Below are 72089 nucleotides of genomic sequence, written 5' to 3'. Positions count from 1 at the left end.
ATTCTCCCAGAGTGGCTAGGGCAACCCAGTCAGATGGGCGAGATATAAATAATAAAATTATCATTACAAGTCATGGTGGGTGGTGCCCACTGGGATCTGGTAGGGCAGAAGGAAGGGAGGCCAACAGTAGGTGGAGCCAGAGGCAGCAAATGACAGTGTTGCTCCCTAAGTAGCTGCTAGTAAGGCAATCAGGTGTCAACAGGCTGGTGACAGAGTGCCCCTGGTGGGGCAGCAGCTCATCTGCCCTAAGATATCAGCCTCCACTGCTTGCAGGTAATGCTGGCCCAGGATGGCAGCAACCTACTCTGGAGTTTATATCAAAGTGTGTGCTTGCTTGGACCACGACCAGGCCCAGCGCGTTAGGAGACCAAATCGGTATCGACACATTTCGGTTTATATAGTCCAACAGGTTTTCACACTGTAGCTGGAATAATCTCCTTTCCATTACTCACTGTGGTGCAGTTAGCTCAAACTAACTCTTCTTGAAAAGGTTGTCAGGCTTCATCAGGGAAAGCTGTTCGGAATGGAAAACAGTATTGGCTGGCTCATTTAGACAAATTTTTATTCCTCTGCTGTTATTACCCCAACAGAGTTTCACTCACTGTACGGCATTTAGCTTTCTATTGATTTCTCGACTGTCGTTGAGGGCCTCTCTTTGCGCCGCCCAAGCAAAAGGATTGTTAAAGGTGGATTGAATTTGCTGAGGTCAAAGATCAGAAGTATGCTGGTGAACATGAGGCTCCCAACAGGACCTAAGCTAATTGCAGTTATAATGTACAAGCTGTAAAATCAGAGGAGGCCCTGAATTATTTACTCACCCACCACCACTGTCCATACATTTGCAAACCTAAAAAAAACACACAAAACAAACATATACAAACACCACTCCTGCACACCCAGGTGAAACTGAAGCCCAGTGGGGCTTAAAATCCAAACTTAACCCGTGTCACTTAAAAATTCAAAGGGAACCAATGGATTAATTGCCAGGCTGGCTTTCATCTAGAAAATGCCCATTTCAATGGCCACACCTGCATTAAACATATGTTATAGGAATTCTAAGATGCTATAATTAAATTGAATGTTCATAAGTGCACACGGTAAATACACATATATAAGTACAGGGCTTTTTCCCCATCAGAACTCAGTTCCAGCACTTTTCAGGCAGGCACCATTACCATTCTAAGAGAACAAAGGTGTTCATGGTGAGTTCTGGCACCTCTTTTTCTAGAAAAATAGCACTGCATAAGTATATGTCTGAAAGATCAATCCAGGAGATCAATCCTGAAGCCATCTTGACTCTTAATGACTCCAAATATTCCTCTGCAGAAGGAAATATATTGGAAAAACCTCTCCCAATGGTTCTTTTCACTTACAAATCCTTCAAATCCTGCCTTAAGCACATATTTTGTCTATGAATAGCGTAGACCTGTGACCTGGATTCAAGAACTAAAGTATTTTACTATCTCAAAAAAATTGCCCAAACTGGCCAGGAAATGCAATCAGCAAACATTATCAGGTAACTTGACAAGCCATACTCTCAAATTTCTGTTGTAGACTGCCTCTTTCTGTGATGTGTGGGTGAGGCTTTGGGGTGGTTTTTGGCTAAGGGGCTGAGCAATTCCTTAAGTCTTTAAAAACCTTGCACACCTGTGGTCTGTGTCCTCACATCCCACCAAACAGAATGGCTTCTGTTGCAACAGGAAAACAAAGATCTGCCTTGCTCTCACTGGATCCTGCCTACATCCATTCTTCTCCGACCAATCATGGACTTAAGAGTGACCGAGTCCCTTGATGGAGAGCTGGGCTGTAAAAGCCAACTCCAATTGTTTCTATTAACACATTCAAAGCACTATAACAGTCATAGTTTCTGCTAAATAATATTGGGAACTGTAGTTTGTTCAGGGGGCTGGGAGTTGTGAGGAGAGACCCCCTATTCCCCCCCACACACACTGAATTATAATTTCTGGAGCAGTTTGACAATCAGTACTTCTTTCCTGGGGAACTCTGGGAACTGCAGCTGTTGTCTCTTCATGTAACTTTCCTGTGTAAAGGCCTTTTTTCTTTTCTTTTCAGCCATCCCAGTGGGGCGGGCAGGAAATGCTCCTGTTGCTCCTTTATATTCGCCAGAAGGATTATATCCCAGGATTAGTCCCCACAATTTATAGTTAAAAACATGATCTAAAGAAATCCAAACTGGGTAAATGGCTTGATATACTCTGGTTGACTGCTAGCCGCCATGGTTGTTAGAACTGGGCTTGATGTGGTTCAGTTTAAAGGCACCTCCTTAAAGCCTTAGAAATGGTAGCAAACCACAAAAGTAAATGGATATGTCGTATGCAACATCATTAGAGACAGAGAGAAATGTTCTGGAAAACTGCAAAGAGAAACTGCAATGGAACAGCAGGTTCTGGGGAGAGGAGACAAGCTTTCGGATAGGAAAGACTGCCTTCGGCATAAATTGATGGTTGGTGTGATTCTTTTTTCCTTTAACAGAGCAGGTGTGTGTGTGTTTTAATCTTGCACCTGTAATATGTATATCCCCAGTGACTGATCTCGGAGAGCATGCAATACTGTAGCATTGTTGAAGCTGTGACTGGGGACCTGTGGGTTGATGTCTTGGTCATCAGCCAGTCCCTGAGTCCACCTGCAACCCTTCCTGCTGTCTACCTCTCAAGAAAAGAGCATAAGGGCAGAAGAAGAGCTCTGCTGAATCAGGCCAGTGTCCCATATAGTGCTGCATAAAGCACCAGCTCCTAGGGGCTGAGACAGTTCCTCCTCCTCCTCCTCCTCCTCCTCCTCCTCCTCTTGTTATTTATTAAATTTATATATCATGCTATACCCAGGGGTCTCAGGGCGGTTCACTGACTGAATAAAATCAAAATATAAAACCACAAAATACATAATAAAAATAAAAACAACAACCCAATAGCCCCCCCACCCATCCACAAATTTTAAAAGGGCATAGGATGTAAATCAGATCAACCAAATGCCTGGTTAAAAAGGAACGTTTTTGCCTGGCGCCTAAAGGTGTACAATGAAGGCGCCAGGAGAACTTCCCTGGGGAGAGCATTCCACAGATGGGGAGCCACTGCAAAGAAGGCCCTGTTCTCGTGTTGCTACCCTTCAGACCTCTCGAGGAGGAGACACATGAAGGAGTGCCTCAGAAGATGATCTCAGGGTCCAGGTAGGTTCATATGGAAGGAGTTGGTCCTTGCAGAGGCAGAGCTAGCTGCTCTGGCACCCGGCATCCCAGGGGGGTGGGGTGAATGTCCCAGGGGGTGGAGCGAGTGTCCCAGGGGGCAGTGTGAGCATCCTGAGGGTGAGTGGCCACCCGCCCACATGCAATTGCATGTGATTATTTGTGAGTAATTGTCTTCTATTACAAAGCCCTGAAAAACGTGGGTCCAGAATACCTCAGCTTGACCACCAAGATCATCTGTTGGAGCATCATTGGTTGTTCCCTAAGTTGGTGAGGGTCATCTGACAAGGACAAGAAACTGAGCTTTTACTCTCATCAGTCCAGTATTATGGGATGCACTGCCAATAGAGATTCAGCAAGCACCTTCTGCACTAACTTTTAAATACCTGCTGAAAGCACTGCTATTCTGCCAGTTCTATGCAAGTAATTCAGAATACATCCTTCCACAATGGTTAATTGATGGCTGGATCGACACTGATCTGTAAAAACGCTTAAAAAATAATATAGCTCTCAATGCAATTTATCATTGATGGTGGATCGCTGCTTTACAGCACCCTCTGGTGTCACATTTTTATAACACATTTTAACGTTATAACTGACCAGTGTAGATTAGTCCAGTGTCTGTTTTTAACATTTTTTATGGTTTTCATTGTATAGTTTTATGTTCTGTTGCTGTAAACCGCTTTCATACTTTTAAAAAATGATGTGGTAGCAAACAAACAAACAAACAAACAAACAAACAAACAGGTTCAGGTACCAGGTACCGAAATGGCTAAAATGAGTGGAAGAATCAGAAATCAGGAAGATCAAAGTTTTATTAAGGAATGGGGAAAATTTATAATTTATCTTAAAAACCATTGTAAACAGCTAAAGTCATTAGTAGGATTGTAATAACAATGGAGATGTACGATGGCGATTGGTGGCTGCTGTCGGTGAGCGGGCAGACGACTGGTAGCTTTGGCGAGCTGTGTGATTGGCAGTGGCGGTCAGGCGGGTAAGCAATTGTCGACACTCCCCCCCCCATAAATAGCTCAACAACTCTGGGCAATCTCCCCCCCATTTCCTTAATAGGGGTCGTCTTATACACAGAAAAATACAGGAGAGAGAGAGAGTTGTATGTATTTTCATCTCTCTAAGAGTAAGAGTGGACTTCTGGGATAGCTGAGTCTGTAGAACATGAGACTCTTAATCTCAGCATTCGAGCCTCACATTAACCAGAAGATCTTTGCATTGCAGGGGGTTAAGATGACCCTCATTGTCCCTTTCAACTCTACAATTCTATGATTCTAATACAACGTCTCTCCATCAGAACATTCTCATCAGGCCTCCCAGGTGAAACCATCTTGCTATATACACCACTACCACCTCCCACTACTCCCACACACTTCTAATGTGTATTAAACAAAGGCATTAGCAGCATTTGTCAAAGTGGCCCAAGAGAGGTCTACTTAACACTTGATCTCTGAATGCTTTGCAAAGAACTGCGGATGCAAAGATTAACATTCCTGAGAGTCTTCTTGCCAGGCAGTTCAATTTCTGTGTATGTTTCAGCAAATGAGAACCAGGCGGAAAAAGGACCACAGATCCTAGCTATTCAAAATACCTCTGTGATGGCTAAAAAGAAAGAAAAAAAAACACCATTCTCGCATGAAATGCACCTAAACCATTTTCTTAATCGGGGACATTAAACAATTCTGCTCTCGTGAGCATAACGATCCACAGTAAATAGGCTGAGATTTTCTGAGACTAAATGCTGCTCCTTCTGCATGCAGGTCACACTTTAATGAACTCACATTCCACAAAGCTTTTGAGATGGAAGGAAGATGCTAAGGACGTTATTGTGAAGGCTCCTGATGCCTCCGGAGCAATCGAGTAATGTGACCAACCCCAAACAACCATTTTTAACATGTTTAATTTGAGGTTAATTCTGGGCACAACGCTTTGATGTGAGCTTTAGTCTCAGGTGTCTACTGGTGTACTTCTAACAGCAGATGAGGATGGGAGGGAAAATAAGATTTTCAAATGTATGGAAGTTGTGCTGGGGTGTATGTGTGAACCAAGTGTCCTGTGCTGATGATAGGGGTGGGTCAAAATATCCACTTAGGCTTCTCTTCATTTCTCATTTTCCCCAATCTTAAATTCAAGTTCTTCACATTTCCATACCAGGTCTCATTAACAAAAAAAATGGCCTCCAGCTACTGTTTGGGCTCCCTGCCTTGTATCTCAATGGGCATCAGCCCCGATTCCAAGGAGCTCTATAAAATTGCCCTTTAGTGGATTTAAAGCCTTGTGATGCAGGCTCTTTATTCGTTCTGGAGAGCAAGATATAAAGAGATACTATTAATGCTGTATTTCAAAAAGCCAATGGTGGGGACATAAATTTGGCCAGGCCTTTTAAAAAAAAATCTCTTTTCTTAAAAATAGATATTACGAAGCCAAATGCATCCCTCTCTTTGCTGGTCAATTGGGCAAGAAAATGCAGAATCACAGTGGAAAGGCTTTTGGTTATGAAAATGTTCACAATATTGGGAAATGTCCAAAAGACACCCCCCCCCCATTTGCATCTCACAACAGCTCATAGATCCAACTCGAGCTAAAAGCACTGTAAATACATCATTTTCCCAACTCAGCATATGAAATCCTCAGAGGGTGGAAAAGCCTCTAGGAGGCCATTTAATTATATACACTTGGCTCTCCATAAAATTGCAAGGGTTGGAGGAATTTTTTCCCCTTTCTGCTGGTGTGGAACACTTCAGCCTACGATGAGGCCAGCAGGCACCATGATAGAGGGAGGGCAGGTTAGGGGGCAGGCAACAGGATTTTCTGGGTCCTAGCACACTATATGCAGTGGCGTAGTGAGGGGGGTGCAGGGGGGGCCGGCCGCACCGGGCACAACATCTGGGGGTTAGGGTTAGGGGGCGCAAATCCACAGGTTAGGGGGTGCAAATTACTTGCCTTGCCCCGGGTGCTGACAACCCACGCTACGCCACTGACTATATGTATACTCCCCTGTTTCCCTTGGGTTGCCATATGTTCTCTTTTTCCAGGACACACCCTCTTTTTCATGGGTAGAGTTGTCATAGCAAATGTGTCCTCTTTTTTGCAACCCTATTTGCTTATGCCTCTTCTTCTTCTTCTTCTTCTTCTTCTTCTTCTTCTTCTTCTTCTTCTTCTTCCTCGTCTTCGTCTTCGTCTTCGTCTTCATCTTCATCTTCATCTTCTTCTATCATTCATAGCCGAGTAAGATTGTCTTCCATAAACATGGTTTTAACAATGAGTCCGTAAGTGACTGTGGAGGCCAATTCTGGAACCACACCTCCTTCCACAGTGGAGACATTGGTTTCCGGGTGGGAGTGGATCACGGTGTGGATTTGCCAAGTGCACCTTCCTCTTAGCACGTTTCTCCCTTTCATCCTGAGTTCGAGTGTCTTCAAAGCCCATAGCACCTTTGGTAAAGGCTGTTCTCCAATTGGAGCGCTCTCAGGCAAGTGTTTCCCAATTGTCAGTGTTTATACTACATTTTTAATGCCTCACAGGTGAGGTGGAGACCCCAAAAATAAACAAAGGGCCATGCACAGGTTGCCTGACAGACTGAGTGTCAACGGGTGAGGCATTCATTATAGTTGTATTTCCATATTAGAAAAGACTTGACTTGTTGAAAGTCTGCCTGTCACACAGCCGTTAAAGGCACAAGAACCCCCATTCCCCCCATTGCCACTGCTTAACCATGCAAAGAGCTCAGTTGGTACAGCATGAGGTTCTTAATCTGAGGGCCATGGGTTTGAGCCCCACGTTGGGCAAAAGATTCTTGCATTGCATGGGGTTGGACTAGATGACCCTCGTAGTCCCTTCCAACTCTACAATTCTATGGGATGTTGCAAGCCAGTGATGTTAATGTCATAGCTGTCAATGTTTCCCTTTTTTAAAAAGGGAAATTCGCTTATTCCAAATAGGATTCCTCGCAAGAAAAGGGAAAAGTTGACAGCAATGGCTAGTGTAGGTGTTTCATCAGTTGGTCTTAGGCTGGCAAGACTCTACTTGGGGCAAAAACCAGTCAAGGAATTTCAGATGGCAAGGAGTACCAGAGTGTGTTTTGAATAAACGTGCAATTAATTGTTACTGTTTTGAATGCCATTGCTATCTTCCTTAGTGGGTCATGCAAACTGCTATGAATATTCTTTTATTGGGCATTGGATACTGGAGATGAATTTGTGGAACCAAGGAGACAGTGGCCCGAAAACATTTGCAGATCACTGATCTAATTAATTCAATTCACAATTCACAAATCATCTTTGAAAATCAAAACGTCTTTAAAACAATTCCAATACAGATGCAGACTGGGAAAGATAACTACTTTAAAAGGCTTGTTGGAAGAGGACAGTCTTCAGCAGGTGCCAAAAAGACAACAGAGATGGTGCCACTCTGATATTCATGGGGCGGGTATTCCAAAGGGCAGCTGCCAGAACACTAAAAGCCTGGTTCTTCTTCTCCTTCTGAAGACTCACCGATTCATAAATTTGATTCCTTTTGACATTGCTGATTACCAAGCATTTGGCACTTCTGATTAACTTGATCCTGGGGGGAAAGACGCTGGGTAAAGGGAGGAGCTGTCTCTCTTTTGTACTGTTTTATTGTTGTTAGCCGCCCTGAGCCCGGCTTCGGCTGGGGAGGGCGGGATATAAATAATTTATTATTATTATTATTATTATTATTATTATTATTATTATTATTATTATTATTATCATTATTAAGAATATGTCCATGCTTGGAATGGATATATCGTCAATTTTAGTCGCTCAGTCGTCCAGTTATAAATTCAGTTGAAGGGAAGTCAGTGCAAATTTATCCTGATAAGCACATTTATTTTACATGCAGTTTTGACTAACATAAACATTTCCCCCCTCATACATGTCTCTCCCATAATGTTCTTGCAAAATCTCATGGGATAGGGATCCACCCATGAGATCTTATGAGAAGAGGGAGGGATCAAGGCCTTTAAAACATTTCAGCTGCAAGTGTTTGGGGCCAGTTTGCCTTGTGAGCTTCCCACCCACCTACCCTCAGTGTTAGAGCCTCTCTGGGTCATCAAGGTCACTGGTTGACAGGGCCAGAAATAAATTCCTTTTCATTCTCAACCACATTTGGCCTGCTGGTTGGGTTTTCCCCTCACCCACCCCTAGCAGCATGGCTTGCACCATGCCAGGGTTCAATGCTAGACCATTCCCATGGAATAGGGCTAGGAGCTTCCCTAACCCAACGAAGTGCCATTCCACCAGAAGGGGCTATGCGGAATGCCAAAATTATACTTGCCTTCTGCCAACCCCGCTTTCCAGGTGTGCTGACTCTAGGAGGCAAAGGCGTCACCAGTCCCCTCAATATTCCTTGGCAGGGGGCTCAGCCCTCCCAATATTGAGGGCGGAGGAGGCCAAACTGCCAAAATTAGCATGGTTCAGCATCAAAGTAGGTTCTGTCTGAGCACAAGAGAGGAGGCACGGTGGCCACTGAAGCTGTGCGGAGCTGGGCAAGGCCTCCTCTAGACATTGTGTCTTCTCCTGACAATGCATGTGTGATTTCACATGCACAACACAACACTAACCTCCCAATCTTTGGCCCAAGACAGCTATGCCATTTTCTGCTGCAGTCAGTTAAGGCTGGGCCTGATTTCACCCAACACCTGTGCCCTGTATTGATTATTCCCCTGCTCTCTCATACCCTCCAACATTTTGCCAGGGACGCAGGTGGCGCTGTGGGTTAAACCACACAGCCTAGGACTTGCCGATCAGAAGGTCGGCGGTTCGAATCCCTGCGACGGGGTGAGCTCCCGTTGCTCGGTCCCTGCTCCTGCCAACCTAACAGTTTGAAAGCAAGTCAAAGTGCAAGTAGATAAATAGGTACCGCTCCAGCAGGAAGGTAAACGGTGTTTCCGTGCTCTGCTCTGCTTCGCCAGAAGCGGCTTAGTCATGCTGGACACATGACCCGGAAGCGAGATGAGCGCCGCAACCCCAGAGTCGGTCACGACTGGACCTAATGGTCAGGGGTCCCTTTACCTTTATTCCTATTATTATTATTATTATTATTATTATTATTATTACCCTGAGCATCTGACTGGGTTGCCCCAGCCACTCTAGGCGCCTTCCAAAATATATAAAATCATAGTTTTTAAAAAGTCCCTATACAGGGCTGCATTCAGATGTCTTCGAAAGATTACTTAACTCCCTGGCTCCAGGGTCACATAATTCCATACCCTCTGATGAAAACATGGATATCTTTATATACCCGCCAACATTTCTCCGATGAAAATAGAGATGTCCTAAGGAAAGTGGGACATTCTGGGATCAAATCAGAAACTGGGACAGCTTCTGTAAATCCTAGACTGTCCCTGGAAAATAGGGACACATGGAAGGTCTGCTCTCTCAAGAACTGAGAAAAGGCTGATGGGTCTCACTTCCTTTCAGCAACTGTGGTGCAGAATTCTGCACTGACAGAAGTTCATGGAAGAACTTTCTCCTTCAAAATTATAGGACGGTATCCTCCACTGAATTCAACACCAAGGAAGGGCGGAAATCAAACGGTTCTCTGGCATACCAGGAAAAGGTGTTAATTGTGTTTTTTAAAAATAAAATAAAATGATGTAGGTTGTTCTCATTCATTTCCCGGCCTGGCCAGCTTCCTGTTAACTATCCTCTCCCCTTTGCTGGGCTCGTTGCAAGCATATTTTCTCACCTTCAATGTCCTGAAAATTAATGTGAAAGCAAAGGAATGGTGGCATGCCTGCTCTCACAATTTAGCTGAAGAAACAATGGTGATGGATGTTTAATAGATGTGAAATATCTGTTTTTAATCTCCTGTTCCTCAGATGCTACCTTTGCAGCTGAAGGGATTGTGGTGCATATTGAAAGATTGTTCCTATTTTTAATTGAGTTGCCATGTAAACAGACATTCTGACTAGTGTTACTGGTATCTTTTTGATGTTGGAAAACTGTCTCCTTGCCTTGCCTCATCTGGATCCCTGTCACAGCATGGACTGTTTCAGCAAAACAAAGAAGAATAAATTTAGCATATAGACGACAAGCCTCCACTGCTCACTTTTAGGTGTGTTTGCTGGGGAGGTGGTCCCACTATGTTCCGTGTAACTTCCTTCATGCGAACACTGAGAACAATACTGTACAATACCAGGAAATGGGTATTTAGTGTGAGATATAAATCCTTTTGAAGAGAACAGGCCATGTATTATGGAGGCACAGCTGTGGCCCAATACTAAGCCTGGTGTGTTAGCTGCATTGCATAGGTTCCGCAGTTTATAGTTGTAACAAGTAGGCTTGTTGAACAATACCTTGGCAGGATTTTAAGAACATTTGTAATTTGAGAGTTATTATGGGAAAAATAGGATGATTTTTTTTTTTAGTAATAAAAATATACAGTTGCTTTTGTTGGAAGCCACCCAGAACGATTCGGGCAACTCAGTCAGATGGGCAGGGTACAAATAATAAAATGATGACGATGGTGTCTGTTAAGGGTGTGGCCCTCAACAGCTGTACATCCCTGGCATTTTGGAGAGTGAGTTAACATGGAACACCATTAAAACACAGCATGTTGAACTGAAATATTTTGTTGCTGTCATTAATGGAATACTTTTGACACAACAACAGGCACCCTGGCCGTGCTGACTAGCCTTGCCCCAATATCGCAAAATCTGAGTAGAAAGACACATTCAGTATTCCACTGTTACTTCCATAAAAACTTATTTACACTGTTGAATTTATCTCAATGCTGCCAACGTTTTCAAGTGTACACAATTTCTCCCCATTTATTCAACAAACATTTTCCAATCTTCTTTAAGTGAATGTTCTTCTTGCTCTCTTATTCTATAAGTTAGATCCGCAAGCTGCACATATTCCATCAGTTTAAGTTGCCATTCTTCTTTGGTTGGGACCTCGCTGGTTTTCCATTTTTGAGCCAGCGTGGTGTAGTGGTTAAGAGTGGTGGACTCGTAATCTGGTGAACCGGGTTTGCGTCTCCACTCCTCCACATGCAGCTGTTGGGTGACCTTGGGCTAGTCACACTTCTCTGAAGTCTCTCAGCCTCACTCACCTCACAGAGTGTTTGTTGTGGGGGAGGAAGGGAAAGGAGAATGTTAGCCACTTTGAGAATCCTTAGGGTAGTGCTAAAACGGGATATCAAGTCCAAACTCCTCTTCTTCTTCTACTTCTTCTTCTTCTTCTTCTTCTTCTTCTTCTTCTTCTTCTTCTTCTTCTTCTTCTTCTTCACAAAACACGGGCCACCGTAGTGGCAAACATAAATGACCCTTTTTGACACCTGGGAATTCCCATCTGAATTATTCCCAACAAAAAGGACTCTGATTCTTTTGAGGGGGGAAAGGTACTTTTAAACATTTTTTTCCAATTCATTATAAATTATTTCCCAATACTCTTTTACCCTTTTACAGGTCCACCACTCAACCTCATTGCATCTCCCCATTGCCATTTAAACCCCACAACATCCTTGTGTGGTCAGTTAGATTGAGAGGCAGTGACTGGCCCAAGGACACCCAGTCAGCTTCATGACTTTGTGGGAATTTGAACCCTGGTCCAACCCTAACCACTACATCACACTGGCTCTCAAGTGTGCTAACTCATGTATAGTTTGGAATTTAACTATCCTTCATATTCCACACTTTCCAAATGTTATAATGGAGTTAATGGTTTTAAAAAGGGGGCATAAAAAAATCATGTTAACATGTGTGTTTTGATAAGATAAACCATGCATTTAAATGCAATTTTCTTTCTTTTTAATTGCAGATTAATTCAGAAATGTGACAGAATGAATTTAAAGTGTCAAAGTGAAATGAATCAGCAGCAGATTATTTGTCCAACTCTGTTTTGGAAGAGTCCCTGTCAAATACAAAGAACTATAATAAAGAGGAGTAGGAGAAGAAGGGCAATTGTATCTGGAGAAGCCTTAAAAACTCAAAATTAAGAACAGTTGCAATTCGAAAGGAACTAAAGAGAAGTGCAGAGAGCTATTGGAAGGAGGACACATGTCGGGGTTTTCTTCATTTGTTATTCTTTGCCATTCCAACTCTTTTTGGAGGGTGGTACAACGCTTTTCTTCCTGCAGCTCCCTTCTGTTCGTGCCAGCTCCAAAATTTCAAAGTGTGTTCTTGTGAATGCAGCAGGGATATTGCAGTTGTTGCTTGGTAACTGGCCGTGACATTTCAAAAATGCCTTGCTTTTCAATGAAGCTTCCCAAACTAATGACTGTAAAAGGAACAGTTGTTCTTTCAGAATCATTTTGTATCTCTTCTTCTTTTAAGCTTCTTTTCAGAGGCAAGAGTATATTCGCATCTGGGCTTGGAAAAACGTGCCCTGTCACTGGCCCCGCCTGGGAATCAAAAATCCTTTCCAAAACAAACAAGCTCCCTTTTTCCTTTGGGAGTTGATAAATTGTTGCTCAAGAGCATCGTCAGTCTTTTGGCATTTCTACTCCTCTTTTTACCCATGTTATCAGTGCTGTTCCTTGAGGAGATTCCAGGAGGTGGGTCTGTCTGCCGCCATCCACTGAATCAGACCAATTTGCTTCAGACTTCAGGTTTTGGCCAAATCCCATGAACACCCCTGCTTCAGACTATAGATAGATGTTAATATGTAGGTAAGGACTTTTTAACAGATAATGCTTATTTTTAGATGACATTCAGGTGCATCATGTTGCAAAATAATTTACCCGCTACACATAGCATATTGTGTGTTCTGCAACTTATTTAAAGCACACAGAACAAACACTTTACACACAAAATGATGCCCGAGTTTCAAAAATGCAAGATATGTACTTCCAAAGTGGGTTATTATCTTGCCATTCTGATATTTTGCTTCAGGTTGGCTCTGTCTTATATGTTTTTCCATGGAAGCCCGCTTATCTTAAATGGTCAGATTAAAGGGATCCGGGAGGAGCAAGTCATAGGGCCCCTCATGTTGTGGTTTACCCTTAGATACACTCCCCATGATGGGGTGAGCTCCCGTTGCTCGGTCCCTGCTCCTGCCAACCTAGCAGTTCAAAAGAACATCAAAGTGCAAGTAGATAAATAGGTACCGCTCTGGCGGGAAGGTAAACGGCATTTCCGTATGCTGCTCTGGTTTGCCAGAAGTGGCTTAGTCATTCTGGCCGCATGACCCGGAAGCTGTATGCCGGCTCCCTTGGCCTGTAAAGCGAGATGAGCACCGCAACCCCTGAGTCGTCCACGACTGGACCTAATGATTGGGGTCCCTTTACCTTTCACTCCCAGCAGACATGTTGGAGTTAATTAGATGGCTTCACCCAGTGCCTATGCCAAACGGTTCACATCTTTATCTAATAAAGTCATGGCCTATTTGAGCCCAAAACCTATATTCTGTTGCCTTGTATGGTTATATCACCATATAGAGAGTGATTGGGTCTTGGCACACAATTACAGTGGTACCTCGGGTTACAGATGCTTCAGGTTACAGATGCTTAAGGGTACAGACTCTGCTAATCCAGAAATAGTACCTCAGGTTAAGAACTTTGCCTCAGGATAAGAACAGAAATCGTGCAGCGGTGACCCCATTAGCGAAAGAGGTGTCTCAGGTCTAGAACAGTTTCAGGTTAAGAACAGACCTCCAGAACGAATTAGGTTCTTAACCCGAGGTACCACTGTACTCAATCACCTCTTTCAGGTTTTGTTGCAATGAAGCAATGGACCACCACATGGTTTCCAAATCTTTCATGTTTCTGTTGCGAATAATCTACAGTTCCACTCCTCTCATCTTTGGATGAGGCAGCCTGACAGTTCTCTTATTTTGTTGGTTGCATCCTTTAGAGGAAAACTCCCCCCCCCTGGAGTGGTGGTGGTCACTCTTAATTGGCTTGACTGTCTTCTGCCCTGAAACATTATGCTAATGGAGTTGAAATTGACCGAGATAGACTAATTGCAGTGTCTTTACTATTTCTCCTTCTGATGCCAGGGAGGTGGGGAATGCTAACGACAAGAGCTGACCCATGAAGGAACAAAGCACACTGTCATTGCTCTAATTTGGAGTCTGGATCGGTGTGATCGCCGTTGCTCTCCATGTTGGCCGCTTGCTAATTGCTGCTGTCAGTTCCCAATAATGAATGACTGAGTCAGCACAGCATGGGGGGGGGGGGGAGGGCAGGGAACCCAACCCTGATTTAATGCTGTAACCATCTTAACTATGCTCTGCCTAAAGGGAGATGGGCAAAGGCTTTTTGTAGATGCTAGTGCTGTTGTTTCCTCCCTCTTCTGTCGGCTATAGCCATTTGGTAATTATAAAGCCCACCTTAATGTGCATGATGACGCACACACGGCTTGCACCAGACCCCCCCCCCCAATCTTCGGAATGACTTGGTGCCTCTGCTAACCACCAAGGCTACCTAATAGCACCTTCATCTTTGCAACCCACTTAAGTTGTTGAACAAAATTGTCCTTCTTTTATTATATACAGTTGTACCTAGGTTTTCGAACAGCTTGGTTCTTGAACCTTTTGGCTCCTGAACTCCGCAAACCCGGAAGTGAGTGTTCTGGTTTGTGACTATTTTTGGAAGCCAAATGTCCAATGGGGCTTCTGCAGCTTCCTATTGACTGCAGGAGCTTCAGTTTCCAAACATTTTGGAAGTCAAACAGACTTCCGGAACAGATTCCATTCAACTTCAAAGTACGACTGTATATTCTAATGTTGGTGGGGTTTCCTCTCTCTCTTTTTCTACTCTTGGCTCCCTCTGATCTGTCAGATATATATATTTTTTAAGCCAACAGCCATTGCCATTATAAGAGAATGAGGGAGATGTTCATAGTGAGTTCCGGCATCACTTTTTCTAGAAAAATTGCACTGAAACATGCTCCTTAGCTGCTGATAAATTGATGTCAAAATTCGTAAGGCGTCTTTTTTATCCCTGCAAAATAAAATAAAAAGGGGTGCTGTGGGAATGTAAGAGAATACACTGATCTAGTGTGACTGTGGTAGGTTTGATGTACTCAACATGTAGGCAAGGCACACCTGTGGAGATTGACTATTAACACTCTCCCCCATCTGTAGAAGGAAAAGGTGTAAACTGGCAGAAGTCTCTAACCCTGGTAGACAAGAATCCGTCATGGGATATCTTAGCTGCTTATTCATCTGAGAGATGCTTGAGAGACATGGTTGGAACAGCTGCTCTGAAACAGAGAAGCCAGGTCATTTTGGCAGGGATTAGTGGATTTCAAAAGTCACCGTCATTTTATCCTGCTGCCTTTCAACATAGGGAGTGCCAAAATCTGGGTGCAGCCACTGTGGAGGTTCTCTCTCAAGTTACTACCACACCTACATTAGATGCTGTTAGGGATAGAATATGAGCAGGATGTTTTAAAATATGGAGAGAGAGAGAAAGCACAACACTTTGTATTTCCATGTGGGCTGCGAATGGCCCATGTCTGAAACTCCGAAGGGCTGTTACCAATCAATGTAAACAGTACTGAGCTCTTGAGAGAAATGGCCCATTGGTCTGGCTCAGTATAAACTTTCTACATGCACCTTAAAGATAATAGGGCAAAGTCTGAGGGTGCATGGTACACCCACCATGTTGAAGCTAAGCAGGGCTGGATTTGATTCTTAACCTGGATGGAAAATTGCCTGGGACCCTGTAAACTAGAGGTCACCAAACTTTTGTGGCAAATAGACATATCTGGAGATTTGAGAAAGCACCATGGGTGTCAGTAACGAAATGTGGCTGTATGGCATAACTTACAATGGCTGCTGTAGGGGTGTGGGACAATAGAAAATGGCTGCCGTGGTGCATCTGTGTCATAGTTGTCAACTTTCCCCTTTTCTTGTGAGGAATCGTATTCGGAATAAGGGAATTTCCCTTTAAAAAAGGGAAACGTTGACAGCTATGATCTCTGTGTGAAATGATGCAAATGGCTTCCACATCCAAAAGAGCAGAATAAGATATAGGGCCACAGAATAGTATGAGGGTGCCCACCCTATGAACAGGATGTGAGGGAGACCCCACACTTGCTCACAGAACTGTCCAAAATGGGTGGGAGGGTGGCTGTCCAAATCTGGCATCCACTGCAATGTGGACATGTTTTAAGCAGGACATGTTTAATGTAGGAGAGGTCAAGACAGTGCAAAGAGGAACTGAGCAAGGAGAACAAAGTCTACCATGTCTTGTGGGGTTTTGAGGAGTTATTTTCTGAGACCTTTTGTGGGCACAATAGGAGGTTCTGCCAGGTACACTCGTGTCCAGAGGCACCATATTTGCAACCCCTGCTGTAAATACTGCCTTTTTATGCTAGGAATAGAATAAAACTGGGGTGGATGTCCATCACATTCTGTCCCCAAGTTATCAGGCAGATCCACCCTCCTGACTGCGACTATATTTTCCATCTCCACCAGGCTGAGTATATAAGAACATAAGAAGAGTCTGCTGGATCAGGTCAATGGCTCATACAGTCCAGCAGACTGTTCTGGTGAAGGCCAACACGATGACCCTATGAGAAGCCCCAAAGCAGAACATGAGCAGAAGAGAGCACTCTCTCCTACTGCAGTTTCCAGCAAGTGGTTCTCTAAAGCATCACTGCCTTCAACCTGGGAGGCAGAGTATAGACATCATGAATGGACTGTTACATTTTTAACTGTTCTTTTAAAATTATATATAGTCAGTTAAAAGAAACTAATTAAAGAAAAATCAGCACCATTTTATTTTATTTTTAAAAAGAAAATAACATCCCGATTGCATCATTATACTGCATCTCTGTTGAGCGAGACTTGCTATCACATCCAAAATCTCTCCATGTCTCTTGGTAAATTTTCTAAGCAGTTGTTTACAATCTTACAACCAAATGGTGGAAGCAGGTGTTTGCAAAAACACACAGATAGCTAAGACTAAATTATTAGCTTTTATTTCATTTATGACTCATTTCCCATGAGGCATGCTGAGGTGATCTACAATATCACCATATACCAAACAACAACATACATAAAAACAGTCTAAAAAATTGGATATATATTTATTTATATAATTGGCTTTTTGAAATTGTTTTTATGTGTGCAATTGTTTTAACAGTTTTTATGTACATAACTATTTTGTAAGTAATAAATATAAACTATGTTTATTTATTTATGCACACATATGTGTATATATATACATTTATTATATATTATATATTATATATTATATTATATATATATGCATTTATTCATTACACAATGTATATTTATTTTATTTATTAAAAATGCATTTCCATACTGCTCTATCACTAAAATATCATGGTGTTATACACTGACTACCCTCCCCCCCAAATCATTTTGAAAAGAAGATAATCATTAAGATGACTAGTTGATCAAAAGTTAAACTGCGACAAATGTCTGCAGAAAAGGTCTTCAAGAGACATCTGTATGTCAAAGAGGAGGTTGCCTGCTGAACTTCTGTTGGAAGGGTTTTCCACAGTGACCAGTGGGACCAGTGACACTAAATGCTTGACTTCTAGTTGAGGTCTTTGGGGCCTTGGTAACACAGGGGACACCAAGCAGTGCTCCTCCGGATGGTCTAAATGATCAAGCTGGGATATAAGAGTTCAGGTGATCCTTAAGGTATCCTGGGCCCAAGTCATTCCAGCCTTTGAACCTGAACCCAGTAGACTATGGACAGTCATCACAGAGTTTTTAGCAGAGTTGTCACATTCTGCCAGCCACTGCTCTCCTCAGCAGCATTCAGCACCAGCTCAAACTTCAAGACCTGGACCAAGGGCAGCCCCTCACAGAGCACATTGCAGCAATCCAGTCTGAAGGTTACCAAAGTATGGAATATAGTGGCCAACTCATTCCAATCTAGATATGGCTGTAGCTGTTGAACCAGATGAAGCTGTATTACAATGATAAAAAAAACAAATAAAATTCATGCAGATTTATATGATTTGATTTACATTCAGCATAGTAATAGCATTAAGGCATTGCTTATGCAACTGTCATCTTCAGCAGCTTTGCAAAAACCCACGAAGAGAGGCAGAACGATTGTGGAGAAATTGCGGTCATAAGCGGTAGAAATGTTAACAGCTTCCTGGGGATGTTTGGGGAGGGGGGAAACCTTTATATGCCATCACACAGATCCAAGCTGCTGATATGGATGCCATTTCCTACCGTGTGTGTGTGTGTCCTTCTCTTTCCTGTAGCTTGCAATGAAAACAGACAAGGCAGCTCTCTTATTTCCCCGAGTACCAAAGTCAACACAAGTGATATTTTGCATCCTGTGCTGCTGTACTGAACGGTGGCTGGGTGAGTCACTTAGGACCCTGGAGAGCTCCGGCTTGTGCAGTGGCGAAGCCCGGTCCGCAGTGAGCATGTGCGAAGTGGGTCTGCTCTCTTAGGGCTCAGTTAGTTACTGATATAAACAGCTGGAGGTATTCAAGTACTGAGCTTAGAGACGAGCAGAGCTGCGAGAAGGAGGATGCAGGAGGATTACAGCTTCTGTATACTGAAATCTGGGTGGTAGAAGGAGGATTAACGGAGCAGGGCGCTGGGAGACGGATTGATCTGCTTCATAGAGCTGCAATACAGTTTTCTGGTAATATTTCGCTGGATTTGCAGAGGACTTTGCCTCTCTCAAATTGGAGTTCTGATTACATGTGCAACTATGTATGTAAGGTGAGTGTTCCTTCCCTTCTTATTGGCACGTTGAAAAGTATTTGCAAATATCCATCCATCACTGCCTAAGTCATAACTGAACAACTTTCTTTCTTTCTTTTCCTTCTTCCACCATTGTTCTTGAGCCATTAGCAATTACATGCATTACGGAGGCAGGTATCTGTGGGGTTGATAAAATGATCCGTGCTATCTCAAGCATGTGGGGTGTGTGTGTGTGTGTGTGTGTGTGTGTAGCAGGATTGTGTTGTGAAGATTGTGCTAGGAGGCTGAGGCACTGTGAAGCCTGGATTTGGTATACTTGAAAAGGGAGATCACATATGCAAGAGAGACTGTTACCCCTGTGTTCTGAAGATCACAAGTAGAGGCCAGTGTTTCTCTGAAAACCCCCTACCCCAAATGCAAGCACATACATTTTTGCAGCACTTTATAAATAACATCTATCTCCATTTTTGCTTGGTTGCTATTGCAGCTCTGTAGTGTCTCCCAAACCCTCAGCCATAGGGCCTCTCAAAATATACATTTGGGATGATATTATTCCTTGCTGAAAGAAGAAGCCTTTCTGAAACTACCATTATGCAGAGCGTCATCTCACACGTTGTCCCTTAGAGAAAAACTTACTTCTGGCTGTCATGCCAGAACCATATTGGTTTGCAGAAATGATGACAAAGAAAACAGCTTGACCTACAGTTCTGGGAGATCAAAGTGAGGAACATGGTTGCAAATAGGATTTCTTCCCCTTGGATTTTTCAAGATCTTAAGTTTTATCGGATTTCCTCTTTCTCACCCTTCCCTTAACCTCCCTTAAAAATAAAATAAAGACAGAAGCCATAATCCTTTTGCACTGTATGTATACATTTGCCATAGCACAACTCCCCTCCCCTGTGGCTCTCTCTCTCTCTCATAACAGTGTGTTTTCATTTTACCCTATAATTTGGCAGTTTTGCCACTGACCTAGAAAAAAAGTGTTGATGGCAAGGTTCATGAAAACAGGCATATCATTTCATCTCAGTTCATTCCGCTAAAAAAAGGAAGGAGGCAGTTTTTAAGTCTCCAGTTTCTTCAACTCAAAGGGATTCGCTCCCCCCTCTCGATTTCAGACATCCTTATTTCCCCTGAGTAGCAACATTGGTCTGGAAAGAGGATTGTGTTTCCTTCCTCAAAATGATCTTTGCAATTAAACTTTGGCTTTCCCAGAAGAGCCTAGCAAACGGATGTTTAACCTCAGATTTAGTAAGCAGACCATGGACACCCTTGGTTCGTTTTGATACCTGAGCCGAAGTGCTCTCCTGTCATTAGTACTGCTCTCCCTGCTGGGAAAGATGGTTTGACTGGTCCTTGAGCATGGAGCTTTTAAAAGGCTTAAGTATCTGGGTGGAAAAAGAACTTGTTGCCCTATTTCTCCCTGAAGCTGTCTACAGCCTCCTATGAACATACCAGTCTCTGAAGGCACCATGATCCATCTCCTGCCCTCTGCCACCTCCATAGGCACCCAGGCACTCTCCCTCACCCCCAGTGTTCCATCCAGTTCTCCTGCACTGCTGCTTCAAGCATCTTGCTCAGAATGACTAAGACCTGATAGCCCTTTGCCACCTTGTTGTCTGTTGTGGGCCTTGCTGCAGTTGCAATTCCCCCAAGCCAGGACTTAGCACAACAGTTACCAGAAATGGCCAGATCTGCTTTGAATAGGGCAGATTGGAAGAAACACCTGTTCTGGAGTGCAGCGAAACAGGTTCTCTAGATCTACTAGCCATAAAGACTATGATGTGCCTCCACAGTGGGAGGCTGTGTGCTTCTGAATATTAGTTACTTGAAACCACAGGAGACAAGAGTGTCCTTGCAGCCGGGTCTTGCTTGGGGGCTTCCCAGTAGGGACATGTGGTTGGCCACTGTGAGAATAGGATGCTGGACTAGATGTGCCATTGACCTGATTCAGAAGGCTCTTATTTATGTTCTTAGATCAGGGTTTCTCAAAGTGGTTGGTACTGACCTCTTGGGGGCTGACTAGATTGTTCAGAGGTGTGCGTGAATAAAAGTCCTAAGTACTGAAAGAGGTTGGAAAAGGGCCCAGAGTGGAAATGAAGCTTATGAGATATGGTGTGAAAAATGTAGGAACTAGAAATAGGATATAAAAGGCACAGGCATGTACAGAGTGTCTCTCCCTTGCCCATGAGGAACTTCTGTATTTAATAAGGTGATTCCAAAATACAACAGCATTCCTTATTTTCCTTCCTGGTGGTAGTGACTGGTGATATTACTTGGCTTTATCCAATTTACATTCCTAGGAATTTGGGCTGTGGTCAATTACCACTTTACAAGCTCATAAAGGGAGTCAATGAACTGAGAAGCTTGTGAAACCTTGTCCGAGATCAGGGAGGAAGTTGGTAGCTACAATTACTAACTTCAGCACTGGATGCCACAAGGAGCAAATTCAGAACAGTGCTGATACCCACCGTCAAATGGTATTCAGTGGCATATCACTTCAGGATATAGACATTCCGCATAGCCTTCGCAACTAATAGGCAACAGGACTGGAGGGCTTCCAGAAAACATTTGGTAGACCACCATGGACCTCAAGGTGGACTAGACGAACTGTTTACATCACCTAACAGAGCTCAGTTCTGATTAACCTTGACAGTTAAGAATAGAAGTCCCATATTCAGGGGCTGTGTACCTTAAGAGCACCAGATTCTGAGGAACAAATAAAAAGGAGAGTCCTTTTCCTTTATACCCTGTTCAAAGCCTTCCCAGAAGCATGTGATTGACCACAGAGGGAAATAAGTTGCTGGGCTAGACAGGTGAAATATACCTGGAGTCTTCAGTACATAACAACAGGCCTTTCATCTAATCCAGCAGGTCCTACCTGAAACTCTGGAGAGCCACTGTCAGTGTAGACAGCACACAGCTAGGTGGACCAATGGTCTGACTTAGTAGAAGGCAGCTCCCCATGTTCCTATTGGTAATATGACACTGGGCAGCGGCAAACAACTTTTACATGCAAGCTTTCATAGGAGCAGTCTATCTGAGCAGCGCTAATGTGGAATGTTGGCAACAGTGTGTTCAGACTCGCTTTTGTGTCTTTCACTGGCTCTCCAATTCCATGCTCTACACTGTTGATCTGTAAGGGATAAAAGGATCCGTCAGTTTCACTTCTATCATTTTTCCAATCTGAAAGTCAGTTCCCCACATTTCTGCAGCAATTTGTGATCTTTTTGCTTGTTTAAAATCCTCATGATTATTATTATTTTAGCATTATAGTGTGAATTTCTTCTAACACACACTTTTTTGGGTGTGCAGTTTTGATTAATGTACACATTTTTGCAAGCAGTTTTCCTTAATATGAATCCATGTATGCTATTTTTACTAGTATCCTTCCCCTCTAAGATAAGCATTTTTGTAAACATGGTTAGATTGGAAAACTGCATCACAGCATTCAGAAAAGTGTGAATCTCAAAGGATGGCTATGCTTCAGTTTTCATACTTTTTCAGAAGGTGGAAATTTGATAGATTTGGCTTTAAAATGCAAACTGAATTGAATTTATCCCCCATCCCTACTCATGGATAAAACACTGCTTAAATCATTTTGATTTCACTGCGCTTAGGATATTCTCTATATTACTTTTGAATGGTGTTTCTTTTTAACGTAATCCAAGTACTGTTTATGCATGTTGGTAGATAAACATCATGTGTGGGGGGGGAATCTTGATGGGTTTGGGATTTATCCTTCTTATAATATGGCAGGATAATAACTTTTAAGAAGTAGCATTGTTTTATTCTTACTGGTGTTTTCTTTGAGCATTTGCACGGATATATTTTTACAGCTGTAAGTCACATTGAGGTATTTCATGTAGTAAGCAACAAACAAAATTAATAAGACGATAATTTGTGGAAATTGCAAATTTCAGCAAAATGCTATTTATTTATAGACTGCTATTTCATAAAAAAAATCAAAGCTGTTTACAACAAAAAAGACATGAAACCATACTGTAAAAATCATATTTAAAAACTTGAAACAGACTATTGCAGAAAGATGTGTTTTTAATTGCCTGCATAAGCCCTAGTGAAACAGGAAAGTTTTCAGCATGCATTTAAAAGTTGAAACAGAAGAAAAGTTTCCCAGAACAAGAACAATAGAACAGACCTAAGCCATATACAGCTGGCCTTTTGATATTTCCACCTGATCTGTGGACAGAGGAATTGAAGGACACTGTGTCCCAAATTTCTCCAGGTGGAGGAGAAAGTTTTCTAACAGTTTGTTTGGGGCTGAGGGGAATGGGGTCACCAGTACCAAAGGCAGAAGTAGCAAAGGTTCTTTTGAGTACTCAAAGTCTCCCCAAATACACTTTTGGTGACCACTCCAAGCAGTAGCAACTACTGTACCAGCAACCTAGCCAATATTTTGTACTGTCTGCAGTGTCCCAGACCTTTAGCCTTGCTCCAAGTCATAGTTGGGGGCAAATGACAGCTGCCACAGAGAAAAGAAATAGTGGGGAATAGTCACAGGAAATTCTTCAAAGTAGCTTTCTTTTTCAGCTCAACCCTGGAGTAGAATGCCCCAAGGGGTAGTGGGTTTGCCTTCACTGGGTGCATGGCAACCTATCAGGGATGTCATAGATGCAACCTATCAGGGGTGTCATAGATGCAACCTATCAGGGGTGTCATAGATGCAACCTGCATTATGGAACTTGCACTGAGGAAAGGGGTTTGACTAAATGTTCTCTAAGATCTCTTCCAATGCTATGATTCTATCCATGATGAGAACTCCGGGCTTTTCTTTCAACTTTAAAGGCACCACAGGAGGCTCCAGTTTTGATCAGTGCATTGAGGAAAAGTATATTACTTTGGGATCTTTCGTCCCACTCTGTTATTGAACCTGGAAAAGGGGAAAAACAACAACCCAAAATCAAGACTCTTGTCTTTTTCTCCTATGTAGGTCTAATAACACTTTTTGCTGAAGTGGCGAGGAATTTAGGTCGGGGGAATGGACTAGGACAGAGGTGGAGAACCTCCCTATTTGTCCAAGGGCCACATTCCCTTTCGCCATTGGTGGGTGGGGCTGCAGTAAAAATTGTGCGGGGCAAGAAATGTACAATTTTGGGGGGGACCCTTGCTTTGGTTGCCCTTTCTGCACCTTCTCCAGTGCTACAAGTTTATTTGAGATACACAGGAAGCTTCCTTATACTGAGCTAGACCATTGGTCCATCTGTCTCAGTATTATCCACATTGACTGGCAGTGACTTCCCAAGGTTTTGGATAGGGAGTCTCTCCTGGAGATGCCATGAATTGGACCCAAGACCTTCTGTGTGCAAAGTGGATGTTCTGCCTACAAATGGACTCAAAGGAATGTAAACATTGCCATCTTCATGTTCCATCTCTAAGCAGGAGGCGAATGTAGCTTGGCAGTAGACTAGTGTGCATCCATAGAAATGCGAACCAAGGCATCAACTTGCGCACAGCTTGCCATCAGGATCAGGCAGCAGCTCCTTATGTGATAACACTGCACTCTCTTCCTCTCTTTTTAACGTATGTTGGCATCGTCCACCTTAAGTGCCTTCATTGTGAACAGGCAAGATAAATATATAATTAGACTTTAATAAACGCATGCATACAGTCACACATGGACTTTTGTAGTATCTGAAATGTTGGAAGACATCTCTTTGCTGCTGTAGATTTGAAGACCCAAACAGACTTGATGGGAAACCCTGATAGGGTTATGTGTAGTATTTCCACCAGGAGAACAAAGGGTTAGTAATGCCCACACGATATAGTAATGCCCACCAACACTGATGGCATTAGAAGAGCATTAGAATAATTCATGGCATTAAAAGAGTGGTAGACTAATTAATGGAGGAGGAGGAGGCTATCAGTGGTTACTAGCATGACGTGTATGTTCTATGTTCTAGTTGCTGGGAATCACAAGTGGGGAGAATTGCTGTTGCACATAGGTCCTACTTGTGGGCTTCCCATAGGGGTTTCTGGTTGGCCATGGTGAGAACAGGATGCTGTGCTAGGTGGGCCTTTGATCCAGCAGGGCTCTTCTGAGAGAGCCAGTGTGGTGTAGTGGTTAAGAGCGGTAGTCTCGTAATCTGGGGAACCGGGTTTGCGTCTCCGCTCCTCCACATGCAGCTTCTGGGTGACCTTGGGCCAGTCACACTTCTTTGAAGTCTCTCAGCCCCACTTACCTCACAGAATGTTTGTTGTGGGGGAGGAAGGGAAAGGAGAATGTTAGCCGCTTTGAGACTCCTTAAAGGGAGTGAAAGGCGGGATATCAAATCCAAACTCCAAACTCCTCCTCCTCCTCCTCCTCCTCCTCCTCCTCCTCCTCCTCCTCCTCTTCTTCTTCTTCTTCTTCTTCTTCTTCTTCTTCTTCTTCTGTTCTTATTATTGTTTGCAGAGATGCACATGGACACACATCAACATGTGCTAGCATATCTAACACTTAAGTATAATCATGTCTTTTTCTCAGATTGTCCTCACGATGTTCAGGTACCCTACAATACCTCTTTGCAGCATGGCAATAACGATGACACTTTGTGTGAACATGTGCCCTCCTTGCCACCCACATGAAATTAGGCCTAAGAGCATTGGATACAACCCTGTGTTTTTAGATATTCCTATTATTAGACAATTGGGAGTCAGGAAATATTGATGATCTACTACAAATCCCCCAGAAATCTATTAGTGGATTATGGTTAAACTTCTGGCTACCCTTGATCTTATTCCAACTAGCAGAAAATCTCCACAGTCAGGCAGAGGGTTTTTTTTTTGTTTGTTTTTTGTTAAAGCAGCAGTACACACCACCTTCAAGATTTGGTTTAGATCTATAGCCATAGCTTTTGAGAAGCAGACTGATTTGTTCCAAATCTGTGATCTGTCTGACTTGAATCATGAGTCAGGTCCAAAATCACCTTAGCAAAAAACAAATATCTGTATCCCACCATTCACTATGAGGGGGAATCTAAAAACATCTACCTTGTTTTCCTCTTGACAGAAGTGGGTGAAATTTGCAGGCACAGGAGGCCCTCCAGAATAGATGGAACATGCCAAAATTACTGGCAGATAGCTTTTAGGGTTTTGTGTGAGTGTGCAGGCACTTTGAACTTTTATTTTTATACATTTTTAAAAAAGTCTAAACTTTCCCATTTTCTAACAGAACTGGATGCAATTTGCATGCATGGTTGATGCTTCTGAGGGATGGAGCCTGCCAACTTCCAGAGTGACAATTGCAATGCTTTCTTCAACAAGGCTATAGACTTGACCCTTCCAGGGCAGATCACTTGGCCTCTCCCATTGTTTGGTGGGCAGTCAGTATGAAAACTGCTGACATGAGAGAGGTGCCCCTGGGTCAGAAATCTGCCAAAGTACAGGCAAATAGAAAGTCTTTAATTCTTTTGTTTTCTTCTTGTTGTTTGAAATAGGATTGGGTGCTTAATATAAACAGGAAATTATTGGAAAGGGTGAGAGGTAGGAGGAAAGAACCACCCTGTTCCAGAGAGACAGAATTTGCAATGGAGCAACAATTGCATGAGACAAAAACTATTTCACTCATCAGTCCTCACCCAAAGCACTGTGATTGGGAAGCCCAGGTAAATTCTTAAAAGCTAGGCCTGTTCTTCAAAGCAAACTCTGCCTTCCTCACATTTCCCATAAGCTACTCCAGAGTGTTCCCCTTATACAGTGGTACCTCGGTTTAAGTACAGCCCCGTTTACGAACTATTTGGCATAAGAACTCCGCAAAACCGGAAGTAGTGTTCCAGTTAGCTAACTTTATCTCGGTCTATGAACGGAGGCCAAATGGTGGAAGAGCAACGGCAGCAGGAGGCCTCTTTGGGAAAGCGCTTTGGTTTAAGAACGGCTTCAGTTTAAGAACGGACCTCAAGAACGAATTAAGTTCGTAAACCGAGGTACCACTGTAGTCAGTTTGGTTTCACTTTTAGAACAAAGGGTGTCTGCAGCAGTTTTTCTCCTACCTCTTTTTTGGGGGGCCCTAGGCAATAGGCCTGGGATCTGAGACTTTTGGGATACAGCATTGCCTCTCTGACTCAGGGTGCCTTGTTCCTATAGTGCTTCAACTCAGAAATGTAAACACACACACACTGAAGTGAAGGCATGAGACAGGAGTTGGTAATGCAGGTGAGCTGTGCAGGAGCAAGCTGGCAAGCATGCTGCAAGCAAGCTGCCGGCTAGCTCTACAGAGGCTCCTTTTATTAGCAGAAGTCAACAAATGGAAAAAATAGTGAAACCACCCTGAACTTAACCTATTTCCATCTAAGCACATTTCCAGTATTAGCAAATACACGTGTCATCAGGTGCTTCCCTTGAATGTTCCCCCCAATACTTGATTACGTCTGTGTTCCCCACCATGCTCCAGCCAAGCAATTTGTCTAGCAAACAAATTGCGAAAGGACAAAAGGTCAGGGGGGAAACCCTGTTTTCTAGCCAAGAAGGCAAAAGGTCAGGGAAAGCAGGCGCAACGCTCCATGACATACTGTTGCATGTCTGGTGCGAGGTATGCCTTCACAAAGTGGAGCGTTACCTCTACAACACAAACCCCGAGCATCTTGATTTGAGTCAGGGTTATTGCACCCTTGTAATTTCCTGTCTTTCCACCTGATATCATTTTAACATTGGCAGTTGTCCATCAAGTCAAGCACCATCTCCTCTGGCTGGTAGTGGCTCTCTATTGGGTCAGGAAGGGTGAGGCCTTCCCATTCCCTGCCACCTTCTGGGCTTCATCTCAGCTAGAACTCCAGCCAGGCTCTCAATGCCTCTTTGCTTTGCTTCCCTTCCTCCTCAGGTATAAGAAACTCTGAAGCTTCACTGCCAACTGCTGTGTCTCTGCCCTGCAGTTTCTCATCTGTTTTATCAGGCCCCACTGCAGGAAGGAGAAATGGCAGGTCTTGTCTGGCTGCAAGCTTCCCTCTCAGCATTTATTCACCAGGAAGACCTGCTAGCCAGGGCTCTAATCCTGCATCCATATGGAGGGATGTACAGAGGGAAGTAGGACTGTCCCTGGTGGTCCTTCACAATTATGGTGATGATCATAGAATCACAGAATTGTAATGGTGGGAGGGATCACACCCCCGGCAGTGCAGGAGCCACAGCTAAGCAATCATAGCTTTATCATGTTGTGACGGCTACACATCCTTCTGAAGAAAGGGTAAGCCAAAGCATCTAGATAAACAAACAAAATACTCGGATTTGTATGTGAGCATGTTTTCCCCAGTTTGCTTTGGCTTCACGCTGAGTGATCTGCATGTACAAGTTATTATATTAATACTGACTTTCCTCCCCTAATAAAGCTGCAGGGGAAAAATGGATGTCTATATCCAGAAGGCAGGCTGGAAGCCAAAATCTATTTTGGTTAGGTCCTGAAATTATTTCCAAGCTTGAATACATTTGTTCTCAAAGAGAGCTGACAAAGTAGAAAAGCAAAATTAAATGGGTCCACAGGGTTGTTACACCCCTCTCTCCCAAATAAATTGTTGATAATGTTTTAATATATTAGCCTAAAGGTTTTCATTTATTTTAATGACAAAGATTACCATTTTAGGAGATATTCTGGGTCCATGCAATAGATCCTCTGCTAGGCAGGGAGGTGCCGGTAGTGCATAATGGTGAGTATTACCAGAAAAAAGCACCACTGTCCACCAGTCAAGCTTTCTGGGCTGATAGGAGTTGTAGTTTGGCAACATGTGGAGAGCTAGTGGTTCCCCACATCTATTTTATAACATGCATTATATCAGGGTTTCCCAGACTTATGGCTCCATCTGTTTTTGAACTACAACTCCCATTATCCCTAGCTAGCAGGACCAGTGGTCAGAGATATTGGGAACTGTAGTCCAAAAACAGACCTGTCTGTTACTTCATTGGAGATTTTGGTCTTTGCAGACCTGTCTGTTACTTCATTGGAGATTTTGGTCTTTGCAGCAGCTGCTGCTGCCTGCAAGTTGCCTGATGTGTCAAGGATGAGCCCACACCAAGAGAAGTGGAAACTCCACTTTTGCATTGCAGGGGGTTGGACTAGATGACACTTGGGGTCCCTTCCAACTCTACAGCTCTACGGTTCCAGCAGCAAGGACCCCCTTGCCCCATGTCTTCAGGCAAAGTACTTAGAGACAGCAATTGCTGGGGTGGTCAAGGCTGGACAGCAACTGAAAAAACTCTGTCTCCAAAGCAACTTGTCCAGCCAAGGAAATGACCATCATGCAAATGAAACAAGAACAGTCTGGTTTTCTCTTTGCTTTGCTCTGCTTTTGCACAAGCAGTGCTCCTTGGAAACACCAGAGCAGACGCTTGGCCAGGAGACAGCTTTCGTTTGTTATAGAAGAGGTTAAAGGTTACCAGGAGCACAAAAAGTGTTTTTCTCTTTCAAGAACAATCCCGCCACTATGTGACTCACGATAACAAAGAGCCCAGTGAGGTCTTAGTGCTGACTAGAGATGTCTGACAAACCTCAGGCTTGAGGGGTGGTGGTGGCGTGTTTCTAATTACACTGCGTGGATGCCTGTCAAAAAAATTCCACCTGCTCAAATATATGCAAAGAGCTATTTGCTCAAACCTCAAGCAGTATCCTAGAATAGCAAGCCTTCCACTTTCCTTTAGGGACTGACCTCTGACCCTCCTGGTGTTGTTGGATTGAAGGTCCCCTCATCCCTGACCACTGGCCATGCTGCCTAGGACTGATGGGAATCAAAGATCACCAACATCAGGGGGGCAACAGATTAGCCACCCCTGGTTTAAGTAGTGATGTTTTCCTCTTATCATCTACTTTTCCATCATCAACTGACCAAGCAGAGCTGCTTTTAGGCTTAAGGACAAAACATTACACCGTCCCTCCTAAAAAAGATAAAAGATAAGATGTGGGGAACCCTTGGTCCTCCAGATTCCCCCCACCTGCTCTAAAAGGTGCTTGTTAAGTCTACATATTCTCCAGCTGTTTTCATGATTTCCTGTCTTCAGGAAATTACTGTCCAGATTTTGACACCCCCCCACACACTTCCCCCCTTGCTATTTGAAAATGACATATTCAACTGCTGCTAGCATAAGATGCTAGCATTGTCATTTTTCAGGGTTCAGCTTTCTCTCGTCTCCACAATGTCAATGAACTCATCCCTGACACATCAGGCAACTTGCAGGTAGAAGCAAGTTCATCTTCCCTCCAATGTGCAGCATAGAAATTGGGGGTGTAAGAAGCCCGTGATTTCCATTCCTACCTGTATTCATCGCAACCAGTCCTGTTTTCTGTTTCACTGGAGTTCAGTTTCTGCCAAATGCTACGTTATTAATTTTGCTGCCCACTATTTAAGCTAAGCCTCCCAACTTAATGTAACTTGCATACAATTCAATGTAAAGGAAACGTCAAAACAATGTAAAAAACAGTCAGTAATCATGCATTGTTTGCAGACTTCAAAGCAACGTTGCCAGTGAATAGTAATCATATTCGCTTGACTGGTTTCCATTCCTGAGCACACAAACTGCTTCAATTTCTACTCCTTTTTGCATTTTTATTGGAATTCTATGCCATCCCTAATAGAAATGCATGCACATGACCACTAAGGTACCATGTAGTGCTCGGTCCGCCATTTACATTAATTCACTTCAGTGCTGTCTTCTCAGCTATTTTGGAAGGGAGATTTAGGATGCAGCCCTGAGGATGCGCATTTGTGTGTGTGAGGGGATTAATGATGATTAAACTGCCTCCTCCAATCTGCTTGCACCAACAGGGTGGAAGTGAGCCTTCCTCCTTTTTTTTTTTTTTTTTTTTTTTACTTTTACAGTTTCTTCCCATTATTCCCAGTGGGAGAGAAATTAATGGGATGGATATATGCCAGCTCTGGAGCTGGCATGTTTCCCTGCCTGGTTTGCAAGCATGTTTGAGGTCTGAGAAGGCATTGCATCCTTCAGATCCAAGCCTTCCCTGGTCCAGCCTCAAACCACTACCAGCATATGCCCTTTTTTTACCAATGTAGGACCTAAGAACTTTGGATAGAAATAGGAGGTAAGCAGATTTTGGCTAAATATTAGGAGAAGCCTCCAGTGGTAAAACTTGAGTGACAGTGGAGCTGACAGCCTCAGAATAATAATAATAATAATTTATTATTTCTACCCCACCCATCTGGCTGGGTTTCCCCAGCCCCTCTGGGCGGCTTCCACAGAAACCAAAAATACACTAAAATCACACATTAAAAACTTCCCTGAACAGGGCTGCCTTAAGATGTCTTCTGAATGTCAGGTAGTTGTTTATCGCTTTGACATCTGATGGGAGGGCGTTCCACAGGGTGGGCACCACTACCGAGAAGGCCCTCTGCCTGGTTTCCTGTAGCTTTGCTTCTTGCAATGAGAGAACTGCCAGAAGGCCCTCGGCGCTGAATCTCAGCGTCCGGGCAGAACGATGGGGGTGGAGACGCTCCTTCAGGTATACTGGGCCGAGGCCGTTTAGGGCTTTAAAGGTCAGCACCATCACTTTGAATTGTGCTCAGAAACGTACTGGGAGCCAGTGTAGGTCTTTCAAGACCGGTGTTATGTGGACTCGGCGGCCGCCCCCAGTCACCAGTCTAGCTGCTGCATTCTGGATTAGTTGTAGTTTCTGGGTCACCTTCAAAGGTAGCCCCACGTAGAGCACATTGCAGTAGTCCAAGCGGGAGATAACTAAAGCATGCATCACTCTGGCGAGACAGTCCGCGGGCAGGTAGGGTCTCAGCCTGCGTACTAGGTGGAGTTGGTAGACAGCTGCCCTGGATACAGAATTGACCTGCGCCTCCATGGACAGCTGTGAGTTCAAAATGACTCCCAGGCTGCGCACCTGGTCCTTCAGGGGCACAGTTACCCCATTCAGGACCAGGGAGTCCTCCACACCAGCCCGCAGTGGGTTCTCCTTTGCTAGACGTATTTAATCACAGTGTGTTGTTGCATCCTGCAATAGGCAGGGAACTGGACTAGTTTGCCAATGGTAGAGAACATGCTTTCACATGTTTACAGCGGGGATAGCCAATATGGTGCCCTTGAGAAGTAGCTGTTCCCCTCATTCCTGGCTATTAGCCATGCTTTCTGGGACTGGTAGGAGTTGAAGTTCAACACCTGGAGGGCACCCCACTGGCTACATCTGCTTCAGGGCCTTGGGTTGATCCCTGGCAACTGCAATTAAAGAGTCCCAGGTGTGTTTCTAGGAGTGTACATTTCGTCTATTCCCCAAACTTTCCAAATTAGAACCTCCCTTTTAATTTGAAGCAAAAGAGAAACAATGCGTTGATGCAGCTGAAGATCTGTGTTCGGCTGCTTTGCAACCCCCAATCAGCCATTCTTGTGGGATTATTGTCTTTAAAGTGTAGAATGATAAACAACAGATGGGGGAGTGTTTCACTCAGAGGAAGGGCGCACGCCATGAGAACAAATCACTGCGCTTCGGAACTGAACAGATTTTGCTTTAATATTGCAGATCTGGGGGACTCTGAAATGTGAAGCGCTGCAACAAGGGCTGTGAAATGTGATGTGTTGCTTGTGATGGTCAGCAACAGTAGTTCAAGGATCCTTAAAGCACCAAAGCATCCTGAATACAGAGGAATATGGATCTCCATCCAACCGTGATAGTGGAAGAAAACATTTTTGAGAGAGGAAAGGTTCCAAGATAATGAGATGGACCTGTGGGAGGAATGAGTGAGAAGCCTAGCGGTGTGCTAAAGGCGTGAGGAGCCCAGGTTCACAGCAAGGGTATGGCCAAACCTTTTTTCAGACCACAGAAGTTTCTTCGGAGGACCCAGTTTCTGCTTTTCTTCCTCACTGCAGCTTATCTGATGGCTGGTAGCCTCCTGCTACTGCAGCGATCCCGCTTTGTCCTCCAGCAAGGTTTCCGTGGGACCTCTGGGAACCAGGCCCTGCCAGTTGTGGACTCTTTGGTAGGTGCTGGGAGCGCAGATACGAGACCTGTGCAAAACACTCATTTGACTCCTAAACTTCTAGTGAACATGGATACATTCCATGGACCAACACCGGACCAGAAGTATGGGCCGCGGTGGCTGATGTCTAGAAACTCTGAACTGAGGCAATTACGAAGGAGATGGTTTCTCCGGTTTGTAAATGAGCAAGAACCAATGCAGTCTGTGGGAATGAAGAGGCTGAAACACACATCCGAAAGCAAAGGTAAGTGGCTTTCTAAAGATGTCAGTGGTGGCTGATGCTCATTTGGGCTGGTGGGGCAAAAGTCAGGGCACCCAAATAGGAGATAGAAGGGTGGTTGTTAGGGGGTACAAAATTTCCACACCTGGTGCTGCCTTAGTACAGCTGTGTGCTTCTGTTGCTGGGCTCTATTGAAAATGGTTTCTCCATGCAAACCAGCAAGTGACCTCTCCAGACAGCTGAATGGCTCTTCTTATTTCCTGGTTAACACAGACAATGTTAGGCAATTGAATGTGCATGTGTACTCTGTCTGTTTCTTTCCCTCCAACCCCGCCTCTGCATGGCCCCAGCCACTGGCAACCTACCCTATGCCACTAATAAGAGGTGAAGCAAAAGCCAATGACAGGCAGAGACCTCTAATTCCAGTTTTGCCCCCAGCCTCCTCCCTGCTGAGTTCTATGAAGGCAACACTGGGATTGAGGAAGAGGAGGCTGGAGGGCAGTGCTACCCCTTGTCATGTTTGCAAGTAAGGAGGTAGGAAGGTGGAGATTGGCTTAGGACAAGCAGAGGTTAGTGAGTGCAGTAACTGACTAACCACCAGTGAATAATAGAGAAGTGGAAATTGGGAAATGCATGATCTAAATCAGGCATAGGCAAACTCAGCCCTCCAGATATTTTGGGACTACAATTCCCATCATCCCTGACCACTGGTCCTATTAGCTAGGGATGATGGGAGTTGTAGTCCCAAAACATCTGGAGGGCCAAGTTTGCCTATGCCTGATCTAAATCATCAGTGGTGATCCTTTTGCCCTGCTAGAACTCCAACTCCCATCAACCCTAGCCAGCATGGTCAATCGCCAAGCAGAGCCACCTTGTGACTGGTTGCTATTAAAACTGCCAGGCAGGTGCGGGGCAGAATGAGATTGGTGGGCAATGCCTCATTCACCCTAATGGACCAGCCTCCTTTCATATCAGATGAGACTGCTGCAGAGGTGTCAAATCAAGTGGGGCTAAGAGTTTTTGCCCCTCCAATAATGTTTTTTTTTGGGGGGGCAGGCCCTCACAATGTTTCCTACCATCAGGGGGTGGTGGAGGCCAAGCACAGAGCTGAGCATGGCTTCCATGGCAGGCTCCTCCTCTTCCTGTCATTAAAGGCTGCCAAGAGAGAGAGGAGAAGGAGCCGCTGTGCCCTGTGCTTATGACTCTGTCCCCAACATGTAACATCGTGTGACACGTGTATGACATTACACAGCATGCCCGGCCTGTGTAACAGGTGTGAAATCGCATACATGACCAGGCCCCCTCAATCTTTGATGCAAGTTGGTGCCTTTTCTCCACAGTCTCCGGCCCCAACAGCAGTATACATTTAAAGCAGTATCGTACCACTTGGAACAGTCATGGCTCCCCCTGAGATCATTCTAGGAAGCGTAGCTTGTTAAAGGTGCTGGAAGTTGTCAGGTGACCTTTGTTTCCTTTACAGGGCTGCAATCTCTCATCCCAGAGAACTCTGGGAATTGTAGCTCCTTGAGGGGGATACTGGGGGAGGCTCAGTTTATCTGCAAAGGGGAAAAATTAGTCCTGTGAAACACAACCCAAAGAAACATAGAGAAGCTGTCTATAGCTTCCTCTTGCCTGCACCTCCTAACTGGGTTATTGTGGGCGTCTGTTCACACTGTACGAACTTCCTAATTGCACATTTGCAAATTGCTCCTTGTCTCAACATCTTATTTCCAGAGTTCTGCTTTTTCCTCGTATATATATAATGTGTGTGTGCGTGCATGTTCGTGCATGTGTGCGCACAAACCTGGAACCATACAATTATCTGCTTATTCTGAATCAATCTGTGGAACACCATCATTCAATATATTGACTGAATTGTATACTTGGGACACCTGTGCAAATCTGGTCACCCAACCATAAGGAGAGAGCCTATCTTTGTGTTATTTCTTAGTGAGTAGATCCTGCTTAGAATGTGAATGAGCACATTTGGCTAGGGAGCAAAAAAAAAAAAAAAAGAATGGTTTACACCATCCCAAATAACACATTCATTCATCAGGAATATGTTGTCTGAACAGGACAAAAGTTACTACTCCTCAACCCAACCCTTCAATTACTCTTAGCTTCATGGCTCCAGCACCCCCCCCCCAAAAAAAAGTTTAAAGACAAAGATGAGCAAGAGGAGACAAAGGTGCATAAAAATTAGGCACGATGTGGAGAAAGTGGATTGAAGAGTTCTTTCCCCCTCTCTCATAATGCTAGTGGACATCCAATTCAGCACAGACAAAAAGACTTCACGAAGCACTATGTAATTAGCTACAACAAGATGTGATGATGGCCATCAACTTAGATGGCATTTAAAGGGGATTAGACCAATTTTAGAAGGGACTAGACCAGCCTTCCCCAACCTGTGGGTTCTCAGATGTTGTTGGACTACAACTCCCATCACTCCTAGCTAGCAAGGCCAGAGCTCAGAGATGATGGGAGTTGTAGTCCAACAACATCTGGGGACCCACAGGTTGAGAACCACTGAATTAGACCAATTAAATGGCCAGTAGCCATGACTGCTATGTTCTACCACCACTGTCAGATGCCATATGCCCTTGAATCCTAGTTACTGGGATTCACAGGTCCCGGTCATACTCAGGTTCTGCTTGTAGGTGTCCCATTTGGGCATCTGGTCAACATCTGTGAAAACAGAGCGGTGGATTAGATTCCAGCACCATGGAGTGGTCTAAAAGTCATTCCATCTTCTCGGGGAACTAAGACCACAGGAGTTGGGACAGGATATACATATCTGGCAGTGAGGGTGGGAAACCCTTGCATTTGCAATCAAATGTTCCAGTCTACAATATTATTTCAAACACTGTGCTATTTTCATCTACTCAAGGCACTTACATTGGATGCTTCGGTGATGATTCCAGGGAGAGGACTCTGAAAGGTGCTGTGTTTTATGACTTGAGAAAAATGACTATTTCTCACTGCCAGGAAGCATGCTCTGAGAGGTAAAATATATGTACATCTTTCTCTATGTAAATATATTTGTGTCTTTTGTGCGTTTACATCTATTTACCAGAATTCAAGGGAACTTCAAATTCCATTCGCTTAAGAAAGGAACTTACGGTACATATATTATTTCGTTTCGTTTATTCATCTGTTGGTTTGTTTCATTGTTGTTCCTCCCACCTTTCATTGACAAGTGATCCCAGGGCAGGTTATGCAGTACCACAAAATCAAACATCGAAACACAAGAATAGATCAACAAAACATTAAAAGAGAATAAAATTTCCTTCTCAATATTGACACTCCTGGCCTCCAAAATCAACACCCCTCTCTGTCAGTAGCCTGGAGGAAATGGCAAGTTTTTAGCTGGCACCAAAACTAAGCCATGTCCTAAAGAGAAAGGCTTTCTGCAACTGGGAGGTGCAAAGGGTGGTGGTGCTGCTTCTGCTGTGACCAAGACTCTTTCTTGAGTTTTTCAGCCATGAGTATCACTCAGAGATGGGTGCTAGCCAATGTGCCTCTGAAAAGCAGGTGGGGAGAGCATTGTTGTGCTCATGGACTTCTCTGGTTGGTGACTGAGAACAGAATGCTGCACTAGATGGGCCCACTGGTCTGATGAGCAGAGCTCATATTTTGTCTTCAAGCCTCAACAGGACAATCCTGGTAGAGGTATTCATTCAGATAACTGGGTCTTAAGTCTTGTAGGGCTTTAGAGGTCATCACTATAACACTGAACTATCCTCCATAGCATGCAGACTCTTCGAAACAAATGCTACAAAGTTCCAGCTGGCTGAACCAATCAGGACATTTTCAGCCACATTCTGTGCCAGTTGAAGCTTCCAAACCATAAAATCATAGAATTGTAGAGTTGGAAAGTGCCCCAAGGAACATCTAGTCCAATCCCCTCCCTGCAATTCAGGAATATGCAGCTGTCCCACACAGGGATCAAACCTGCAACCTTGGTGTTATCAGCACCAAGTTCTAACCAACTGAGCTATGCAGAGCACCTCGTCTTTAAGGACAGCACTGCATACACTATGTACAGCTTTGATATAAATTAAATGCCATGATGTGCTGAGTCGAGGTTTGCTACAAAACTTCTGGATTTTACAGCGAGGGGGTTTGTTTTGTCCCATCTAGGGCTTACACCTATGCTGGCTTGGAGTACGGAGCCGAATGCTATTGTGGAAACAAGTTGCCCACGACTTTGGCAAAGCAGGAGGAGTGCAACAATGAATGCAAAGGAGAGAAAGGAACCATCTGTGGAGGCATCAACAGGCTATCTGTTTATCGTGTGGAGGAGCAGCCATGGGCTGGACCAAAACGACGTAAGTGATGTAAGGCTCTTAAGTGAGTATTTGCTACCAGCAGGGGTGGGCAGCAGAATGCCTGCTCCCCTCGTGTCTTCCATTACAATAACAGCATGGATCAGGAATGACATGGGGATTCTCCTTCCGTCGCAGGCAGTAGTGACTGGTGCCCAGAAGGCAGGGAGACCAACAGCAGGGGGAGACAGATCCAATGACAGGCAGAGCTGAGAAATTCTAGTTTAGCTCCATCCTCCTCCCTGCCAAGTCCTACAAGAAGGAGGAGGAGGGTGACAGCCACTGCCACCCGCTGGTCTGGCTGCAAGTAAAAAGGCTGGCAGGTGGAGGCTGGCTAAGTCATTGCCCCACTTGCCATAATGAATCAGCCTTCACTCATGGGAGAGATTCCCATTATATTTGTTCCATGCTCCACAGGCCTCCCACCAGAGAGCTGACATTTTTCATGAGTCTGGTGGCCGGTCCAGCATTAGAGGAAGGAAGAATTCAGCACTGTTCAAGATCCACACTCTTACACATCCACACCCAGTCTCTGGAAACCCCTGGCCCTGTGTTTCCATCTCCTACCATCGCTGCTCATTTCCCTACCCTCTCTGAGCACACAAGCATTGATATGAAAGGGAAGATACAGCCATTTTCTTCCCCAGGGTTGTTTTGCTATCTGTGTGCCGTGTACCTATATGAGCAAATTCTCCACTGGCAGAGCCAGGTGGGGCCAGATAGTTGCTCTGCAGAGAATCCCCTTTGCTTTAACTGTGGTAGAATGCCCCACGTTCAGAGCGACTTGGTGTTTGGGTGGCTTTAAAAGAGGATTAGACAAAATCATGGAGGAAAATAAGGCTATCATTGGCTACCATCCATGATGGCTATGTTCTACCTGCAGAGCAGAGAGTGCTCTTGTGCTCAGGTCCTGCTTGTGGGTTTCCAACAGGAACCAGGTTGGCCATCATGAGAACCCAGTGCTGGACGATGCACCATTGGCTTGATCCAGCTGGTTCTTATGACATCTAGGAATAGTATTAAGATTTCAAACTATCTTTTTAAGATGACACCATGGAAAAACAAAAACAGGGACAATGTCAGGATAGTGAATCAGGACAACAATCTACCTGGGACAGACCAGAAAACATTTCTAGTCTCTGGTTCAAAAGCAACAGTTGACACCTATGCAGCTCTGTCTGAGAACTAGGCCTGTGTCCATAGTTTATGACTTGCCCTTAAAGTACGATGATACGATGGGCAGAAATGAGCATCCTCAAAATCACAGTTGGATGCTGAGATAGAAACAGGCACTCTCTGCTGCTGGCCCCAGTCCTTTGCGTTTGGTAACAAAAGGGACATTCTTTCTGAATGTAGAGGCCCCAGCTCATATGAATTTGAAAGGAATTCCGGGAGATGTCGAACTGCAATCTGACTGACCGCTCATTTGCAAAGTGTCACTGCCCTTGCAAAACCGGTTCATGATAAGTTCATGGTGATTTTTTTGGGCACCTCTGTATTTTTCCACCTCTTCCCACTGGTGAAGGAATTGGTTCTCAGCTTAAGATCAAAGCAGGAGTGGGCCGTTTTGCTGGCATGCCTTCTTGTGAGCTTTCATTCTCGTATTCCTGCCTCTGCCTCAAATGCAAGAGGTGGACTTTGTTTGTAGATCGAAATCTTGCTGGAGTGTCAGTAATCCAGCGCTTCATTTCTTTGGTTCCCATGGTTACAGGGACTCTTTATAAGCAGCAAGAGTGAAGCAAAGCAAATCAGTGGAGCTGAATGGAAAGACCATAACGGGGGTTGAGGGAACAATGGGGGCTGCTGATTCACATTGAGGGGGTCAGAAGCCATCCCTAGTTCTCATGACACTCTCCATCTTCTTTTTTAAAGAATAATTTCACTAAGTTTTCAATTTTACATTTCCAAATAAACATTTTACAAACTTAAATATATCCAGTGACTTCCCTTCTTCTCCTTCCATGGTTCATTGTACATATCATACACCATATTTTGCTATAACTGTTCAAATCAGTTTTCCATTTTTACATCCATCAAAAATTATTTGTTCAATTTATCTTAGTGCTGCCAGCATTTTCAGCTGTATATACAGTTATTTTCCATATATTCAATAAATGTTTTCCAATCTTCTTTCAATGTATGTTCTTCTTGTTCTCTTATTCTATGTGTTAAATCTGCAAGTTCTGCATATTCTGTCAATTTAAGTTGCCAATCCTCTTTAGTTGGGGCCTCACTCACTTTCTATTTGGGCACTAACAAAACAGGGGCTGCAGTTGTTGCATACATAAATAACCTTTCCTGACACCTAGGGATCTCAGTATGTGTTATTCCCAACAAAAAACGACTCTGGGTTTTTTGAGGGGGAAAGTAGTTTTAAACATTTTTTTCCAATTCATTATAAATCATTTCCCAATAATTTTACCTTTTTACATGTCCTTTGCCTTTGATTATATGGATACCATCACCAAATAGGACAAAGGAATTCCAAAGGGTTTGGGGAGAAAATCAACCTTGCTTGCATTTTAATGTGAAACCACCTGATTTGCACTTCTCAAATCATCCCACACCTCTCACACCCCTGTCCTTCATAATCTGCACTACTCCAAATTTGGCAATGCAGCTCTGCAGCTCAACTTGGGGCTTAAACCCACAACCATGGGCTTAAATGCCACATGCTCTGCCAATTGAGCTACATTGGAAAGTGCAAATTAGAGAAACTCACCTTTAAATGTGAACTGAATTTAACTTCTTCCCCAACCCTAGCTTCACAATCCACATGGGATCATTTTGTCTGGGTGGTTAAGCATTCCAAGTAAGTCTTCCAGCTCGAATTGGTCATTGGCACATCCTGAGAAGCTTCCAGACTAGAATAGATCTCATCCTGACTATGACTGGTTCTCCTGTCCCAGCTGCCACCCAGCACGGACATTGCTTCTTGGATGAGAACTTAGAATTCAACCAATTTTTGAAAGGTTCCTTTCATCTCTTTTCTTACATTCCTTCAGACTTCATGTGAGATGCAATTGGGAATAAAAACGCCTTCGATTTATACAGCACATCTCAGCCACTGAGTCATATAGACTCTTCTCAAACTTACAACTCCCCATGGATGCTATCTGTGGGAAAGGAACATTAGAATTTTAACTCCTACCACCAAAGATGGTGTTTCATTGCTTTTAAAAAACAGGTTGTTTATTAATTTATTTTTAAAAAAAATACTATTATGCACTCTGCAGAGACTCACACAAATCTTGGAATTTGCATCATTGCTGAACTCAGTGCTATCTGGTTAGATATTTAAATAAACCATTTCAAGTATATATATATATTTGGGGGGAGCATTGTTCTATGAATGAGTGTTGTCTTCTTATGGACCAAGATGGATTTAAAAATAAATGCCACCATGCTGGTGGTGGCTGGCTGGTGACAAGCACTATCTAGAAATTGTTGAGATGAGAAGATGGAATAGATGTAAGAAATCTCACCCCTTCCTCTTACCTAGCTCACCCTACCTTTACCATCATAGACTTCTCTCTCCATTATCCCTATTATAGGGGTGCCTGTATTCCACTCCCCTTCTGCAGGCAAGGAAAAGGAGGCCCAATACCTGGCTGGCAAAACCCAGTAAATCCACCAGCTCAAGGAGCAGCAATGATACATATTGTAATACCCTAGCCAGCTAAACCACCCAATCAATATTTCAACTGCAATGTACAATGTTCATTCAGCAGGTGCTTAATATAACCATATATTCCATCAGACAGCAGAAGCATCAGGCGCAAGTGATGACAATAGAAGATAAATAACAACATATCAACATATCAAAATTCACCGCGCTTCAGAGGCTGGCATATTATCCCTCGGAATTCTCACTCAGAGTGAAACCATAATTCAAAACTCACTTTTCTTCTCACATTGGAAGATGACAATACCACCTCTGAATGCCCACCCTTGATAAGCCCCTCCCCTCCCTTTGGCAGGAATGACCAGCTGCACGAATTTAAAATGGAGCATAGCTGGCCTGCCAGTAGTACATGTGAAAAGGGATCTTAGTAGGCCACAAGCTTAACATGACTCAATGGTGTGATGCAGCAGCCCCCCACCCAGCCAAATAGCTCATGCAATTCTAGACTGTAGCAGAAGTACAGTGTACATGTCAAGGGAAGTCATAGTCTCATTCTGTTCTGCCTTGGTAAGACCAGAACTGTGTCCAGTTCTGCATGCCACAATTTAAGAAGGATGTTGAGAAGCTAGAATGTGTTGAGAGGAGGGTGATCGGTATGATGAAGGGTCTGGAAACCAAGCCTTATGAGAAATGGTTGAGGAAGTTGGGTATATTTAGCCTGGAAAAGAGGAGATTGGGAGGAGATATGATAGCCATCTTCATGTATCTCAAGGACTGTCACATGGAAGATGGAGCAAGCTTGTATTCTGCTGCTCTGGATGGTAGGACCTGATTCAGGTTACAATCAAGGAGATTCCGACTAAACATCAAGAAGAGCTTTCTGGTGATAAGAGCTGTTTGGCTGTGGAATGGACTTACTTGGAAGATGGTAGACTCTCCTTCACTGGAAGCTTTTAAGCAGAGGTTGGATTGCCATCTGTCATAGATGCTTTAATGGAGATTCCTACATTACAGGGGTTGGTCTAGATGACCCTCCAGGTCCCTTCCAGCTCTACAATTCTTTGATTCTATTATTCTTTCTCTCATGTACAGCAGGGAACCCCTTTTCCAGGATAGTATTTACTGTGCACATGCAGACATCACCTAAGAACAAGCAAATAATGCTTCTTCCCAGTGGCGTAGCGTGGGGGGTGCAAGGGGGGCCGGCCGCACCGGGCGCAACATCTGGGGGTTAGGGTTAGGGGGCGCAAATCCACGGATTAGGGGGCGCAAATTACTTGCCTTGCCCCGGGTGCTGACAACCCACGCTATGCCACTGCTTCTTCCCTCCCCCATCTGGACAACTGTTTCACTCCTATGCAGATCTAATCAACAGCTTAATTGAATTAATCAATTTAAATGCATACAATCGCTTGAGTAAGATTTCTTTAATTGCGGACTAGAACTCCCCCACTTTCTCCTCTGAAACCAAATCTTTTTAACTGTTTCAGTTAAGAGATGGAGATTTTGACCAAGGCACTGCCAATGATTATCCAAGCAAGTGCCCAGGATGGTTTGAGATTTCAATCCTCACTGTCATCTTCTTCTTTACCTGGTCACTTGCTGGATCACGGCTGAGCCTCATCTGATTTATTTCTCCTCCTGAGGGAGGCGAGGTGGAAGGAAGGCTGTACCTTTTCTCCCATGAAAACCCCCAGAAATAAAGCTCTCTGGTGACCCAATGCATATCAGTTTGGGGGTGGTCAGCAACCACCTTTGTTCTTGAGGTCCAGGGACAAGGGTGGAGAATTGGGAGGGTCAAGGCATGGTTCAGAATGTGGTCAGGGCCTCAGACACCAGATCTGTGAGACTCCATATGGCTTGTTTATTGAACATTCATCCTTTTTTATTTGCCCAAAGCTGACATGGGAGATAAAATTGCATCCAGCCTTTATGAAGCATTCATTCTTATTTGTTTGTGTGATTTGTTATGTGTCCAGTAGTCATCCCTATTTGCTTGCAGGGTGTTTCCGCATTTCCCTGTTACTCATTTGTTAATCCCAATGCATTGCCCCATTATTTTCCTAACCACAAAAGACTATTTCTTTTTTTAAAAGAAGAAGCTAATTTATTGTGCTAGGGTGACAGCACTGCTTAATCTATTTTAACTGCCCAAGCCTAAGTTGTCCATGTTTTGGTAACTTCTCCTTTGGACTACTGTAATATGGGGCTGCCCTTGAAAATGTCCCAAAATGCAACTGATAGGCTGGTAAATGGGGCAGCCTGATGGAAGCATGTGTCAGTGCTCCTGAAAGCACTGCATATAAAGCCCATATATCTTGGGACCTGGTTTGGGACCATGTCAGAAACACAAATCTATCCATAAGAACACAAGAAGAGCCCTCTGGCAGTAGTGTAGCAGGGGGGTACAGGTGAGGTTGCCCCGGATGCAAAATTGTTTAGGGGGTGCAAAATTTCAACACCTGGTGCTGCCTTAGTACAGCTGCGTGCTTCTGTCGTTGGGCTCCATTGAAAACGATTTCTCCATGCAAACCAGGAAGTGACCTCTCCAGGCAATGGAACAACTCTTCTTCTTTTTTATCTTTGCAGCTGCGATCTCCTGGATCACCTGGACACCATTAGGCAGTTGAATGTGCATGCATTCTCTGTCCATTTTCTTTCCTTCCTCCCACCCTCTCTGTGTGGCCCCAGGTGCTAGCAACCCACACTACACCACTGCCCTCTGGATCAGATCAATGGACCATCTTGCCATCACAGTAGCTGAACAATTGCCTGTAGGAAACCAGCAAGCAGGATTCAAGCACAAGAACACTCTCCCCTCCTGTGGTTTCCAGCAACTTGTGTTCAGAAGCATTGCTGTGGGGACAGAACATATCCATTTTGGGCTAGTAGCCATTGATATCTCTCTCATCCATGAGTGTCTTTAATCCTCTTTTAAAGCCACCCATGTCAGTGACCATCACTGCCTCCTGTGGGAGAGAGTCCCGTAGCTAAACTATGTGCTGTGTATAGTCCATCTAACAAATATGATCAGTATTCTTGGTTGCTGTTGCTTTCGGTCTTCATACAATATGTGACTGATTATCACTGTGTTTCCTTTGCATTGAAATGAATGGGGTCGAATGATGTATTGACCATGCAATTTATGTAAGTTACATAATTACTTTTGCAAACTGCATCAATTACATAAATTTGCTACCGTGGGCAGCCAGGTAAATAACATAGTTTTGGGCAGAATAGGAGCTGTGGCAGACTGGAAGCAATGCTGCATGCGACAAACACAGTGTGGGATTATGGTCATCTGATACCTCAGTCGGTAGAGTATGAGACTCTTAATCTCAGGGTCAGGGGTTTGAGCCCCATGTTGGGCAAAAGATTCTTCAATGTAGGGGGCTGGACTAGATGACCCTTGTGGTCCCTTCCAGCTCTACAGTTCTATGATCTATGAATGCTAAGCTATGCCTTATTACATCCCTTACAGGAATATACAGTTGCTCTGTGAGGGACCTCATTATTATTTATGTTATTTCTGAGTTTATTTTGGCACATCCAGGGCTCTGAGGCTGCCGTTCATGAATAGCAAAATTAATATAACATAACCATGCAAACTATATGAATGTGACATTTAAATTTAAAAGGCAGCGTTGCTTTGGTCAGATGACCTCTGAGTTGCTTCCAGTTCTTTACAACCCCATGAATCCACGATTCGGCCCACATGTTCCTGTCTCTTTGGCTGCCGCAGCAGAAATCTATTTTAGCTCCTGAAGGTTGCATATAATCTCTCTGGCTTGGAAAAGAATGAATATGAGAAGGTGCTGTTGTTGTAAATAAAAATATGCCCTTTTCCCTTATGGGGTATCCAAGAGCCCATATAGAGTCCTTACATAGGTTCCCTATTGGTAGGAGAAAATAACAGAGGCCAACCAGAGAATATTGAGAAGCAAAGCAGCTAGTAAGTCTGATCTTTATTGATCTGTTGCAGCAGGGTACTCCCCTCACACGCAGGAGAGGAAGAGGACCCAGAACAATGGCCTGCAAGGCCTTATAAAGACTATTGAAATTGCCACCCTGTAGATCAAGACCACCCCCAGAAACATTATGCATACATCACAGAAGGGGTGTAACCTAAGACCACCCCTCAGATACATCCCACCTACATCACAGAAATTTAAATGTTGTTTTTCTCTTGTCCTTGTTTATCTCCTGTTTGGCAGGTTACTTGATTGGATTTCCTGGGGAGCCTGGCCATTCTTTTGTAGTGGTAAAATACTTATTTCCGGGGCCAGGTCACATGCTCACACCTTGTATCTTAAATGTGTCCTTAAGACAGCATTTGTGAGGAAAGAGACAATGGGGAGACTTTTCCATTTTGACCATGCAGAGAAACATTTGCTCAGTTTAGGAATCAAAATGGTTCCAGGTTGGCTTTCCTGTGCTGATCTATGTACATGTGGTTATGAACGTTGCCATATATCTAAAACCATAAAATTCCTATCACACTGTGGATGGAGTAGTAACCAAACACACCCGCACAGCCCCGGAATGGGGCTCCCTGAAGGTGTTTCAAAACTCATTGAAATTCCATTTTGTTCCTGGTGCAGCTCATGAAAAGCTTTGTAGATTTTTATCAGAGCTTTCAAAGCCTTGCAGGGGAAAGTCAGGAGGGGTGGGAGGGAATCTTCAAAAGAAAACCATGGCATGAAAACAATAGCAGAGGCCTCCTTGGGGGAGGGGGGATTTAATTTCAACTCTTCTGTGCTAAGGCACACTTTAACAGTCAGTACTCCACTAGAAGCTGTGTGTTCATTTCAGCAGAGCAAATTTTCTCACTTTCCATCTCAATGCCAATTATTGCATCCAAATAGTGAATGAGAATATATATTCTGAAACTAATATTCTTCCCTGTGATAGGAAGAGGCTGCTACGGTTGTTGTTTCTTGAGAGATAACTATTTCTTATCCCTGCAGGGCAGAATATTATCTATCGAGGGTGTTTCAGAGCACCAGAGAATTTAACAAACACCTTGCCGGTCTCTTTGATACACGCCAATTTGACAGTGGAGATGTGCTCCGAATTTTGCTCCAAGAAAGTAAGGACAGTTCCCTTTCTTTTCTTCTCCCCATCCCTTCATCTGATTTTGATCAGTTTCCTAGTGCCTCTGGAGCCTGATACTAGGAAAAGAGAGAGGGAGAGAGAGCGCTCCGAGGTTCTGGGGTGGGAAATGCGTGTATAATTGCATTTTAGAACCATAGCTGATGATGCACATTTCAAAGCAAATCAGATTTCTGTGCTGCTTTTCCTCAGTGACACCTAACAACTTTGAATTCTGGCAGCTTTCAAAAGTTTCAGCATCCAGAGGTATTTCAGCTTATATTTTCAGTACAAGTTTCTAGACCTTGTGAGTGCAGAGAAGGGGCTGAAAGTGATGGATCTTTCCCAACCATTGCATTCCCGCAGGCCACCTAGCTCTTTGGCAATGGAAGCTGAGCTGTTCCATTTTTATATCAACCTGTCCAGTGCTTGGGGGGGGGGGTATTGTATAGATGCTTATTGGAGAATGTGGGAGGGGGGAATCCCAAGCCTTGAATACTATTATGATGCTTGCCAGCTTGGGCAGATGGTTTCTCTCATTGTAGAAAATGAGTGTGCACCATGGGTAAAAATGGAAAACGCTGCTATAGATGGAACTCTGTTGAGTGTTTACCCATTTTGGAAACACAATTTTCAATCTTTGACATGGCTAGCCAATAGTTTTCAAAGCATTTTGAGGGAAAGAAATCACTTGCATCTGCCGGGACATTGACTCCATGGTTACAGCAGATGAATCTTGAGAGGTTTCCAGAGCGCTGCCTAGTCCGGTTGTGTTTGATGTGTTTCAGTTTGTAAGGCTCAAGGAAGTAGACAAGGTTCTTAGATTGGTCAGAGTGACCACTTGTGCTCTGGACCCTTGCTCCCCTTGGCTGCTAAAAACTAACAGGGAGGGGACAGCTGATTAATACCTCCCTGTGAGAGACAGTGGTCGCTGCCTGCTTGAAGGAGGCAGTGTTGAAACCACTGCTCAAGAAACCCTCCCAATATTTGGAAAATCTATGCAACTACCAGCCAGTTGCTAATCTTCCCTTCTTGGGCAAGTTTCTTGAGCAGGTGGTTGCAGTACCAGAGCCAGGCACTTTTGGAGGAAACTGATTTTGTAGATCCATTTAAATCAAGGTTTAGGCCTGGCACTGAAAATGTTTTGGTTCCCCTGTCTGATGACTTCTGTTGGAAGAGAGAAGGGGAAAAGTGTCCTTGTTAATTTCCCCTGACCTCTCAGTGGCTTTCAGTATCATCAACTGTGGTATCCTTCTGGAGTGGCTCTCTGAATTAGGGGTGGGTGACACCACTTTGCAGTAGTTCTGGTCCTACTTGGAAGGCCGTTTCCAAAGGGGAATGCTTGGAGAGTGTTCTTCGGCCCCATGGAGCCTTCAATGCAGGGTTCCTCAGGGCGCAGCTTCGTCCCTCATGTTGATGAAAACAATGAGTGGGGTCATCCAGAGTTTTAGTTTTCAAGCCCTGCCCCCCTTTTCTCCTTTCTTGAGACTCCTATTTAATTCAGATGTGGGCAGGAGAGCCCTTCAACTAGAGGAATCCTTTGAACAGAGGGCTGTATTCTGACAGCCAATAAAATAGAGCAAAGATAGCCAACATGGTATGCTTCAGATGTTATCCTAGTTCCCACAAATGTTCCCATTTGATCATAATTTCTCCAACATTCTCCTTCAATGCCTTTACTTATAAATCAGAAGAAGATGCTTGGTGTTATTTGTTTTGTGGAAATGAGCTGTTAGAAATCCTCTCTGGAGCTGAAAATTGCTCTGCATTTTCCAGAGCAAAGCCAGGCTGCTCAAATCATAATATTGTAAATAAAGCAGCATTATCATCAAAAATTCTCAAATCATTGGGTAAAATGTGCAGAGATGTGACAGTTTAATATGCTTAAAGAAAGAAAACATTACAGTAAGTTGAGTGAGCAAGCTTCTTTTGATTATTGCAAATGCCAACAAATTAAAGTCAACGACATTCCAGGCAGAGAAAGTATGCTTTTGTTATGTTTCATTCTCTAAATTGGTGTCTGAGATGTTTTATTCTCTAATTTGGTGACTGAAATCTCAATCTGTATACTCATTTGGATTTATTTTTCCTTGCATTTAAATGCCGTGACGGCCTAACTGCCTAATTCAGGTGGAAGTAAGTCAGATCCACTCAAAATAAGTCCAGATAGGACAATTATTGTTAAGGGAATTCAGTTCAGTTCATGGCAGTGCTGGTGTGCAGCAATCAGGACCATGGTTAGCTCCAAGTGGGCTCTGCTAGCTGAGCTACAGAAATATGTTGTCTCAGCAAAGGAAGTCTCACCTGAATCTTCAAAAGGTGGCCTGCATCCCTGTCTACAATCCTTAAATGACCTGCATCTGATTCTGTAGTCACATGTTTCTCTGTGGCTGTGGAGCAGGTTAAGCTCTCATGTATGAGTTGCATCCCCAGGCTGCCAAGGGGTAGAAGGGATTGCTGTGGGTTTCTGCCTGAGTGAAGTGTTCTGTGATTCACCCTAAACTGAATCCTCCTCAGGAGCATACTAGGATACAGGGGGCATGACGCTTGACTTCCACCATTCAAGGTGCTCTGTTGACCACTACAACTTTTTACGCTTATGACCTGGGCTATAAGTATAAAGCACCTATCTAATAAATGCCCTAATGCCCTATGGACCTGCCTAGTCTTTCTGCATCTTCAGAGGCTCTTCTCTAGGTGATAGTGCCTTCTAGGGATCAAGGCCTTTTCTGTAGCAGTGCCTCATTGTGGACCAGCCACAGCTAGGAATGCTTGAACATGCCTGAGCTACACCTCCTGGATTCAAATGCAAATTGAAATATGGTTATCTTCAGAATACACACCCACAACAAATTATTTAAGGTGCTCCCCTTTTTAAAAAACAACAACAACAACAACAACAGGCAATAGCTGCCAAGGAGAGCCACTGATTCCCCACTCCTGGTACAGATGTTGAGTGCTTCGTCCAGTGCTATTTTTCTAGAAAATGAAGTGCCAGAATCCAGCATGAACACCTTCCTGAGAGCCAGTGCGGTGTAGTGGTTAAGAGCGATAGACTCGTAATCTGGGGAACCGGGTTCGCGTCTCCGCTCCTCCACATGCAGCTGCTGGGTGACCTTGGGCCAGTCACACTTCTCTGAAGTCTCTCAGCCCCACTCACCTCACAGAGTGTTTGTTGTGGGGGAGGAAGGTAAAGGAGAATGTTAGCCGCTTTGAGACTCCTTCGGGTAGTGAAAGGCGGGATATCAAATCCAAACTTCTCACTTCTCTACACACTGGATACTGGACTGCCAATGCCCCTAGAGAACCAGGGAACAAGCTCCATACTCAGTGCTAATTTTCTAAGAAATGAACACCTCCCTTGCTCTCTTATAATGACAATGACACACACCTGAGAGGTGCTGGGACTGAGTTCCAGTAAGTTCCTACTGAAAAAAAGCTACTACCACCACTACCATTACTTCTACCCCACCTTTTCCCCTGACAAGGACTCAAGGCGGCATATCCAAGCTAATGGTCACCATTCCCTCTTGCAGGACGAAATTCCCAAGTTTAACTCTGTGTTGCATGAAGAAGGCTTTCTTCTGTCTGTCCTGAATCTTCCAACACTCTCCTTCTAGTGTTATTTGAAAGCGAGAGAGAAACCACACCTCTCTCTATCCACTTCCTCACAGAACCATAGAATCATAGAGTTGGGAGGGACCTGAGGTTTATCTGTTCCAACCTATATCCTGTCCATTCTTATTTGCCTTTTCTTTTCTAAACTAAAAAAAAAAACTCCAAATGGTGAAACTTTCTTCAGACAGGAACTCTCACACCCCATGATCATTTTGGCTGCCCTTTTCTGAAGCTTTCACAGCTCTGCAGCATTATTTTTGAGGTGAGGTGACCAGAGTCTCGCACAATATTTCAAGAGCTGTGTCAACATAGATTTGTAAAGCTGCATTATGATATTGGCAGTTTTCTTTTCAATCCGTGTTCTAATGAACCCTGAAACAGAATTTATATTTTTTTTATTTTCAGAGCCGCCACACACTGAGTCAGCACCTTCATCAAGCTATCCACCATGACCCCAAGGTTCATAGTCCCCCACCAGTTTGTACCCTATATGGGAACATGACACAAAGTCTCCCTCTACACCACACACCTGTAACAAGTTCTATTTTTTAGAGAATGACTCGCAGCCTATCCCCTACAAATTTACTCGGAAGGAAGCCCCACTGTGAGCAATGGGTCTTCCTCCCTGGTAAATGTGTCTACAATTTCGATCACCACCTGTTCCTTGCTTTTTCTTTTTCTTTTTTCTTTTTTGAAAAGAGAGTTTTAAATCCAAACAAACTGAATCTCCTTGTAGCATCCACAAAAATAGTTTAAAAGAGCCACCATTTTTTCTCCCTGCCACATTTAACCTAAAGGGGAAGTCAGAATGGGATGGTTTGAACCCAATTATGTTGACAACTATTTAATGCCTCGTCATGCTGCCAGAACACTGGAAGAGAGCCTTAGGGACTCTCCATAAATTACCTCATTAGGAGTGGATCATTACATTTGTCCAACAGAGCCTGTGTTCGCTGCATGAGAACAACACAGGGAAATTTTGCATAGGACACATCTAGGTGTCCTGCTGCTTTGATCAGACACTTTTTATGCATTGCTTGGGGAAAGACCTACCACAATTATCCCACCCCCACTGTAAAGATGAACAGGTTTAATGGAGGTGTGTGTGCGTGCCCATGAACATCTTTAGCTTTATCAAGAGTTATGTAACATGGTTTAATTGGGCCTCATTGTTCCATGTGCAGAGTTTGCATCTCTTTTGCTGGTGGGGTTTCCTTTACCTAGGCTTGAACAGGCACATGGTCCTGATTGTGGTCTGGCCTTTGAGCATGATCAGAATTTGAGAGAAGGCATTTTGTCACCTTTTGCAGAATCAGACAGAGCTGGGATTCATGTTGAAAAGCATTGTTTATTTCATTTCATTGACTGTATTGCCTACTCTGTCACGTTGCACAAAGTGGCTAGGATGCAGCGCTTTTGTGACCGTGCAGAGAATGGAGACTATGATGATGCTATGAGGAGGGGTGGAATCTGAGGCTATTTAAAGAGCTGTCGAAAGCCTGTCCCTAAATCTGTTCTGGGCCCCCACTCCTGGGCTGACCTGTGCCAACCCATGCCAATCCAAACCATATCTGGCCAGAATCAGGGGCGCCGACTTATAAAAAATATTGGGGGGGGGCCATACCGGGGTCCTGCCCCGGGAAGTTTTCTAAGAGCCACTCCCGGCCCGTTGCTGCTGCTGCCGCCCGCCTCGTGGCCCCCTCGCCAGCTGAGGGAGGGAGAGAGACCGAGAAGGAGAGAGATACGTGGTGGGCAAGGCAAGTGCCCGCTGCGCCTCGCCTCCCACCGCCCCTCGTGCCCGCCCTCCTCCCCTCCCTTCCTCCCCGCGCGCTCGCCCGCCCGCCCTCCTCACCCCAGCTCTTGGCCGTTCGCCCCAGGAACTCGCCGCTGTTGGGGTTGAAGATGAACCTCCGCCACTCGGCCATAGACTGGCTGAAGGGCTTCTTCTCCTCCTTGGCCAGAGAGAGAGAGAGAGAGAGAGAGAGAGAGAGAGAGAGAGAGGCTGGAAAGAGAGAGGGAGCTCGGCGGTTCGTGGGCGGCAGTTTTTCCCCTGCCGAAACAACAGCGGCTCCTCAGAACCGCTAAGTAACTCTCCCTCAGGCGCCCGGCGGGAGAGCAGAAGAGAGGAAAAGGAAAGAGGGTCTGGGCCAGTCGCACGCACCGAGCAAAACTACTCCCGCCGCCTCTTTTACTACCGTAATAATTATTTGTTTTAACTCATTACTGAATGTATTTTAAAAGGTAACTATCGTCAAACAAGGAAAATAAAAAATACCAACATAATTTTGTGATTTTACAAAGCATAATATAACTAATAATTTTCTTAAATTATTGGGGGGGGGCAGAGCCCCCCCAAACGAATTTTTGAGGGGGCTCGGGCCCCCTCAGGCCCCATGGAGTCGGCGCCTATGGCCAGAATTGATTTGTGTTGGGAACTCCAATGCTAGTTCTACTCAGAGTAGACCCACTGAAGTTAATAGACCTGACACACTTAGATTCCTTCCCTTCAGTGGGTCTATTTGGAGTAGAACCTACTTGAACACAACTCACTGTTTTCTTACTGTGCAATGTATGCACTGATCAATCCAGTCTAACTCACACAATTCATTGGCTAAGTAGTCAGCCTGATCAACCCTCTAAATTCTGACAGCATCCACAATAGGAAATGTGAAGAAAAAATGGTTTGGAAAAGGAAAATATTTATCTGAGACAGGGCAATTCAGAAGAGGAAAATTGAACTTTAGGATTTCCCTTCACATTCGTTTCAGTTCCAGGTGATGCTTTCTAATGTTTGCTAGCCTTTTTAAAAATTCCAGCCTTTTATTTTATTTTCTAGGAATTCCCTTTGGCAGCCATCAGAGGACCCCAGTGCCGCTGCGGCTTCCCAACAATTCATTTCCCGTTACGCAACAGCTCAGACAGCTTATTCTGTAGCAGGTTGCAAAATGGCAGCAGCACGGCTGAAGAGTCAAAGAGGGGGGACTATCTCTTTGTCTATCAAACTCCTGTCCAAGGTAAGAGAGAGGTTGAATATATATAATATTAATAACTATGTGCAGGGAGGTGCTGTGCATCTTACACCCCAAGCAATGAGGCAAGACACTTGCTGTCGGGTTAAGTAGTGCCATAATTTTATGAATGCATAACAGGAGAAATCAGCAGTGAACACTGCAAGCTGTTCCAGGACATTGGATGAGGGTGAGCAGACTTACAACTGCCCACCATTGCCTATGATGGTGTGTCTGACAGTGCCCTGAGTCTACAGACTCAGCTAAGCAGCTGCAAATAAAACGTTTTAAATGTGTTGTAAAGTAAAATATAGAAATAGGACACTAGATGGCGACAGTGAGCTATGCAAAATTCAAAGTATTTTTCAAAACTTTTTTTTAAAAAAATCATTTTCACAGCTTTTTTTTATATGTGTGTAGATTCCACCTAGCTTTTAAGAATGGGGAAGAAATTCAATTCAATTTGCATTTAAAGGTAAACCTACCCTATTCTTATTTTCTGAAATGGCAAACTCTCTGAAATGCACTCATCTTTTGAAATTTACTCTTCTCCAGATTTTTCAATGCCATTCTCCAACTAAGTAATGTATACAAAAATGCAGAGACCAAATTCAAAATTATTACCAAAGGTTCAGCTTGCCTCATGCTGGACTGACATCTGGAAAATTGTTATATTAGAGAAATTTACAGGGAAGGCCACAGTCATCAATGGTGTATCAAAGACAGACAAATCCGAGGCAATATGGTAGGATCTTATATCCTGTATTAATTAAAACTACTTGTAGCAGCACTTACTTACTGCCTCTCTTTCTGTATGGAACTTGTGAATGAAACCACACACACACACACACACAGGCTCATCTGTATTATTACATTTCCTCTTCTGCACACCGAAATCGCCAATGTCCCTTTGTTTTTGTGTGTGTTTTCTGACTAGTGGTCTTTTTGTTTGTATCTGTTTTTCTATATATACAAAACCAATAAAAAATGACTCTTTAAAAAATGCACAAACTGATGTAAAGTGTGCATTAAACAACTATAAGCCCAGACTGGACCTTAGCAGTCTCCCTTCAAGAGAGGAGAAGCCTTTTTACAGGGGGTTGTATTGAGCTTAGATCCATTAAAGTCATGGATCTAAGTGAGTCATGTGTATTCATTTCAATGGTTCTACCCTGAGGAGGACTAGCATTGCATACAACCTGGGCTCATTGTCTGCTTCAACAACAGCATGGGGGAGACTGGTTCTACTAGATCTTCTGGGCTGGAGTCCTTAGAGCTGGAGGCAACCTCCTCAGGCCAGAAAGTGCTGGCTGTTGCTGTTCCAGAGGTTCTGGAGCAGTGAGGTGTTCTGGGGGCTGGTTCGGGAGCCAGGACCTCAAAATCCATGGTTCATCCTCTGAGGAGGCCTGTACTTTTAAACCATGACCAGAAATCAGGAGACATATGTGTAGATGAACCTTAGGGGCTCATCCTGGGGAGAAATATTGGAAAATTTTCAAGGGAGACCAAAAGAGAGTCAATAAGACTACTGAAATGTATTAAAGCTGTTCTACACTTCCCTTAACTATTCACAATGAACTGACATTGATTTTGACTGGGATGATATGGCACAGGGAAATCCATCTCTCTCTTTCTCTCTCATCTTGTGGTAATGCAGAATATATCCACTGCACTTGCAATATTGATCTTCCCTTAAGGGAGAAAAAAAATTGCAATACAGATAGGCAAGACCAGCATTGAGAAATAAGAGTCAGGGAGTATATATTCAAACATGTCTGATTTGGATCTTTTCCTGGAGAAACCGCTAGCACAGACAAGTCTTAAGTAGATAATTAAGAGACAAACATTAAGCGTGTCCAAATCTATCTTGCTGGTAGGCAGAAAATCCTTTGTTTTATGGTGATAGAAAAGCTTAGCTGGAATTCTAGGGCTGGAGGGGATGAAATTATTATGCCATCCAACCCCCTGTTCCAAAAGCAAGACCACCAGCCTCAATAGATCAAGCTGTGCAGTCTTAACCACAATGCACCCCAAGCAGATAGTTGATTCTTTGTTAAATAAAATAAAATAAACTCACAGAGAAAAGACTTAATGCAAAAGAGCCAAGCCACATATATTGTTGTGGTTGTTTTTTTAAAAAAGGCTTGCAGGGCAAATATGTTAATTCAATAGTTATCTACTGTAGTGGAAGGTAAAACTAAAAAAGTGACAAGCCAATCTGACCAGGAATGTCAAGAGATGAGTACAAAAGGTACTCTGAAATCTCTCTCTCTCTCTCTCTCTCTCTAAAACGAGCAAGTTTCTAGTCTTCCTAGAAGAAAAGATATGAAGCCAAATGTCCTATGCAACTTTCAGAGATGAAACCAACCTGCTACTCCAACCTTTCATTGTCTTTAGCCAATGAGTGAAGTCAGAACTGTAATTAAAAAATGATTTCTTTGGATGCTGGGTGATAAGAATCCTTTTGGTCCTAAATAGCTGCTGTTCTCCCCTCTCCTTTAGTGCAACTTCTATTCCTGCTTCTGTGAAACTGCATTTGTTTGGGGCAGGGGGCAGGAAACCTTTTCAGCAGGGGGCTGGTCCACTTTCCCTCAGACCTTGTGGGGGGCTGGACTATATTTTTTCAGGGGGGAAATGAACAAATTCCTATGCCCCACAAATAACCCAGAGATGCATTTTAAATAAAAGGACACATACTACTCATGTAAAAACTCGCTCATTCCCAGACTGTCCATGGGCCAGATTTAGAAGGCAATTGGACCAGATACGGCCCCCGAGCCTTAGTTTGCCTACCCATGGCTTAGTGTGTCTGTTGTTTATCAAGCTTAACTGGTTTTTATTTGTGTTTTGCTGTAAAATACCAGGAGTTGAATGCAGCTATCAAAGCATGGAGGGAGTGATATGCCTACCTTCCTGGCCTTATGTCTCTCTGTGTGTTTTTCCTTAGTGACTCATCACTTCTCTTTGACTATGAGTCTTGCATTACACACACACACACATGCACGCCCCCCCCCCACTTTTTATTGTTTTTTAAACAAATACAAATGCAACTAAAAAACACTTATCCAACAGTACAGATAAGACATACACATACTTTCAACATTCAAACATATTACTTGATGTAACCCCTCCACTGAGAATATTGAGTTGTTGATGTAACAAGATCCTGATTTGGGCCATCAACATAGTTAAAGAAAGGGGTCCATGTTTCTTGGAAGGTGTCTCTAATTTACAGGTGTTCATTTTTATTTTTGCCAGCTTTACTCTAAAATTTCAAGGATGTAGCAGTAGAATGTAAAAACTGAAATATTATCTAGCCTTCTGTGTGTGTTTGTGTGTGTGTGTGTGTGTGTGTGTGTGTGTGTGTTTAGGGAAGTAAAGTATGTGGGTGTGCTTGGTTATTGCTATTATGCTCAACTTATGGGGCAATTAATTGATTTCCCACCCACGGGGGGGAGGGAATTGTGGCTTCTTCAGGGTAAGTTATTGTTGCTGATATGCATACTTAAATTGGCATCTGCATCTGCAAGAATCAAACAAAAGAGGAGTCAGGTATGAGATATTAATGGCCACACAAGAGTTGATCTTAGAATATATAGCTTGCTTTTTTTAGAATTTAAATCTTGAATTTATCAAAGTGCAACCATGTGAAAAATAATTGTTGTAAATTGTTGTCATTTTGTGTGTGTATTTGTTGGGCGGGGGGAGATTACTTTGCTAACAATGAAATGCCATCTGTATCTGGTTGTAGACACCCGCTGCACTGACCGGATGTTTCTCCCCACCAAATCCAAAGCTTTTGTGGCATTGTCAAGCTTCCCTGGAGCTGGCAACACCTGGGCTCGTCATTTGATAGAACACGCTACAGGATTCTACACTGGGAGCTACTATTTTGATGGAACCCTATATAATAAAGGTAGGCTATTGAGCTGTGCCTGTCTTGTTTGTTTGTTTGTTTGTTTGTTTGTTTGTTTGTTTGTTTGTTTTTAAGAACAAGCACACTGCCAGCTTTGGGCCCTGAGTGTTTTTGTCTAAAAGTGGGTTCACTGAACAGGGGAAGGAAAGGGGTGTGCGTCACATTAGATCAGAGCAATGTAGTAGTAGGATTCATGATAGGGGTGGGTAGGAAGAAGAAGAAGAGGAAGAGGAGGAGGAGTTTGGATTTGGTATCCCGCTTTATCACTACCCGAAGGAGTCTCAAAGCAGCTAATGTTCTCCTTTCCCTTCCTCCCCCACAACAAACACTCTGTGAGGTGAGTGGGGCTGAGAGACTTCAGAGAAGTGTGACTAGCCCAAGGTCACCCAGCAGCTGCATGTGGAGGAGTGGGGAAGCGAACTCGGTTCACCAGATTATGAGTCTACTGCTCTTAACCACTACACCACACTGGCTCTGTGTGTAGAGGTTACCAGAAGGTGAGGGAGAAGGGGGGGAGGGAAAAGGGGAGTGTACCAAGGATACAAAAAGACAGACAGGAGCTCATGGGCAAGTTGGGGAGAGAAGGGTCCCAAACAAGGAAATAGTGGAAGTTTACCAAAGAGGGAATTGCTGGTAGGGCCATGACAAAACTATAATGGTTGGCCTAATTACAGTGTTTAAGATATATATTATTGTGTTTAGATCATATCTATCTATATGTTTCTATCTATCTATTTATCTATCCACACAAACACACACTTTATATACATACACACAGGTTTTAAAGGGGAAAAGGATCACTGGAGAAGCAGGAGAACTATTTGTGTCAAAACTCACGAGAGTGGCCAAAAAGAAATTGAAATGTTTGATTCGGCCATCTTATTGATACGGAATCCATACAAGTCGCTGGTGGCAGAATTCAACCGGAAGTGTGCAGGCCATCTTGGGTATGCCACAGATCGCAACTGGAAAAGCAAAGGTAAGTGAACTCTAAGCCATTACTTTCTGACTTCATGTTTTCTTCATTTGTCAAAATAATAGACTGTTTCAAAGCATAAAGCCATCAAAGTAGCATATAAGAGAAAAACAACACCCAGTTCTAAAACAAACAAACAGTAACATAGTCATTGAATTGTACAGAGTTGGAAGGAACATCATTTCAAGGACGCTAATTCTAAAAAAAAATAAAACAGTTTATGTAGGTATATAACTGATACTCCATAAATGACTAGGTTTCTCAGGGAAAGAATTCTTAAACCAAAGCATCTTCAGTAGGTATCTAAACACCATGATTTCAGGTGCGTGTTTCATTTCAGCTAGCAATTGATTCCATAGAGTTGGAGCTACTGCACTAAAAGCTCAGTTTCTAGTACAAGCTCAGCACATGTGGGATGCTCAGTAGTGAGAGGTATAGTTGCTGGGCAATGATACATGGGGTGAAGTGGTTCTTTAGATACCCTGGTCCCAAATGAACATTTATTCATGTTGGAGGAACATCTACCATCGTTTTTTTCAAGCAGAAAAGTTTCTTGTTCTGTCTCTGGCATCACCACTTGTAAGGATCAGGGCTACATCTGCACCATACACCATAGCTGTCAACATTTCTCTTTTTTAAAGGGAAATTCCCTTAAACCGAATAGGATTCCTCGTAAGAAAAGGGAAAAGTTGACAGCTATGCCATACACCTAAAGTGTTACAATATCCCCAAAGAATCCTTTGGAACTGCTGAGAGTTGTTAGGAGACAGAGCTGCAATTCCCCAAATGGTTTAACCAATCCTTCTTGCCAGGAAACACTAGGAATTGTAGTTCTGTGAAGGGCAGAGCTTAATGAACTACAGTTCCCAACATTCTTTGGGGGAAGCTATGACCGTTTAAAGTGGTGTGATAGTGGTATAATGTAAAAATAAATGTAGAACCTTGAAACAAACAAAAAAGGATTTGCTGGGAAATGTGCTATCGAATCTAATGCGCACCTTAATTTTCGCAACATGATTTGGTCAAAAAGAGAGAGGTGAGCATTAGTAAAGGTAAAGGGACCCCTGACTATTAGGTCCAGTCGTGACCGACTCTGGGGTTGCGGCGCTCATCTCACTTTATTGGCCGAGGGGGCCGGCGTACAGCTTCTGAGTCATGTGGCCAGCAATGTTTTGGCAAACCAGAGCAGCGCACGGAAACACTGTTTACCTTCCCGCCTATTTATCTACTTGCACTTTGACATGCTTTTGAACTGCTACGTGGGCAGGAGCAGGGACCGAGCAATGGGAGCTCACCCCATCACAGGGATTCAAACTGCTGACCTTCTGATTGGCAAGCCCTAGGCTCTGTGGTTCAACCCACAGCGCCACCCATGTCCCAGTGGTATAATGTATTAAGCATTAAATGTGCAGATTAGGCCTAAGTGAACTAATACTTTTCAGAAGAGAGTTTTCCAAGAAAAAAAGACTCTTCGCCTCCTCTCCCTCAATAATTTTAAAGCAACCTTCCCCTCAATTTTGCCACACGCAAATAGCACTAACAGAAAGGGGGTATCTGCTTCTGATATCATTTTAAAGCAGCCTTCCTTTGCCATCCTTTTTCTATTTGGCAACAGCTGGGTTCGAAAACAGATAAGTCAATATCCTTTATATTGTCTTTCACTTTGCAGAGTGGCCCGATTTTGTAAACAGCTATGCTTCCTGGTGGGCTTCCCATGTGTTGGACTGGCTCAAATATGGCAAGCGTCTCCTCGTCATCCACTACGAAGACTTGAAACAGGCCCTGCTCCCTAATCTGAAAGAAATGGTCAGATTCCTGAACACCACAGTGACGGAGGACCGCTTGCTCTGTGTGGAGAACAACCGAGATGGGAACTTCAAGCGGTCAGGAGCTAGGCAGAAGGGATTTGACCCATTCACAGAGGAGATGAAAAACATGATCAATAAATACATTATGATGGTGGACAAAGCCCTGAGAGAGAGAAACTTTATCGGGCTTCCAAAAGAGTATTTGCCCAGATGATGTCATATGACCAGCTAGCTACATTAAGAAAAAAAGAGAGATCCTAATAATGAATTTTTTAAAAAGGCCAGAATTTTATAGCAGTAAAAAGGCAAGATTTGCACAGGGTCTGCTGATGAATGCAAATTCTTGAGACTTGGACGCTCTTCAGGGGTACTAAGTGCTACGAAAGGCGAGCAATGAAGGATGGAAATTGGGTTATAAACCAAGGCAAAAGACATTAGCGTCTCTGCCTCTGTGTGTCCTTTTCTCTATAAATGGCTACAAATTTTAACACTTGTGTGCACTGCTAATTATGGGAAATGTGTGTGAGGTGGGGTGGGGGAGGCAGACAGTTCCTTTGTACCCCCTAACTGCCTACTATCAGTATTTCTCAAGAGTAACTATAACTTTTATAACAATTTTGGCAATTCAAATGTGTAGGTTACCACCTTGCTTTCTATGTTTTAAACTCACCCTGATAAATATTTTTAGCTAAGTAGTTCGGGGGGGGAGAGTTGTTTTCTCTGCCTTCTTCCTTTATTTATGAATTTTAAAAACTGTGTCTTTATCCTCCATGAAAAGGACATGTCTAGAAGGTTGTAATCTAGGCAGTCTCAAATGGGGACATTCCCTCCTCAAGATTTCTAATGAAGATTTCTAATGAAATTAAATTGGGAGCAATTATTCCTCTTGCTTTCCCACTGGAGATGGCTGAATAGATATCTATCTCCAACAAAATTCTACTCAGAGGAAACCCATTGATGTTAATGGGCCTAAGTCATTACAAAATAATAATCAATGGGTCTACTTGGAATAAGACTCAGTCATTGGATGCAACCCATATTCTTTAAACTAGAATTCATTTGAATTTCAAATTATGCATCTTGTTGGGCTAAGGATTTTAGAGAGGAAAGGTGTAGAATTCTAGAATTTGACAGTGGTGATGTTGCATTAATTTTTTAACTTGGGTGGAGTGTCTCTCTAATTTTAATTTCTAAAGAGAAATGGCAAAATCCAAAATTGAATTCAGTTTCGTCAGATTTGTGGAAATCTTTACTATAGCTCCAGCTTGCTCCAGCCCTGACAATCTCTTACCAGCATGCCTTTGATGAGCTCTGGCATGAAACAAGAGGCAACTATGCAATCAGAAAAGGGTGGACTCTCATTCAACCAAAGGTTTTAAAGCAGAGATTGGGTGGCTGCCCTTCTAGGTAACTAGTGCAACGAATTCCCTGGATTGACAGAGTGTTTAGACTGCATTATCTTTTAGGTTCCTTCCCACACTATGATTGCAACAGCAACAACATTGTTATGCCACTGTACATCCAGTGATGGGGGGTGGGGCATCAAAAGAGTGAAATGGAGCTCCTATGACAGGACAGATCAGGGACCACACAGTGTGCCTTGTGACACTGCTTAAAGTGCATACAATATTGTCTTACTTGCTAACCAAGAGGGAAATGCCAGCATGACGTTTTCCATCACAAGTGAAACATAAAATATATGAGGGTAATGTGGGGGTGAGTGGGAGACCGACATGTCTAACTTTCAACCACGGTGGTTTGGAGGAGGGATAAATAAATATAAGCAAAAACCACATGGAGGAATATGGATGCCTTTTTGTCTCACCCACATCCGATTAATAAGAGCATTACTGAAAATTCATCTGATCCTACTTGTCTGTAATTTGGCAGGTTTGTTACCCAATGACACATCTCTCATGTCAGCAGACTTTCAAGGGTCCATCAAGTTGGAAATCCTGTTGCTCAGATGCCTCCAGGAAGCCCCCCCAGGAGGGCTAGAAGCTTGGCTTGACCTCTGTCCAAATAAGCACACCATTTTAACTTTGTGCACACCCACTCTTTGTACACAAACACACTTGGGTGGGCATGACCTATTCTGGATGACAAATCATCCAAATTAGTCTGAAGTGATTTTCAGTTCTGAAGTTTCCCATTAATTGACCATCATTGCTAGTAGGCATGTCACAGCCAGGAGATGTTGCATAGCAGAATGTTATAAGTGGGACCTACAGCTTGCAAAGAAAATTGCAATGCGGAGTGCTCCTGCACAGGGTCCTGGCCAGGACAGCCTATCTATTCCCCTTTGTAACCCATTTCCATCTTCTTCCACAACAGTCAGCGTCCCATGGTCAATGAGAATACTACATCCAAACAGGGCTTTCTTTGAGGCACTTCCACACTCAATTCCACCATTACCCCAAAGATTTGAAGAGGCAGGGAGTTGTTGGGAGTCCCTTGTTCCCCTCTCAGACCTACAATTCCCAGAGAGGTTTAATAAGTAACCCCTCTTTTCAGGGAATTCTTGAAACTTCAGCTCTATGAAGGGAATATTGGGTCCCCTAACAACTCTCAGCACTACCGTTCCCATTATGTTTTGGGGAAAGCCATGGCTGTCCAAGTGCTTTAAATGTATGGTCTAGGCAGCCATCTTCTGAGAGAGACAGAAGGCAAAGGTGTAACAAGAAGTGGTATGGCGTGAATGTGGCCATAGAATCTGCACATAGCTGCCTATGCCAGTGCGATAATGAACAAGGTCTTCAGAACTTGAGCAAATGGCTGCAGTATCAAAGTCCTCATAATCCTGGAGAAACCAACACTTAACACATGTTCATTGTATTCTCCTAACATCCTAACCAGAACATACCCCAGTTAGAAAATGGCTTATGAAAGCTTACTTCATCATACATTGGTTCATGATAGCTTGCGTTCCTCCCAATGAAAGGTATGAGGTGTCTTTGGCCAGCATAACTTTACATTAGCACAATCCTTCAAAGATGCCCGGAGAGCAGGGATGTAAGAAGGCACTGTTTTCTATCCATCACATGCAGCACTGTTTCCATGCTGCTGCAGTCTGCCTGTCCCCAAAACTACATTATTTGTAACACTCTGGCGAAATTACATAAGTTGTGTAATGTTATTGCCATTACATAATTCCACACTGTTTGTTGCAATGTGATGTGTGTGGGGGGGCATAATCAATTAGCTATCATTTGCAGACTGAAACCAATCACATTCACTGAATTGATTTCAGTTTCAGATATGAATGAATAAGCACTGGCAATTTCTCCTCCTGTTTTTGTTTTCATTCTCTGACACCTTTTCTGGGGAGTCAACAAGTACAGAAGGTCTCTGTGCTCTGATAATGGGGGAGACTTCTGGATTTCAGCTACATTGTGTTTATAATGCTAGAATCCTTGCAAACTTGTACTGTGCAATAAAACCTCCTTCTCCTTTTCACCCATTAATGTAACAGTAACACAGTAGACTCACAGGTCTTCATCACAATGACACTACAGTAAAACTGTTCAGTCCATACAATCAAATCGGTGAATGATTTGATAGGATTACAACTGGTGTGTTCCTTTGTAAAGTACAATTCTTTCCACTCTAGCTGGAATATTGTGCAAGTCTATTCTTCAGAATTCTTTGTTCTATAAAGATCGGAATAAATGATAATGTCACTTACATTTTAGAGACAGTTAAGTCCCCGCTGCCTTAACAGTCTGCATTGGAGAGCATTTGTTTCCTTAGACATTTCCTTCCCTTCCCATTCATTTAAATGGGTTCCACTGTGCCTGTTTTATGGTTCTTTTTCATTCCTATCTCTCCTAAATTAAGTTCTGGATTTCCAAAAGAAATATGAATAGCACATAACATCTGAAATCATTTTCTGCAACCCAGAGAGAACAGCAGAGAGGAACAGCTTCGCCTGTCATTTCTGTCATGTTTTACATCCAGGTTCTGACTTTGAAAGCAACCTTAGATGCTAAATGTATGCTTTATTCATTATACTGACTGGTGGTGTGGTGGAACTATAAGCATTGTTTTGAAAAGGTCGGCACAGAATTAGTCCTCCCCCACTTTACTGAAGAATGTTGAGAAGAGTATCATTAATTAACCCAAAATATGAACAGGTATGTACACATCGATTCCATTAAGAAACTGACTGCTAGGCTGCACATTTCCTCAAGTGCGTTCTCTTTACAGTCCCGTATAGGGGTTTGTAAATCCATACATTTCAATGTTATGTTCACCCATATTTATTTCTGATGCAGAATTTAGTTGATTACTGATAATACTTGTCAAGTGATTAAACAAAAACCAACAAATTCATACATTTGTGTAAAATTAGAGATAGGTGACAGAACAGCCAAGGTGATGAGGAAGCTGAGCTGCATTTCAGACACAACAGAGACTCAGATGAAGTTTCTGGAAAACATCTTATGGTGCCTTTATTGTCAGCACCAATTAAGATAGCTTTTGCAATTTGCTACGAAGAACCGAGACAAGCAAGGTGAGAAACAGGTGATTTCTAGGAGAGGAATAATGCTCTGAGAAAGAAGGAATGTGCTGTGAACTTTTAGGATATAGGCTGCAAATATTTTGAAGGAAGGAAGGATTGGATTATACCAAATGCTATTCAGATATGATGGATGGAACCAGTTATACACCTGATAAGCTGTGAGACATATGACTAAGACTAAGAATGTGAGAAGAGCCCTGTTGGATTAGACCAAAAGCCTATTTATTACTGGGAAGCTCAGATCAGCTGGCGATTTGGCTTTTCTCTGTGGAAGGAGTGTGGTGCCATTGCAAAGGAACAGAGACAGCAAACACTGGCTTAAGCTGGCTGATGTCTCTAGGCTAGTTTGAGCAATAGCTTTGGTGACAAAATATGCAGAAACCTAATTTGTTCCCAGAAACTTCTCCATATCTAATGAAGGCGCATCTCCATTTTTTGCCATTAATATATCCTGAAGGTTTCCTTTCAGCAAGCAAAGTAATTAGATGGAATCTTAATTTGCATTCCCTGGGAAAGGACCATTGCTTTTCCCCAAGAGGCACACCTTTGTGAATTGGTTGTTGCCTTTGATTGGCCAAAGACCTGTCATGACTATCCTGTAAACTCTGCAGTGGGAAACCTATATTGTTCTGCATAGTCTTGATCCAGTACTTGGGTTAATTACTATTTAATCTCCTCTCTGTCCAATAAACTCCTAAATATAATCACTTTTTGCTTATGGCACACCACACATTGTGAACTCTCTTTCCTATAAATCAGTGTTTCTCAACCTGTGGGTTCCCAGATGTTGTTGGACTACAACTCCCATCATTCCTAGACACCATGACCACTGGTCAGGGATGATGGGAGGTGTAGTCCAAAAACATCTGGGGACCCACAGGTTGAGAACCGCTGCAAATGGACATCCCTCAGACTCAAAAAAATTCCAGCTTTTATGGATACCCCAGGAGGCTGCTACATTAGGGCATGTCATTTTAGCGGGTGAAGTATTTTGAATTCCCAAGTCATGTTGCAACGTTTTAGAACCCCTCATTTTTGAAAGCTAAAAAATTCAATGCATCTCCTCTACTCTTCCCTAGATCTCTTCTCCTTGTCTCATCTCCCTGTCTCTCAGCCATGTTTGTTATTTTGTTTTGGGTTAGTCAGGAAGTCATGACCCTTGTAGGAAGCCACAATCAAGCATTTTTTTTTCTTTTTTATGGAAACAGATTGGCTAACAGAATGCAAGCTTGTTGGAAGCCTCTCTGCCATGGAACAGACCAGTCATCAAAGTCCCACCAAACACCTGCTACCTTGCCCTTGCAGTTCATACTTTCATACTGCATCACGGTGTGGTATGCTGGTTTGACATCAACTGATAGGAAGTGCCTACAGAGGGTGGTGAATACAGCACAAGATATTATGGGCTGTCCCGTGAATCCGCTGGATGAAATAGAGGAAGAACGTTGCCTCAGGAGAGTGAGGAAAATTCTCATGGATGATTCACACCCTGGCTGGCGCTTTCTTGATCTCCTGCCCTCAGGCAGAAGATATAGTAGCATGATTAGTCGCACCAACAGGGTAAAGAACAGCTTCTATCCGTGGGCTGTTAGGCTGCTGAATAAAGATAACAACAGGGCAACTGACTTTCGGGTTTGGTGGGTGTGCATCAGTAAACGAGGGGGAATTAAAACTAAGAGAGCTGAGGGGGGGGGGTGCTCGTGTAATCTCACTGTATACAAGTTGTACAAGTGACAATAAAGTATTTCAATTTCATAGGGAAACTCAGAGAACCATTTCCTTCTATTCTGCTTTCCTCAGGACAGGCAGCTACTGTCTGATCACTCACCATAATGTCTACCTTTTCTACTTCCCCAATCTCACTGTCTTTGTATCCTCACAATGCCATTTCCATTCAAACTTCTCCCTAGTACATCTAGGTTTCCATTGTAGCCCTTCTGCTTCCCTAGCACCCACACACTCCACATACAGTAAACACTCCACTCTCCATCTCTTCCTGGCACTACCATTGGAAGGGTTGAAGCTATTGGTCCAGTCAGTGTAAATGTGGGTAGCCTGTACATTAATTTGTAGCAACTCATCATCTCACTCTTTGCTAACCTGGCAGTTGACATGTCAAGCCACGTAAATCCATTTTATTTATGATCCATGTTATTCGTGATCCAATCTTTGAGTAGTGTGAGATTACAGGGGTTCCAGGCACTTACCCAGCGTCTGTGTTTGTGTGGTATCTTTAGGATATATGGTTTCTTTACACATATATACAACCTGAGCCTACGATGGAGGGGTCTTGCTTCTCCCATAGCCCAGTCTTGAATTCAAGCAGATATCAAACATTGCTCTCTGACCCTCTGCTTGCTGTTTTGCTTCTAGCTCACAAAATTCCACACTTCAAACTCAGGCTTTATCTTTCTACGTACAGTGGTACCTTGGTTCTCGAACCTAATTCATTCCAGGAGTCCGTTCGACTCCCGAAACATTCAAAAACCAAGGTACAGCTTCTGATTGGCTGCAGGAGCTTCCTGCACTCAAACAGAAGCCACGTCGGATGTTTGGCTTCTAAAAAAACGTTTGGAAATTGGAACACTTACTTCTGGGTTTTCAGCATTCAGGAGCTGATTTGTTTGACAACTAAGCTGTTCACAAACCAAGGTATGACTGTATTTGAGAGTTGGCAGAGCGGCCCCACCCATCTCCTGTCTGGCATAGAGTCCCATCTTTTAATGGTCCATCACCCCAGGCAGTTACCTTATCAGAGAGCTAGCCTGGCTTATATTTTAACATTTGCTGGGTCCAGGGGTTAAAAAGGTCTGGCCCACACAAACTCATAGCAGTACACAGAGGTGCTGAATGTATGCTATAAAAAAAAACCCAGCCCCACAAAACCTAAACATCTTGGATCTGTAACAGAGCCTTTATGTGTTGCATAAAACATTTCATTTTAATAATGCACTTTCATTGTATATATTGTTACAGTGATTGCTTGACATCATTTATGTGAAGGAGTTTAGCATTCCCTCTCATTAGGATAGATGTAATAGGACTTGGCCAAAACTAAGCACCCATTAAGAAGCATGACTGGAAATGAAATAATTCCTAATGTGATTCTCTTGCTTTCCAACAGATGTATAGTGAAATCTGCTTGATTAGCAAAATGGGATCAGATTTACATTAGCACCAAACTTCATCTTGGTTACGGTAGAATCATCACATCTGCAAACAAGTACAGACAGTAAAAAGGTTATCTAATCTTAAACAGAAGTGTTTGGACATAACCCTTAGAAAAGTAGTGGGCAACCTCAGACTTAAGTACTAATTGTAGCCCTCCAAAATGGGAAGGGAAGGAAAAATGACCACCTCCTTGCATATCCACCATATATATGTAACAGGGAAATTACAGGGCACAATTCAAAGCATTGGTTATGACCTACAAAGGCCTATACAGCTTGGGTCCAGGCTATCGGAAGAACTGTATTTCCTTATGTGAGCTGGACTGGGCTTTGAAATCTTCTGAGGAGCCTATCTCTTGGACCTTCACAGGGACATTGGGTGAGGTCATGACAGAAGATCTTCCTGGTGGCTGCTCCTAGATTGTGGAACTCCCTTCCATGGGTGGTCAGAGTGGTCCCCTTCTGGCTTTCCTCTCACCAGCAGGCAAATAATTTTATTCCAACAGGTCTTTGAACACTAACTAACTGACATGGTAAGGCTTTTTGTATGTCCTTTTAAGCGTTTTCAGTGATATTTCAGTGCCATTTTTAAAAGATTCATATTTATTGTGTGCCATTGGTTGTATTTGTTTCAATTTATGCAGTGAGCTGCTTTGGGGCCTACATTGGGAATATGAAATAATATATGTTATATCCAACAAATATTCTTGAATTTCAATCACAGCTGGAGAAAGGAATGGCCCAGGCCATTTTGTTACCTAACTCAAAGGGCAAGTTGGCAGCACGCCCCATTCCATGTAGAGAATTCAGCTGGTCTGGTTGCTGAATCTTTCTTCAACAGTGATGACTGGACAGCTTCGTTGCATGTGACAACAGCAGGCTAGTTTAGAAGGCACAGGACAGGCCACATGGTGCTTGCAGAAGGAAACAACCCAGGAAGTGGGACCTGCCACCCCATTTCCTATGTGTGGTGTGGAGAAAGCAGGTGGAGGGAAGTTTTTCTCCTCTTATAACACTAGAACTGAATGTCGGATGCTGAATGTTGGAAGATTCCAAAGAAAGCACTTCTTTGAACAGTGCATAGTTAAACTATGACATTTGCTTCCACAAGAGGCAGTGATGGCCACCAACTCACCTCAGAAAAGCATTACCTAAATTCATGGAGGATAAGGCTACTAACCCAGATGGCCATGTTCTACCTCCACAGTCAGAGAAGCACAGGAGGGGTGAGTGCTGTTGTACTCAGGTCCTGCTTGTAGCTTTCCCCAAAAGAGGCACCAGCTTGCAAGGGCATCAAACACATGTCAGGCATCAAGGGCATCAAACACATGATGCACATGACGTTAGGAAGTTGGGAAGAGCCTCGGGGTGGAGCCAAATGTGGTGGCCATGTGACTCAATGGCCTGCAGCTCTTCCTCTTGAAGCTGCCACCAGCAGGAGACTGCTTTGGCCCTCCTTCCCCCTCCTTCTCCAGGAGGAGAAGGAGCCAGCCACCAGAGCCATGCCACGCTAGTCTCTGTGCTTTGGCTCCATGTGTTTGGGACATTGGGGGGCCCCAAAATATAGGAGGGCTCTAAAAGGACCCAGCCCTATTCCCACAGGCATCTCATTGTTCACTGTGAGAGCAGGATATTGGATTAGTTGGGCCGCTAGACTAATCCAGCTGCGCTCTTATGTTCCTTCAGCATCTGCTGTCTGAGACCACTACTTTTGCCCACTGGTGAGGCTCTGCTTGTTTGGAGAATATTCCCCTGAAAGGTTGTACAAGAGGTTTCTTTGTCCATTTGAAGCAGATTCATTTGAGCTCTGTTTCAAACATATTCTCCTCCTTTGTAACTTCATAGAGAAGGACAAAAAAAAAAATTGGGGGGATTACAAACCTAATATATAATTTGCACATCTGAAAATGTGCTGCAGTCATTAAAGACTAATAAAATAAAGCAGATTAAAAGGATAGCTCCCTTAAAGATTGATCTTGGCTACCCAAGGTCAAAAGTAAATTATAAGTAATGCAGTCAAGAAGTTGGACGGCACTGACTGGATAAATGTCATAACTGAAACAAGCAGTAGCTCAATTTTCTATATTTGAACATCTCATTATATTCCATGCCATTGAAAGACATATTAGGTTCCTGAGAGGTGACACAGAAGGTCTCCAGCTGAAAATCCAGCCCTTAATTATTTTGTGGAGGTTAATGTGCCTATAGGAGTGCAGTAGCTCGGACTTAACAGTGACTAATAGATTCCGATGGAAACGAATTTAATGGAAAATTAATAAAGCGGTACAGAACGGTCCTAGGTTTAAATATGAAGGCTTGGAACAATTGCAAGAAAAAGTAGGTCTCAAGTTCAAATGCCTCCTTTTGAAGAGTTCCATTGCTCAGGTGGTTGGCATCTAGGTGAGTGGTCCAGCATCATGAGTAGTCTTTTGAACATTTACAGTAGTTTACAATGTGTGTTAACACACTCTCAGTAAAGGCTGTACATGTTGGTTTTCAATAGGGAAGGTCAGTGGATTAGTGATAGAGCATATCCTTTGCACAAAGAAGGTCTCAGGTCCAGTCAAATATCTTTAGTTCTGAAAGGTGCCAGAACTGAGTTTCAGTGACTTTTGGCTGAAAAAAAAAAGCCCTGATGTTAAGGCACTACATAGAAATAATATTTGCACAGGCTCTGTGTGCAGTGTGTGGCAGAGTGAGCAGCCCGGTCCTATTCAGTATTGGAAGCTACCTTATACTGAGCCAAACAATTGGTGCATCTAATTCAGTATTGTCTACACTGAGTGGCAGCAGCTCTGTGGGATTTGAGGCAGGGAATTTTCCTAGCCTTACCTTGAGAGGCCAAGGATTGAACTTGGGACCTTCTGTATGCAAGACACATGCTCTTCCTCTGAGTTATGGCCCTTTGCGTGGTGATTCCCTCCTCCCACCAGTTGGAATAAATGAAGACACAGGACACCGTTATTTTAGGTTAATGGGCAAAAAATGGCCACAACTTTATTGGTTACAGGTAAGAACGGTACTGGCTTTAGGCATTGGTCCTATCAGACTATCCGCCATGAAACCGGAAAGGGTTAACACCAGCAGGGGGAGCCCCTGAGATGCACATCCCTAGGCACTCCCCGAGGGGTCACCGCTCGGGGGCGCACTCTAGGCCCAGGCCTCCATAGGTTTTGGACGAGGCAACGCCCCCCGAATCCTTTACCAGACTACCCTTAAATATTTGGGGGAGGTGATGGTGCTCCTCCCCCCCAACTCATCTGCATAATAATACCCCTACCAATGCCTAACCACCAAATCAAGGACGTTGTGACGATTTGCTATGAGGTAGGTGAAAAAACCAAATGGCCAGTGCCAATTTGCCAAGTGGAAAAATTCTTACCAGGCCCCTTTCAACAACCAACCGTGGTCCATAGCAAGGTCAGAGGGAAAACCTAGAGGGTGGGTGGGAAACCGCAGCTGCAGTGAGGACGAAAAGGGGAGATTCCGGGGCTGCGCTGACCTTAAGTGACCCAGGCCATGCCCCCGGGGCCAGCCGATTGGCTGGCCCTGGGGCTGACACGGCCCGAGGATTCCCCAGGTCGCGCAGGGCTGAAGGCAGCCCCGCGCAGTTGTTGGGGGCATGTGCCCGCAACTCCATCTCCTCCTTATGTCGGAAGTGGCTTTCTCAATATGTGTTCCTCTTCACACGTTCCCAAATACACAGCTGGGAAACCTTATGGAATGACGACAGTGCTGAACACCATGGCAACAACATTCTTTTCCCCTGCCAGCTAGCCAGTCTTTTTTCTCGTTTTCTTTTTTTTTTTTAACAGCATACATGTCTTAGCATCAGCTGTCAGGGAGGCTGGATCCTTCCGAGTTTCCGGGAGATAATCTTCTTACTCAAGGAGTTTACAAGAAGATTGTGTTAACATTTCGCATGATGCATTTGTCAATTTCCATCTTGAAATCTAGCCTGGATTTGCTAACATCCTCCTAGGAGCCGCAGCTGGAATCAGCTTCAGTCCCATTTGAGCTAATTGGGCTATTGAAAGAGAAATTCAAAAAGCGTAAAGGGAATATCCCTATTGAAGTGTTCATGTGCATCTGTAGACGATTAAAGGAATAATGTGCAACAATGTTTATTTTAAAAACTGATAAATGGTGGAGGTTTAGCCATTCTCAACAACAAAAAAGACCTGCTCAGAGCCCCCTGGAACACCACTTTTGTTGTCTGAGGCAGAGAAGCAAATCATGCCCTCCTTTCCTCAAGTCGAGGTTCACAGTACCCCAGGCCAAGTTTTCATGGCACATGAGCAGGTCTGGATTAAGAAAATAGGCATGTGCATCAAAGGAAGGGGAGCAACACAGAAATTTTCCACTGATGGATTTACCATGGACCATATGGTGCAGCTGAAACAGGTTCCACAAAAAAGGCTCCCACAACTGAAGAAAAAAAAATCACATACATATGCATATAATACTAATAACACAGCAATAAAAAATAGTAATAATAGAGATGAATGATATATGGTTTCTTATTGTTTATATTTTGAATTAGTATATATGGGGGCACTAAAACATTTTAAGTGCTTAGGGCCTCTAAAAGCCCTGCACATGAGTCTGAAAATCCAGCATCTCTTCCGCTTTGGTCCTGTTTGGAATCACATCCCAAACAGTGTTGCTGGCATGGGAAAGGACTGGTGGTGTCTCATTGCATGGTACCCTTATGTGAGAGAGGGGGGATCCCAGGAACAGACCAAGACCACCAGCTGCTGGCTTCCCAGTGGGGCTCCTCAGCTTGCATGCATTCTCGCAGAACAGAAGCCCTGAGGCCTGGATTCAGCAGCTTCCAGCCAGTGGCGAAGCTGCATACTCCGGCACCGGGGGCGGAGAGCAGGTGGGGGCATGGCCAGCGTGCGCCCTGGGGGTGTGGCGTGCGTCCTGGGGGTGTGGTGTGCCACCTGCGGGGGTGTGGTGCCTGGCGCAGTGAGGATGTGTGTGGTGCATGTCCAGGGGGGCTTCTGCAATGGTCCTCCCTCCCCGATGGTGCTGGGGCGGTCTGCTCCCCCCCCCATTCCTCCGCC

At 43.7% G+C, this 72089-nt stretch overlaps 1 protein-coding gene across 1 annotated transcript; it reads left to right on the top strand.

Annotated features, from left to right (window-relative positions):
• Positions 1 to 18335: 18335 nt before the first annotated feature.
• WSCD1 (WSC domain containing 1) lies at positions 18336 to 61121 on the top strand. The gene is made up of 9 exons (XM_083714564.1): positions 18336 to 18849; positions 32285 to 32985; positions 35849 to 35963; positions 37102 to 37289; positions 45879 to 46000; positions 52457 to 52634; positions 56380 to 56544; positions 57323 to 57523; positions 59190 to 61121. The coding sequence occupies exons 2-9, from the start codon at positions 32559 to 32561 to the stop codon at positions 59540 to 59542; spliced, it is 1749 nt and encodes a 582-aa protein (XP_083570690.1). The 5' UTR covers positions 18336 to 18849; positions 32285 to 32558; the 3' UTR covers positions 59543 to 61121.
• Positions 61122 to 72089: the final 10968 nt, after the last annotated feature.

This window comes from Podarcis gaigeae, assembly GCF_964106915.1.
Source record: "Podarcis gaigeae genome assembly, chromosome: 15".
NCBI lineage: Eukaryota > Metazoa > Chordata > Lepidosauria > Squamata > Lacertidae > Podarcis > Podarcis gaigeae.
Note: the sequence above shows the minus strand (reverse complement) of the source record. Positions and strands in the feature narration are given on the sequence as shown.

Excerpts from the sequence above, each read along its gene's own strand:
- WSCD1 (XM_083714564.1), top strand. The coding sequence starts at position 32,559 with ATGGCCAAACCTTTTTTCAGACCACAGAAGTTTCTTCGGAGGACCCAG. Across the intron at positions 32,986-35,848 it reads ACACACATCCGAAAGCAAAG|GCACTTACATTGGATGCTTC; the intron begins GTAAGTGGCTTT and ends CATCTACTCAAG. Across the intron at positions 46,001-52,456 it reads CCGAATTTTGCTCCAAGAAA|GAATTCCCTTTGGCAGCCAT; the intron begins GTAAGGACAGTT and ends TTTATTTTCTAG.